General features: G+C 40.1%; 1 pseudogene; it reads left to right on the top strand.

Annotated features, from left to right (window-relative positions):
• The first annotated feature begins 23,378 nt into the window (after nt 1-23,378).
• LOC147452901 (uncharacterized) lies at nt 23,379-35,441 on the top strand (annotated as a pseudogene).
• The last annotated feature ends 36,648 nt before the right edge of the window (nt 35,442-72,089 follow it).

The following is a 72,089-nucleotide window of genomic DNA, read 5'->3' as shown; positions in this document are numbered from 1 at the left end:
TACAAGATGAAGACTTGACTGACATTGGAACCAGTAGCATCTCACAAGACCATAGCCCACACGATTTGGAGTCAAAATCATCAATTGGAGTTGACTCTAAAGACAAAGAATCTGAGTTAAACCTTGGTGCAAATCTGGGAACAAACCATTCAGGGCTCAGTGGTACCCTAGATGACAATCTATCCAAGGGAGCAAAAGACACAAGTAGCGATACATCTAGTGACTCTTCACAAGAGATCGTCTGTAATCAAAAATTAAACAAGAAGAGTAAGAGATATGAGAGGCGATGATATCAAGCAAATGTGCATGTTAGAATAAATGAAAAGAAATCTACCGCAGAATGGCTTAATTATATAGGGGCATGTGATGCTCATCGAAAGTTGGTAGATAACTGGGGTGAATACCTTCAAAGTGTTATGTGGTGTAGTCCCCAGCCCATTGACATCACGCAACTAGAGTCTACAGAGAAGCCAAAGTTGAGCCGTACCGTAAGTAGATGACAAAATTGAGAGTTAGCTAAACAACAAAAGGAAGCGGAAGAGAAATCACAGTCCATAGAACAACAAGACCCCATAGAATTACACCCTACACGTGAACATTTCAAATCCTACACCACAGAGGAACATAAGGTTGTGTATACAAAGTCACAAAGGACACCTATCGATTGAAGTAATGGAGTCAATGATGGTCCAATGATAGTTAAGGAAATAGAGTTAGCAGACCCAGGAGAAGAGTCCAAACCTATTTTCATTGCCCAAGATCTGAGAAAGACTGAGGAGTATGTACTTAAAGGACTTCTCAAGGAATTCAAGGATATATTTACTTGGACATATCATGATATGAAAGGTGTTTTACCTTCCATGGATAGCATGGCTAAACCAGTCCAGCAACGACTCTACACAATGAATCCTAAGTATGCCAAGATTGTTCAAGAAGAGATTGAAAAGCTTGTCAAATGCGGATTCATATACCCTATTGAGCACTCAGAATGGCTGTCTCCAATAGTGATTGTGCCAAAAAATAATGGGAAACTCAGAGTGTGCATGGATCTCAAGAAGGTCAATGCCGCCACTAGGAGGGACCATTACCCCTTGCCATATTCAGAACATGTGCTTGAAAGAGTTGCAGAAAAGGAAGCTTATACCTTTTTAGATGGTTACTCTGGATGCAATCAAATCACAATTGCACTAGAGGACCAAGCTAAAACGGCTTTTATAACCGAATTCGGAGTGTTTTCATTTCGTGTTATGGCTTTTGGCTTAACCAAGCTCCTGCTATCTTCCAAAGATTAATAAACACTTCTTTTAGAGAATATTTGAGGGAGTTTTTTGAAGCTTTCTTAGATGACCTTTGTGTTTATTCCTCTTGGAAAGAACATCTATCATGTTTACAAAAAGTGTTTGAAAAGTGTAGATTGTATCGCATCTCCTTAAACCCTTTCACATGCCAAATTTGGGTTAAACTTAGAGTCATTTTAGGGCATATAGTATCCAAAAATGAAATTTCCAAAGATGAGAGCAATTCTAAAGCCATTGATGATTTGCCACCATCTACAAACTATAAAGGAGTTCAAAGGTTCATGGGCCATGTTGGTTATTACCGCCGGTTTATTTTAAACTTTACCGAGATAGCTAGTCCTTTGTACAAGCTTCTTATTGAGTTCCATTGGACCGAGGAGTGTGACCATGCTTAGGAGTCATTGAAAAAAACCTTGACAACTGCTCCCATTCTACGATTGCTCAATTGGACTGTAATTTTCCATGTGCATATTGATGCATCAAACTTTTCTATTGGGTGTGTTCTAGCTCAACCAGGAGAATATAAATTGGACTACCCCATCAGCTTTATAATTCATCAATTAAATGATGTTGAAAGGAACTACACCAATACAAAGCGAGAAGGTTTAGCTATGATTTATGCAGTGAAGAAATTTCACTATTACTTTCTTGCCAACAAGTTTGCTTTCTATGTTGATCATTAAGCCTTGTTGTATCTAGTAAATAAACCTTGTTCCACGGGAAGAATTACATGTTGGTTGTTAATTCTTCTTCAGTTTGATTTCACCATTGTGGTGAGAACTAGTAAAAGACATGTCATGGTGGATCATTTTTCTGGCATACCCAATGGTGAAGCCACTACTAGAAATGATGATGAATTGCCCGATACTTCCCTATTACTAGTCAAGACCATGCTTGAATAAGTGAGAATATTGTGAGCTTTCTAGTTAATGGTTTTCCACCAAGGAGCTTCGTAAGGATATAGCTCAAAAACCGCTAAAAGAAAGTAAACCTTATTCTCTAATTATAGGAACTTTCTACAAGCTAGGGAAGGATGATATTCTAAGACATTGTGCTCGTGAGGATGAGTATTTATACATACTGCAATAATCCCACATGGGTATATCCGGAGGACATTTCTCAAGGGAACTAACTTCTAGAAAGGTGTTGCAATCAGTCTATTGGTGGCCTACCTTATTCAAGGATGCATCACTTTTTGCCAAAGGGTGTGATAAATGCCAATGTTACAAGATCACACAATGAAAGGATAAGATGCCCTTACATCCTATCAAGGTGACTCAACCATTTGAAAAATGGGGCTTAGACTTTGTAGGTCCAATTAGCCTGGAATTTGGTAACACTCAATCTCGATATATTATCGTTGCCACTAACTATGTGACAAAGTGGACAGAAGCCAGGGTGACATGCAAGGCTGAGCAAGGTTGACTACCAAGTTTATCTTTGAGAACATTATTACAAGATTTGGTTGTCCCTTTGAAATGGTGAGTGACAATGGTACTCATTTCATAAATAGAGTGATAAAAGAACTCACGACAAACTTCATGATAGCCCACCATAAGTCCACGTCTTATTATCCACAAGCAAATGGCCAAGCTGAGAGCACTAACAAGACCTTAATTTCTATCTTGACCAAAACAGTGGAAGCTCATCACACATATTGGGCTTTGAAGCTGACATCAACTCTATGGGCTTACCATACTTCTCACAAAGTTGTTATTAATTGTACACCATTCAAAATGGTATATGGCTAGGACGCACTTATTGTTGGAGCGAGCAGCAGCTATGGGGGGTGGAGCCGAGAGCAGGCCATGAAAACAAAAGGGATGAAGAAGAGGGCGAGCAGAAAGTATACGAGAGAGAGAAGAAAAATAACGCTATTTTTGTTGATTGATTATGCAAGAACATTACAATGTATATAAAGCCATAGAAAGGCCATGCAAACTTAACTCTAACTGAGTCTCTACTGCATGCCTATAAGGGGCTTTTCCCACGAGCTGACCGACAAGGGCTTGGACCCAACAATCCTCCCCTCAAGCCCGAACTGGACAGACCCTCTCATGATACCTCGAGTTTTTAGTGTACTCGTCAACCGTGAGTTTTAGGTTTTCTCACAACCAAGGATTTTTGGTGTATCCATAACCTGGTGCTAGATCAGTAACCCCCCCTTGAAGAGATAGGGTGTAGGTCAAAAAGTTAGCCACCAAAAATGGAGTTTTTGGTTCACTGCCAAACCTTGGGTTTATGGTGTACCCAGTAACCTCATGAGAAGTGGACAAAATGGTACTTGAGAACAACAAACAAAAAAAATGATAAATTGGGAGGTCTTACCACTTATGGGTGGCAGTGTCTATAGCCCGTACAATTTATTTTGACTAAATAACATGAAAAGAGTTGATCTAATAAATTTCCTCATCAACGGAATATATTGGAGATTCAGTGTCTCCCTCAACCACATGAATTTGAGTTTTACCCTTTTGAAAGCACTTATTTGACGGATGATTTGTTTTACCACAGTGAACACAAGGATTCTTCTTGAAGCAGTCTTTCGTCTGATGATTGTTGCGCCCACAAATGGCACAAGTTCTGGTTCCATTGAATGGTCGAGATGAAGCTGCTGTAGCAGCACATTTAGTGACTGCATATGCACTGGAAGTATCAGAAGAACTGGTGGGTGACACGACATTCGAGACTGTGTATGCCGTGGGAATAATAGTAGAATTGGTACTAGGTACCCTGCGTTCTTCTTCCTGCAATGAATTGATGATACCATCCAAGGAGGGCAGCGGATCTTTCTCTTTTAAAACAGTAACAATCTGATGAAATTTGTCAGTCAAACTTTTCAACAAAATGGCTATGAGATCTTCTTCTGGTACTGAAGCTTCGACATAAACAAGTTGAGTTCTAATACTCTTCAGTCTATTGGCTAAAGCTGCAATATTTTCATCTTCACGCATGCGGATGGAATATAATTCCATTTTTAAACTCATTTTTGAATACTTTGCTTTGGCACCAAACAACTTCTCTAACTCTATCCAAGAAGCACTTGAAGAATCGACATCATCCAAATAATGAATAAAATCATCTTCTAAGGAGGTTAGGATAATACCAAAAGCTTGTTCGTCTTTCCTCTGTAGCTCAGCAGATAGTGCCCTTGTAACTGCAGCGGATGTGCCGGATTCGTCGGCTGCAAGAGGCTTGACCACATTCCAAAGATTTTTCCGCATCAGATAACCTTTGACTTTGATCTACCAAGTATGAAAGCCCGATCCATTGAACTTGTCGACTTTTGATGTCATATTTGACAGACAATTGAATTTGATTTGTTATCGAAAATGCCGAAACTGAAATTGGCAGCTATTGAACTATTGCAAAACTGAAATTGACAGCTTTCGAACTTGAAGCCGATCACCAAAGTGTGCACAAAAGACTTGATAATTTGCCAAGGGTGTGAATGCCAACTTGCTTGAAGACCAAAGGTCAAAAAATAGGACTGGCCACTTAAAATAGTATGAAAAGGAAATTAAAAACCTTCCATGATCTCTGCAGACAGCGTGACGAAGATGAACGAGCTCATGGTTTGCTCATAGCCGCTTGCAGAGCGTGATTTGGGCATGAAGACAGCGTCGAAAACTCCTACCCAAGCCAGGGCGACCACGTTGATGGCGGTTCTGAGCAGTTTAACGCAGGTCGAAATTCGCGTTGTCCCTCTTCAAGCGGCAGTTTCCACGCGCTGAGTCAAGGGCCGAGAGCCGAGGCCCGGAAGGGCTCTGATACCAGTTGTTGGAGCGAGCAGCAGCTATGGGGGGTGGAGCCGAGAGCAGGCCATGAAAACAAAAGGGATGAAGAAGAGGGCGAGCAGAGAGTATACGAGAGAGAGAAGAAAAATAACGCTATTTTTGTTGATTGATTATGCAAGAACATTACAATGTATATAAAGCCATAGAAAGGCCATGCAAACTTAACTCTAACTGAGTCTCTATTGCATGCCTATAAGGGGCTTTTCCCACGGGCTGACCGACAAGGGCTTGGACCCAACACTTATGCCATGGGAGTTTGTAATTCCTAGTCTACATGTAGCTTCACAAGAAGGTTGGTATGGTAACCCTTTAGTTGTGTGCTTATATATCCTTGAGAGATTAATTGAAGAAAGACAATCGCCTGTGCAAAATGCACTTGTGGAGAAAGATAGAAGGAAGAAATGGTTTGACCATCATCTATGGCTGTCATCTAAAGAACAAAGATATCAATATTGGTGATAAAGTCCTTATGTATGGAGTGCGTAAAAAAAAGAAAAAGTTGAAATATGCAGGAAAAGGACCATATAGAGTATGTGAAATCACCCCACAAGGTACCATTCCTGTGGAGACTCTTGATGGAGTTGAAACCATTGGATTCCTCAATGGGAGTAAATTTAAAAGATACTATGATCCTTTAAGCCAAGAGAAGCTACGTGCCATCCATAAAAAAAAGGAAGCCAAGGCACAAACAAACTTGAAGAAGATACAAGCTCAAGATGAGGCTAAGGAGCAACAACAATGTATTAAGCACCAAGGAGAGGCCAAACCTTGAAGTTACACGTGCAATCCAAGAGAGGCTAACCTTGGAGTTATGCATGCATTCCACCAGAGGCCAACCTTGGAGTTACACGTGGATTCCATGTTGAAATAGAGGATGATTGGTTAGACTCTAACACCCTCCTCACAAGTGTTTCACATAGTCTTTCCAGTGCTTGCCTGTGAATGGGATTTGGTAGGTGCACTAGCATGTGAGAGGAACTTTGAGGAGTTAGAATGGCTGATACATCTCTTGACCACGACTAATCCATACGTAGTAGAGAGCGTCTATGGTTCCTTGTTAGTTGTTGACCGCCCTTGCAATGGGAGCTAAATGCAATCAGTTATCATATGGAATGTGGTGCTAGTTGGGAAAGCCATCTCTATCTGAGAGTACTATCCAAGTCAAGCGTGTCAACAAGAAAAAAACTGGGGTTCTTGGTATTTGGCATACTTTTGTCAATTATGACAACGGGGTTGTAGCTCAACACTTTTTGGTCATGCCTGCTAGAACTATGGAAAGTAATATAAATCTAGGATGCACGTGAATGATAGTGACTAAATGCACTCTTGGAGAACATGGTGGATCACAATGCAGAAACCAATTCTTAGCCCTGTCACTCAAGCCATAGTCCCTCAAATACTACCTCCTGAGGCAATAAAACCCAAAATAGTGCATGTCTAGGAGGTTGAACCATATGTCTCTATAGCCCAACTCTCTAGAGCTTCAACTTCTGTAGTTGAAACAAAGCTTGAGACACACCAAGCGCATCCTAATATAACAAACAAAAATACAAGTGTGTCCCTACAGCTTCTTTAGCAACCATGGCTGATGCTAAAAAACGGGAGCCTTGAAAGAAACACTCCACTCGCTCTCAGAAATGTAAGAAAACATTGCATTGGATTACTAAATGACTATTGGAAGCCCAAGGCACTATCAAACAAATGATTAAATCTGGATGCCAAAATGTAAATTGTGTTCTTACCTGTCACTTGACCCATGTGAGTTAAATCCTGTACCGATAAAGCCGATTGAAGATCATGGGAAAGGAAAGATCACAGAACACTAAACATCTGATCCGGAGCTAGTTTGGGTACCCAAGCAAGAAAGGCTTGTTTCATTCAGCTCAATCATAGAAAAAAAAATGAAGCTTCTTGCTCTTCATGTAGTTCATATACGGAAATAGAAGCTTTGACACAACCTCCACCTATCATTGTACATATCCATACAAACAAGAAAGAGTTTGCACCTCCCGTTGTAAGTTCACCACCTACAACAACGTTGCAAATAAAATCACGGGATAGTACCTTACCACCCTTGCAATTAGATGAAATGCCTAGGGAGATCAACAACTATTGGTCACTAGAGACTACCCTTTTGACCAAGATGACTATAGACATCTAGTGACCTTCTTAATAAACATTGCTACCTCTAATGATGAAGAAGATTCACACAATTACACGGATGGCACGTATGGTCTCACGGATGATGACTTTGGTTTTCTTGACAATGATGAGGATAGGGGTTTTCCCTTAGGTTTACCTCCCCATCTATATAATATCGTGTTCTCTTGACTCTCTAGGGAGAGTGCAAAAAATTATGTTAGGGTTCCTTATGTTGTTTGATTGTGTTTAATAAAGATTGGTGCCTCTTCCCACTGATGTGCCTCCTAGAGGTATTCTTTGTGTTTTCTAGTGTGTATAGAAACGTGTTATTGTTGTTAGGATTTGGAACTTCATGGAATCTTTCTCTCGTTCACTCTTCAAATCAAGTGCGATCATCAACACAAAGAGGTGTTTCTTGTCCTTAGCATTTCCCCTTATCTTTGTTTTTGCATCCATGTTTGTCTGCTTTAAATGTGATTGGTAGCACAATATTCAACACATTTTAGATTCAACATTAGATCCTATATAATTTTCTATCATAATCCCTTGTCTAGGTTAAAGAATCAAGTAGTCTAACTAAGCTAATTTGACCGAGCTAGGCGTAAGAGCTCTTCTATCAATACCATGGGGAATGCCTTCCTAATAATCAATGGTTACTTTAGGTTCTTAATCCGATTTAGGCAATGTACTAGGGCTTTCTACACTAAGTCCCTATTGACCTTTAGCTTAAGTATGATAAAGGGAGTTTACTATTGTGATGAGCCTGGGGAGGATAACAATGTTATATGACTCCCCAAGAGTTACAAAATTAAAATGTTGAATCAAACAAAAAAAAATTCAAAGTGTCACAATGTTAAATCTTAATTTGGTACTTCACTCACATGTATGTCTATGGTACTAGAACCCTAGAGGTTCCCAGTGTGGGCGCTTTTCCTTGAAAAGCCAAAAACCCAAGGCATACAAAATAAAACACACTTCAAAATTGAATCAATGTGAAAGGACTTTGGAGGGTCAAAGAAAAGGGAATAAGTCGGGCGATGATTTCATGAGCAATTTCTTTTCTCGTAGTTTAACTACAATGTCTTCTAGGTATAGCCTCTAGTCAGCCCTCGGACATGAAATACTTGGCTCTCACGATTAAACAATTTAATTGACTAGAGAAAATTAAGAAGCTTACCCATGGTATTAATAGTTGACATCTAGTGCCTTTCAATCGTTAAATTAGCGAGCCCAGACTGATTTAAATTTTTATAATTGTTTATGTCTTTGATTATATTCAATTTAATGTTTAGTGCTGACAAATTGTATAATATTATGTTACCAATCAATTTGTCTACCTACAACTGCATATGCTTTGTAATTGTATAAGAAAATACAGTTATTGTGCCAATTTTGGGTGATTTTGTAGTGATTGAAGAAGGCTAAGGACGTGCAGGCTTGAATGCTCTTTCACCTCGACAAACGGGCTTCATCTCAATAGCTTCCGAGGACGGAATCTACATCAGGAAAGGGGGAATTAACCGACAGTAGAGACCCTTGTGGTGATGTGATTACAAGTCACACAATGGAGTCAACATTGGGCAAATAGGAGACTTGGTGACTACCCAATGCTCCCCATCGCTTGGTGTTGACCTTGGTGCTAAAGCCATTACAAGCGATAGTAAAGACCTTGGGGCATGTTAACAAACAACAGAGACCCTTGTGGTTATGTGATTACAAGTCAGACAATGGAGTCAACATTGGGCAAATAGGAGGCTTGGTGACTGCTCAACGCTCCCCATCGCTTGGTGTTGACCTTGGCAAATGTAATTCAACTTAGTTAATATCCATTGGTATCACATTATTTTGAGACAATGGCCGGGATTTTTGGTCCAATAAGTGTGTAGGTGATTGCCGATGAGACACGCACAACATATTTCATTTGACACTATTATTACTTTGACCACCCAGTGTGGACACCCATGTGTGAATGGGATAAACTATTATAAAAAGGTCTATTTTGACCTAAAATCCTCATTCTTTGAGGTGTAAGCTAAGAAATGCTCTTGCTCCATCTCTGCCTCCTTCTCTTTCGTGTTCTCATTGCGGTGTGTGTGTGTGTGTGTGTATGCTTGAGAGAGAGAGAGAGAGAGAGAGAGAGAGAGAGAGAGAATGATCGAGCATTGGGGTGTGTGTGTATGCTTGAGAGAGAGAGAGAGAGAGAGAGAGAGAGAGAGAGATAGTGATCGAGCATTGCAGCGGCATTGGTGGCAGCGAGGCGGTTGAGCATGACATCTATGGCGGCTCCTTCTTCTTGCAACACAGGATCCATCCTTCACGATGGAATCATTGAGCGGTGAGTGACACACCCTTGCCCCTTTGAGTTTGCTAGGCCCTTCTAGTTGTGTGTTTGTAGCCTTTCAAGGCTCGCACACAGTGCACAGGCAAGTTTCCAACTTCCACATGTACGACAAAGCGTATACATCCATAGGTGGAATTGTGCATCCTAGCACCAGCTTATCAGCCTCTAGCATGAGCATAACAAAGAACTCCATGTTCATCATATCTACCTGTGTCTCTAGGGAGAAGACCCGCAGTACCTTTGCTTGTAGAGACTCCAATGACACCTACTATGTATCACTAGAGCACTACCACTCTACCTCTGTCTCTATAGAATCTACTTGCACATCCTGCAGAACTAAATGCTCTATCTCATGAGCATGGTGGAGCTCACCCGCAAAGGAAACACGTCTCATCTCTCTCTCAAAGCATGCTAGCAAAAAAATAAAGACTATGTCATCGCGAACCTCAGACACATGCATATGATATACATGTAGGGTATAGCGCTAGGGAGGATGGTAGTGAAGATTGTCCATGGCAAAAGAGATGGTGCACAAAGATGAAGAACGAGAGAGAGAGAGAGAGAGAGAGAGAGAGAGAGAGATAAATTCAACACACCAATAAAGAAAAAGACACGCTTATATTTGCTTGTGTGAATTTATAAAGGAGGCCTTACATATATATAAAGCAATTGGCCATGCAACCTAGAGCTAAATGGATCTGTCTTGCATGCCTCGGGGCATGTTCCCATATGCTTGGCACTATTTTAGGGCTTGAACACCCAACAATCCCCCCTCAAGCCCGAACCACTGACAATGGACTTATAGTACAAACCATGGTAGAGTTCAATCACCTGAAACTATGAGTAGAAGCCCCCCCCCCCCCCCCCTTCTTGACAATAATACAGGTGTGTGTGTGCATTTCCCTCAAACAACTATCAGAGGGAGACAACGAAACTCAAAACCAACAAAGAAGGGAGGTCTTACCACGCTTGTTTGTGGCAGGTGCTTGCAAGGAGGAGGAGGACCTTCACCATCTAGTAGACCACCATGTTTTGAGATGCTATGCATTTTGGGACACACTGATGTGCCTTGTTGAGCCTTAACTCTCTACAAACAGTGTCTCAGAAGCTCTGCATAGAATATCTTGCTTCCCGTGAAAGGTATTGCTGTTGTTGAGAAGCTATATAATAGGTGTTTTGAAAAGCCAACAAAAACAACCTCTATATCTGCGTGCATTTTGAGATGTAGTAGAGCTGCCACCTATTGCTACCGGCAGTGTTTTAAAATGCCCACCCAAATGCCCTATCTATTTAGTGTTTTAGAACACTTTGTCTGCTAGCGCTTGGAGCCCTCACCTGTCCACCTTCTATTGCAACTACACCACCAAGTCGGGCAACGTCTAAGAATGCATGCATCCCCCTGAGCCAACCTTGTCCATTAAGCTCTTGCTACACTCTGTCCGCCATCATTTCAGAATGCTGGTTGTGCTTGGGATCAGTCTATCCAAACATTGTGCCCTTGCTTGCCTAGGCTCACATACCACTTGTAGGGGATGGCGGTAGGGAGGATGGTAGCAAAGCTTCTCCATGGCAAAAGTGATGGCGTGCAAAGATGAAGAACAAAGAGAGAGAGAGAGAGAGAGAGAGAGAGAGAGAGAGAGAGAGAGAGAGAGAGAGAGAGAGAGAGAACACGCTTTTATCTGCTCGTGTGAATTTATAAAAGAGGCCTTACATATATATAAAGCAATTGGCCATGCAAACTGGAGCTAAATGGATCTTTCTTGCATGCCATGGGGCATGTTCCCATAGGCTTGGTAGTAGTTTAGGGCTTGAATACCCAGCAATACCAAGCCACTGGGGGCTCCTCTGGCAATCACTAATGAGCCACAATGCATCTAAAATAACAACTCCTCTAAGTAGTTTATGTAACAAACAATCTGCTAACTATCTCACTAAGATCAAGCTCTGTCTGAGATGAGGAAGATATCGCACATGTTGTAGCGTATATGATGCACCACTAGATGATGACAAGCAAACATCTCCTGCACACAACCAAAGCTCCCACTAAAGAAGGTGCTAAACCGATCACAATATGGTGTGACGTGGAAGACTACATCCTCATCTAGCAATGAACGTGGAGAAGTGTCACCTCTCAAAGACATGTAATAAGGAAGAATGCTAAAGGCAAACATGACATCATCGTCATTGTCATATGAAGCCATCACTCTAGCATGTGCCAAAATCTCATTTGCACCGTGCATAAATCTCCTCTACTATCTCATACGTCTAAAATAGTGGTTCCTAATGTGCCCTATGTGACCACAATGCCAACATCGCATGTATCGGCAACAACAAGACCGTGGTCTCTCACGAGTCATTGTATACTCTAAATCGTCACACATATCTGCAACCATAAGTGACTGCCAAGAAACTATGGTAATAAAACCTGGGAGAAATTTGGCAGAGTCTCCCCTATAAACTGAGCAAAAAATCAAGCACAATCTACCATAAGCCATGACAAACTAGCAACAACAAAGTGGGAGATAACTCGACCACTACACAATCATGGAAACCATGATCAAACGCATCAAAACCGATTCTCACATATGCATAAAATCAACTCCACAATCTATAAACTGCAAGCGTACAATGTGGGACAAACAACTCAACTGAGCATAAAGCGCATAACCATATACGCAAGTAGTGAGAACACTAGCTCAAAACCCATCCCACAAGAGAAATTGGTTGAAAAAATCTGCTAAAAACCTGTGAAACCTGGGACTGTTGATCTACAGCCACACAAGCACAAGTAATCCTCATTCCTACAAGAGTGGATACAAGAACACTAAATTGTGTCAAAACTAACAAAACCTGTCAAAGTGAGAGTGAACACTCAATCACTGTCAAAGTGGGAGTCAAACTCAACCACTAAACCATCAAAGAGAAAACATATAGATATGCATAGAACATGGCAAGAATCTGGGAAAAATCCGTGAAATTTTCCCTTGAAAAGTGAGTGAAAACTCAAAAACTCTCACCAATATTTCATAAAGCATATATAAACAGTGTCTCAGTAAATTGATCCACAAATGGTATACATAGAATGCCAAAATCATGGCAAACAAGATCAGTCCTAAATGAATGGCTCTTTGGACCTGTACCTTTCCAAAAATGATGTAAATTTGTGAAGCTGGTACCTGCGAGCTATACCTAGATCAAGTTGTATCCACAAATTCATACATAGCATAAGACTGCACAAAACCATGCTAGAAAGTGCTCTCTAGAATGCCCCACACAATCATACATAGTTTGCACTACAAGAAATTGGCACACTACCTCATCGGTCGGAAACACGTCGATTAGAAACTAAGCGCAAAGCATGACCAGCAGTGGTTGAAATTGTCATCCAAGAGCTGCGCTTGGAGGAAAAGCTACTTTGGTATGGTCCGTTGGAGCCACTTGTGCTAATGTGTGCCATCAAAGTTGAAAATGGGGGTCGTTGAAGCCGAAATGCCGGGGAGAACCGTCGGAGCAAATCCGCTTTGGAGTGGACATGGGAGGGAAGTCGATGGAAAAGATACACTAGAGGAGAGCCCAATTTATCTATGTCTCTATCAAAATTGAGAAAAGTACCCCCCCTTCCTCCCCAAATTGCCCAAAAAGGATGACAAATGGGCCAATCAGAGGCCAATTTCCAAATTTGAAGGGTCCACCCCTATAAAAGTCATTTTTTAGTCATTTTTAGGGGTTCTTTTTCCTGCAGTTTGCAGGGGAGCCAAGATGTGTGGGTATTTTCCTAAGGGATTTTATGTGCAGAGATGTGTGCCTGCAAAGCCCCAAAGTGTGCTTTTGTTTTTCCTGGCGACAATGTGGATGCACCGTTTGATGTAAAAGAGCTGTGTATGGTGTTTTGAACAGTGGTGAAGCTTCCATGGTATTTTTCTCGTGTCGTTTCCCATGCCCCCCCCTTCTCTACTTCTTCTTCTTGTGTGTGTGGTGCGGGTGCGGATGTGTGTGCCCCCTGGGTCCCTTCTTTGTGTGTGAAATGGAAGTGAGAGCGTGGTTTCTCATGTCCGACAGCAGTGTGTGTCTCGTAATGAGCAGTGAAATGTGTGGCTAGCTGAGTGTGTGCGCATTTATGCGTAAGTGTGTGTGTGGGTGGTGGATTGCTAGCGTGTGTTAAGAGTTTTGAAGGTGAACTAGTGGATTGGGGTGTTGTGTATGCCGTCTGCTATAGAGAGGTAGTCTTTTTGTGTGCCGGGTATGTTCCCCCATTCCCCCTCTCCAACATCAAGAAGGATTGTTGGTCCAAGAAGAAGGAGTCAGAGTCTCAAGAAAATAATCCAATATCGGAGGCCAATGTGGCAGATGAATTAGAGCAAGATGCTCTACTTCTTTCACTAGACAATGTACCTAATTTGCGGTGGTGGTGGATAGTAGACTTTGGGGCTTCATTCCATGTGGCACCACACAAGCAACATTTCCAAAATTATAGCAAAGATAATTTTTGGTATGTATACTTGGGAGATGATAAAGCTTATGGAATTGTCTGCAAAGGTACAATTCGTGTCAAAATTACAAATGGAAATGAATGGAAGCTAAAAAATGTTAGGCATGTTTTCTCTTTTTGCAAAAACTTGATCTCTATAGGTCAATTGGACATAAGCGTGCAATCCTCAATTTGTGCAATAGCTACAGAAGTTGACAGTATGGTGTGGCACTATTGACTTAAGCATATGATTTCCAAAGGAATGCAAATCCTTTAGTCAAAAAGGCTTCTACTAGGTTTGAAAGAAGTGGACCTAGAATTTTATGAAGATTGTGTTTACGGTATACAAATTCCTTATACTAGGGAATGAAAGGAAAAAAAAATCTTGAATTGGTTCATTTTTATGTATGGGGTCCTGTGAGTACACCATCTCTTGGTGGCTCATTGTACTATGTAACATTTGTAGATGATGCAACTAGGAAAACATGGGTTTATGCAATGAGGAATAAATCCAATGTGTTGGAAGACCTTTGTGGAAAATGAAGCAAATAGCAAGCTTAAATGCCTCGGATATGACAACGGAGGTGAATATTGCAACCAAGATTTTGAAAGCTTTTGTGCTAGCAATGACTTTTGAGGGCAAAGGACAACCCCAAGGACATCTCAACAGAACAGAGTTTTGGAAAGGATGAGCAGGAAAATCATGGAGAAAGCACAAAGGATGCAGCTACATGTGGGCCTACCACTTGACCTTTGGGTGGAAGTAGTGAGTACTTGATCAACCGGTCACCCTCAACATCCCTAGATGGAGGAGTTCTAGAAGAGACATGGACAACTCTGAATCCCGCGTTTTCCCATGTGTCTGGGTCATTTTTGTCAAGATTTTCACCAACACTCCATTGAACCTCTCATTGAGACCATTGCATTGTGGATAATAAAGAGAACTATATCGGTGGTGTATATTGAGCTTTTTGCATAGGAAATCAAATAGCTCTGTTGAAAGGGTAATAGAATTGTCAAAATAGTTCTCAATTGTGGATTATGTCATGCTAGTCAAGATTAGCTTCAGTCGGAATATTGTTAGGTTGGATTTTGCAAAATCCGATATGTATGCCAAGAACATTCAGTTAGACAGTTGTAACTCTCTTTTATAGTGAAAGTCGTGGGTAACAAAGACACAACACACAATATGTATTCAAGCTTTGATCAATGGAGTTTCTTGCTGTGTCTGATCTTCTTCTCTTGGATCTGACTGGCTCAGTCTGAAGTTGTTTAACTATGTTTTCTGATGAGTCTAATTATGGAGTGAGGTTTTATTCTCTGTTTGAGAGTATGTTTGTTGAGAGAGATTCTTGTGTTGATGAACCCCAACACATTTGGCGATCCCGCTAGGCCATGGAAGGTTTTGCCAACACATTTGGTGAACCTACTGCAATTGTTAGTGTGTTGTGTCTGACATTCTTGTCTTGTTGATTACCTTTATAATGGTATGTCTGTTGGGTCTGCTTACCTACTGTGTTAACAGTCGAGGTCGGTGTTTGTGTTTCACAAGAGTGATGATGCTATTGAAGAACCTATCCTGAAGGAGAAATTGTTAGACCAAGGAGCAAAAATTCAAGAGCAGCAGAGATGATGGATTTCAACCATCATGTTTGATTAGAAGCATATCTATAGATTCAAAATTTAGATTTTGTTGCTATAAGTGTTGAAAATTCACGTTGCACAAATTCAACAAGGTGCTACAGATTTAGGTTGCACAGATTCAGCAAGGTGATGCAGATTCAAGCTGTGCAAAATAGTCGAAATTTGGATGATTTTGCAGAGACAAAAGAACAATTTCTTGAAATCAAACAGAGAAATATGATGTTGATAATCAGATCTATCAAAGCAAACAAACTCAAGAATGGCATCTTTTACTGGATTTTTCCAAACATACAGATACATCACTAAACTAAAATATCCCAATCAATTAAAGCAACATATTCATTAGACTATGCGGATCTTGGTACAACATTCGTGGCTCTTCGTTTAGAGAATTTAATGGGTCTCGGATTTGTGTGGTGCACCGATCTTGAGGGCTAAACATGATTGTTGTATTTTAATGAAGTGAATGTTATGGGGGGTAAAAGAAAGAAAGAGAAATGTGAGGATGGAGGTATTTGTTAGGTTGGATTTTGTTGAATCAGACATGTATGCCAAGAACATTCAGTTAGATAGTTGTAACTCTCTTTTATAGTGAAAATCATGGGTAAAAAAGTCGTGGGTAACAAAGAGACAACACACGAGATGTATTCAAGCTTTGATCAATGGAGTTTCTTGCTGTGTCTGATCTTCTTCTCTTGCATCTGACTTTGCTCAGTCTAAAGTTGTTTAACTATGTTTTTTGATGAGTTTGATTATGGAGTGAAGTTTGATTCTCTGTTTGAGAGTATGCTGGTTGAGAGAGATTCTTTTGTTGATGAACCCCAACAAGCTCTCCTCCAAAGCCTGGTCCGCTATCAGAAAGTAGTTCTAGTGGTACACCAAATTTGCAACATATATGTTCATACAGAAACTTCCCCATCTTCTTACTGGTAATTTTTTTGACAGCTTTACCTTCTTCCCAACGTGACAAATAATCCACTACTGTCAAGATGTAAGCATTCCTTTTACTAGTCATGGGTAAGGGTCCAATAGCATCAAGACCCCATTTTTCAAACACATCAAAAGCTAGAATTGTCTTTCGTAATTCAGGCTTCAAAATTATCTTCTCCATTTTTTGGAAAGACAAACAAGACTTGCATCAATGGTTAACATCTTGCTGAATACTTGGCCATACATAGCCTTCTTGCAAAATCTTATGCAGCATGATTTTCATGGTAGAATCGCCTCTACAAGATCCCTCATGGTTTTCTTCCAAAATCTTGTATATTTTCTCTTTCCAGGACACACAACACAATACTAAATCACTTCCTTTCATGTAAAGCACATCATCAAGCATTTTGTACTTCCTAGATTTTCTTATAAAAGCATGCTTTTTGGATGATGGTAGACCCTCACGTAAAACACATGTTAATAGAAAATCCACCTCCTTTGATAACACTTCCCTTCCATGATAAGGGGCATTAGCCCTCAACACAAACACACAAGTGATCATTTCTTGGGCAACGTCATGAGCTTCCTCATTTTGAGACCTTTCGATATATTGCAAACTCCATGCTTCAAACTTTTTGAGTAATGATTTCACCTTGAAGCATAATTTTTTTAATTTAGGATTCTTATTCTTCCATACTCCCAATACTTTCTTCACAACCAATAAGGCATCTCCTTTGATTTGTAAGTGTCTAATCTCCAACTGTAAACAGATGTGCAAGCCACCTTCAAGATGCATGTACTCTGCTTCATTGCTACTTTTTGCATCAAGTTTCAGCCATTGTTTCTTACAAGTTTTGCTTGTGCATCATAAATGACAATGCCTCCCAAAGCAGCATCATGACTTCTTCGATAAGAGCCATCAAATATAGCAGTGAAGCATTAGATATGGCAAGAGTCTCGACTTTCTCCCTTCACACCACCTCTTCCTTAACCAAAACAGGAGTTCCTTTATAAGTGAGTAAATCTGCTAGGGTAGCTCGAGTACTTTCTTCTACCAAAAATGTGAACTGAAACTCTTGAAGTTCAGTAACCCATTTCATCTTACTATTCAAAAAATCCATTTCATCACTGTTTTTTATATATTCAAATTATTAAACAGCTGAGGAAGCAATGAATAACTAGTGAGAAAAGTGAACGACTTTTGCAACAAGTGATGTTCGAATTGTCTGCAAGCATAAACCATACTGGTCATCACCAATTCAATTTCTGAGTAATCTCTTTCATGAGGAGTCTTCACTCTCCTAGCATAATGAACAGGCTTCATATACTGAGACTCCTTCCCCCTTTACAACAACATAGCCTCAATGGAATTATCTCCCCACAATGGGTTAACGTAAAACTCATTTCCTAGTCAAGAGCTTGCATATTGGGTAGTGTTCTCAAAACTTCTTTGACTCTGTCAAAAACATCTTCACAATCACGTGTCCACTCCAATGGATCATTCTTAACCGCTTGTTGAATAGATACAATAACTATGATGCCAAATATATGAATCAAGACATATATTTAACCTTCTGTATAAAAGTGGCCAATTCTCTTGTATCCTTTGTAGACATCAGCAATAATAGGACTTTTACTTTCTCTAGATCTACTTCAATCCCATTTTCTAAAATCACATGTCCAAGAAGCTTCACTCTTGGCTGTGCCAAATGACACTTCTTAGGGTTCAATTGACCCCCACATTCATCATACCTTGCAAAAGTAATTTCAAGATTTTGAATGTGCTCTTTCCTTGAACTGTATACAAAGAAATCATCTATGACTCCTTTTACAAACTTCCCAATAAACAGGGTATGGACCCAATCCACTTCTCTTTCAAAAGCTCCAGCCCCATTTGTTAACCCAAAAGGAAGGCAGAAAAAGAAGAAACAACCCCATGCAGTGATAAAAGTAGTATTTTTCTGATCTTCAGGAGCAAGGATAAGCTGAAAGTATCCTGAATAGCCATCACATACACTGTATCTTTCAAACCCAGCCACTGCATCTAAAAGTTTATCAATGAAAGGTAAGGGATAAGGATCTTTCTTGGTCACTGCATTTAATGGATTATAATCAACACAAACTCTACAACGCCCATCTTTCTTTGGAGTGACCACTACAAGGCTCACCCATTCAGCATTATCAACTGACACAATGAACCCTGCATCCAAAAGTTTATCCACTTCTTCCTTTAAAGTGGTCATTTGCTCCTTACCCATCCTTCTTAATTTTTGTCTTATTGGCTTTGCCCCTTCAACTAATTCAATCTTCATAGGATCTCCAACAAAACCCCTTATTTCTTGATGTGAAGTGATAGAAAGATTTGGAAACCTGTCCAACATTGTTAACACTAGGTATGTAACCAAACAGGACATAAAAGTGTCCTTTCACGGTTTTGAAAAAAACCTCCAAAACCATAGTAGATCCACTCATTTTGTAAAATCCTTTCATGAGGTTATAATTCAAGGCCTACTACACATGGAAAAAATAAGAAACTTGTAAAATTTCTCATCTTTTGGTCACACCAAGCCTCCAAAGTTGATGGACCAGTGCATTTTCATCAAAACAGTAATTTCTTACGTTTTGTTGCATAAAAATAAGATTAGGGATTTTTGTAGGACTTGAGATAAATTCCCTAGTTAACTTCAATGGGTTGGTGATCAGAACATATGATTGCTTCTCACTCACTATTTTTTGTTTTGCCAAAATAAATAGGTACAAAAAAGTTAAATTTTTACCATTCTGCAAACCTATCATCAAAGTTTCTATAGCCACACTCAATACAAATAATACATGCATGTTTTCTTAGTTCCCTATTGTTCTTTATGTTCATAAGGAGCCATGGAGCACGTCAAAAGAATAATACATCTCTTACCAAGGGGAATCTTGGGGACAAAGATGAAGTGCTAAATATAGCAAACATGAAAAACCTGGGTTCAACACTATGAGTTGTAGAATCCCATAGAAACTATTCAATATCTAACCAATTTGATCCTTATGACTAGATATGGTTACTACCTACAAAATGCATGTAGTTGTCACAAGAAACTAACAATATTAAAAAAGCTATACTTGATATACTAGAATGTTTCGTTTTCTTCTATAATTGAAAAAATCAACCATCGTTGTATACTATGCAAAATAGGGTATTAGGTGCCCCAAAACTCAAGGAATATTAGCTTTATGTTACAATATGCGACATAGAAAATCAAAAATGCATTTGGACATCATGAAATCCACCAAAAAAATCATGGAAGGGCTAAAATTGGCTAAAAAACAAGATTTGACAATTTTTGTAATTTGGTCATAACTTACAACTTTAATATTATTTCTCCCTAGAAGCATCAGGACATGTTGAGCCTACTAAAGATAGTTCTCTAGCATTATAGACCTCACGAAAATGAATTCTAGAGTGGTATAGTTGCAAAAAGTTGAAAAAAGCCAAAAACAGGACCCGTTTTTTTACACAGTTTAGATTGTGAAATGTTGTGCAAGGACAAGGTTAAAGATGGAATTGATATTCCAAAAAAATGTCGAGTTTTTTTCAGCTCATGAGACAACTTTCTAGATAGGTAGCACCTCAAAATCCATTTTGAAACTCTTGACATAATTCAAGGAAAATGGTCACTTAACAGGACATAAAAGTGTCCCATTGCCAACCCAGTGTTAAGTACTCCCTTCTTTCTCCTTGTGTCAAATCAGTAAAACATTTTTTGGATGAACTCCTTCTTCACTGGCAATTCTTGTTTAGGCTGCATCAATTCCTCAAGTTTTTCTAAAGCATTTATATGCCTTGACACTTGCAATACTTCACCAATTTCTCTCTTCTCCTCATCCAACAACAAGAATGACACTTCACCCTCATCACAGAAACTGGAAGCAGTGCTACTTTCTGAATCTTCAAAACTGTCTTCACTGGTAACTTTGGATTCCTCATTTTCACTCACACTTTTTAGTAACAAAGGTTGCTTGTTGGTAGTCATATTGTTGCATTTTTCTTTGAGAGCGAGTGCTATGTTTATATCCCCGCATCATTGCACCACGGCATGCATGTGCATTTTTGTCACCGCCACTGTGTTGCATTTGTTTGCATCAACATTATCACTGTCAATATTGTGATTGTTTGAGATTCCGTGCTTAAGCCTCGTTGAGGAAGGTTGGTTGTTTTTGCAGTGCTCGAGAAACTCAAAGTTTACACTAGGACCACAAATGATCGTCGCGACAAGGATCACCCAGAAATACCAAAATGATGCTTGTAGTGTACATTTTAATTTCAAGTGCTCATTCCATTTACAAAGTTATATGGTTGTAGTTTTTAGAGCAGTCATAATAACAAAATAAAGTAAAATGAAGGGATGCCTTTGAGAGGCTCGTGTCTGCTTGTGAGAGAGAAGAGGGAGATGGGGTTCCATTTGTGCGGGCCGACTGCTGCTGGGGAAGCAAGCTGTGAGCATTTGTGATAATTTTCTTGAGAGCATACATTGTGTACTGTGTGTGTGTATTTTCCTGTTGCAAACCAAGCCAAAGGGGGAGTCGAGGGCTCGGCCCTGTTGAAATCGAAGAAAGAGAAAGAGAGGGAACCTCTCTGAGTGATTTGAAGAGAGGGGGAGTTTTTCTGAGTAATTTAAGAGAGACAAGGAGTTTCTCTAAGTGAAATCAAAGAGAGAGAGAGAGAGAGGGGGAGTTTCTCCCTGTGAAATTGCTACCGAGAGTAAGGAGAAAGAGAACTAGAGAGTTTGCCTCTCTGCAGTAATTTGAAGAGGGAGAGAGAGTGCCTGAGAGGGCCTGGCTAAGGATTCGACAAAGAGACCCTCGCTCTATGTGCTGTCGAGAACCAGAGAGAGAGAGAGAGGGTTCGGCCCTGCTAAAAACGAGAAAGGGGGCTCCTCTGTGTGCTGTCGAGAGCTAGAGAGAGAGAAGGAGCAAGCCCTTACCCCTGCTGTGTGTGAGAAAGTCAAAGAGAGAGAGAGGCTTTCCCCTTGTTGCACGTCGGCAGAGCTAGGGAGAGAGGGTTTGAAAAGAAAAGAAGAGCTTTGAATTAACTAAAATATACAAGGGGAGTTCCCCCACAGGAAAGAGGGAGAGTCAGAGAGAGAATCTCTTCGTGCGGGCTAGAAAGAGACAAAAGGAGTTATTGGAAGAGAGAGAGAGAGAGGGTTTTGCATTGAGCACAAACGAACTTAGGTCTGAGAGGAAGAGAGAGAAGTTGAGAGAGAGCATGAAAGCGCCAAAAGCGTGAGTGAGAGAGGGCGAAGTTGCATCTAAATTAAAGGGGAGAGAGTGGCTCACCATCAAACGGTTAGAGGTGCTCTCCCACTATTTTTTATTTCACTCGCAGATTTCAAGCATTATTACAAAGGCGGCCATTGAAGCTTCGACTACCGTCAAACTGCACAAGCGACGGCGCAACGATCGCCATTAAAGTGAAGACTTCTTGCTTAGCTATTTGCACACTTCACGCACTGTCATTTTCATATACCCACTCGTAGCAAACCTTCGTGAAAAGTTGTAATTTAACAAAAATAGTGATTCTTTGTAAAATTTAATCCTCGAGGGTCGTAAGAATCACTCTGAATCTCGGCACGGAGTTTCGACTTTCGACGCAATGATTTCAAAGATAAGTTTCCTCTCCTTCGCTCCATTTTGGTATAAAAATAAAGCAAATACTTGTAAAAGCGATTTACGTTCAGACATCATAATATAGACACAATTTGTGTATATTCCCATTGTGTCAATTCACAAGCATTCACTATAACATTTTGTTACAAATCTTCACCATCTTTGTATCTCTATCGTGTTTGTTATTTGCAAGTGTTTCTATATTCTATCCACTCCAGCACTCCTTGGTAGCAGTCATTGAGCACATTATTTTATCTTTAAGTTCCCTCGATCTTTCTCATTGGGTTTTGGGGGGGCTCATATTGCACTTATGCTATATCTTTGTTGGGTATCTGGGGAGTGTTTCTTGGGTCTTTGTCCTCTTCGCCTTCTCCATCCAGATATTTAGCAGACAGTGGCACGCCCGGTGGGACCTTGACTTAGTCGAGGTTTCGCGACACGAACCTACTTGGAAGAGGATGTATGCACAGTGATAAAGAGTGGCGAGAACATCTTAGGGACAGTGAGCGAGCTAAGAGATATCATAGGAGGGAAAAGGAAAAAGCATTACAAGGGCATTCTAGCCCCGCAACTCCTTCACAACAACAAATTCCAAAAGTATCAACTCCACCAGGGAAAGGTCCGTCGGGTACCTCATTTTCTGTCTATATTCCCATCACAACCCAACCCTTTGCAATCCAGTCACCCCTAGTGTTACCAACTAATCTCGCTCGCCCTGATGCACCACTCATCCCACTCCCGACATTTCATGGGTCGCCCTTGGAAGATCCTGCTGCCCATGTAAACAATTTTAAAATTGCTTGTTTGACATCACATATTGTCGAGGAGGGACATGTAATGACTTATTTTAGCACCAGACTAAAAGGAGAAGCTTCGAATTGGTTTTCCAAGCAGCAAGCAAATTCTATTCCTAGTTTTGCCGATTTTGAGCAAAAATTCGTGGCCGCTTTCCGCAAACCTCCAAAAAATTTTCATTTTTTGACCAGTTACGCTCCTTTAAGAAAAATTATCCACATGAAAGCATCGAGAAAGCCGCCACCAGGTTCAATAATTTTCTTGACCATTATACTCCCACTTTTAACATCGATCCGCTTACCATCATGGAATCATTTCTTAGAGGGTTGCATCCTAGTATTCAAATTTTAGTGAGAGCTCAGGCTCCACAAGATTTAAATACTTCTATTGAAGCGGTCCGGGGCGGGCAACAAGAAGAGCAACCTCTAGACACCCTTCAAGGCTCCCGTGCTGCTCAATGGGGCTGGGGCACAACACAACACAAACCAAAACAACAAACCCCCAGCCAAATCCCAACTACACAAGGGGCACCACCTAGTTTAAGAGCGAACTAGGACGCAAACTTAGGAGAATCGTTAGAGCAACCCACAAACAAGCAAGGAATTTACACTAACCCTAACACCAATGGAACACTCTCACACACTAAAACATGAGAGAGAGAGAGAGAGAGAGAGAGAGAGAGAGAGAGAGAGAGAGAGAGAGAGAGAGAGATGGTGCTCGGGCTGCTTTGAAGTGTATCGTTAATGATCAAGCAAACATAAATATATATATGTAAGAAAGAGAGAGAAGGGGGAAGGGGGTGCTTGTTGCACTAATGCCTTCTTACAAATCTGTCATGACCAATCAAAGTGAGATTAGTATTTGTTCAACATAGCCTGAGTAAATTACACCACAACACATCACAAGAAAAAAGCCACCCCAATCACTGTCTTAAGGCCAGGGGAGTCCTCTCCACCCTGCCGCCCTCTTACAGCATGTGGGATTTATGGCTAAATTGATAACAATACCCGGAGACAAGCTATCAAGAACTTAAATAAAACACCAAGACACTTACACATCATTATTGTCCATGACTTCACGTTGGAAGGGAGACAAGGTATCCATGCTTAGTCCAAATTCACCCTCCTTGATTCAGCAAATGTTGGGCTTACTCTAGTAGGAGAAATGATAGATTTCCTACTCTCAATTTAATGATCACTCTCTCTTACAATGGCATAGAGTTCCCTTGCTAATCACCCCTAATACAACACATACATATGCTTAATGCCAATGAGATTCCACTCAAGAGCTCCTTCTCAAGAGGTTGAGCTTGGCTTCTCAAGCTATAGCATAGTGCTCTTTCTTCTCCCCCTTGTTTGTGCTAGCTACACCCTCTTTTTATAGCAATTTTGAAGGCTAGGGTTACTCCTCTAACCATGGTTGGGTTAGATTTTCAGCAATTTATCTAATTTCTTTTGCTTGGAATTATCAAGAAGTTGGTGGGGAAAGAGAGAGGAGAGAAATGGAGGTGATAGGACTTTTCATAGTGGGTTAGTGTTAGTAGAGTTAGTATTAATTTACAAATGGAATTGGATATTTACAATGGGAGTATCCATGTAGGATACAAATAAGGGAGAAAAACTCTTAAGAGGTAAGAAAAGGTGGATTTCTTACAAGGTTGATGCTCCAAGTGTCTTGAGTAGGACCAATTTTGACGCTTGTTGACGGTCCACTAGCTTTGACGGTACATTTTTTCTCCACTCTTGACCTTCCTTGAGAGACAAAGTAATTGAAGCTGAGTAATCAACCACCATGATGCTGTCTTTCAAGAGAAGAGGCTGAATTTTGTGGTTTTTTTTATAGATATGGGTAATTTGGAGGAGGAAAAATGAGACTAGGTGGTCAATTTTGGAATGGAATTGTGTGTGGGAGGTATGAGTTCACCATGGTTTCTCTTATTCTTCAAGGTTGAGGAGAAGGTGAGTAGGGTGCAGAGAGGAGTGGTGAGAGAGGTGGGGATGATGAGTGGAGAAGTGTGTGTGAAAGAGGAAAATGATAAAGTAGAAGAGAGAGTGTGGCTGCATAGCATGGGAAAACTGGGGTCCACTAATAAAATCATAGCTCACAGCTCATAGCTCAAAAAAATATGAAAAAATTTGAGGCAAAAGTTCAGCGCACGAGCTACAACTTTTGTTTGTATCACCTTTTCAAATTCGGAGAGCAAGTGAACTTTAAAAATTCAACAAAACCGACCGTTTTTTTCCACTGCACAAGGTCCTTGTGGGATCCTTCTTTGGATGATTCTTTTGAATACCTCCAAGAGTGAGCCCTCCATAGTGCATGTATGCATGCCACCTACCCTTGACCTTATTTGGTAGGTCTATAATTGAAGATATTGTTGAGATCATGATATAAGTGAATAGTACAACTAAGAAAATCAAATATTGAGGGGTCTAAAAAATATGTACATGTCAAATATAAATAATATAAGTGGAAAAAATATAAAGGGGTCAAAAGAAATATCTCTCATTATGAGGCTACCATAAAAAGATAAATATTTTTGGTGTTCTAATTTTTTAGAAAAAAAACAAAATAGATGTAGGAAGGGAAAAATCACAATAGTGAAAAAATATATAAATAAAACTAGTTTTTTTGGATTTTTGTTGGGGTGGAGTTACACCAAATATAAGAGAAGCTTACATGAAAATATTTCTATATGGAATAAAGAGTATGAAAAATGGTAAGAAAAATTGTGGTAATGGTGAGGCAATGTACAGAGCATAAATAACACACACTTAGGTAGAAATATTTAAATAAATACCAAAATAATTATGAAAAAATCTTTTATTTAGGCCCTATATACAAAGAAATATTTACATACGCATGGGCCATAATATACTTATATTTTTTATATTTTATATTTTTTTGGCTCAACTAGCCCAATGACTAGCTAATTGAGGGTTTTTTATTTCAGTAAGGAGATATGGGAAAAGTCCCCTAACTTACACGCACCTATATACAGTGAAAGGGTGAGGGTAACCACAGTGTTTGAGTGATTTGATAGGGTGAGATAACTCACTATGGCAATTACAGAGAGCCGAAAAACGGCTATCATTAGCCCTCCCCCAGGATGATGGTATATTCATGTACCATCATAAAGAATCTTTTCCAAAGAGAGTGCTTCAGATTCCTTGACAAGATCTTCATTGTTTGGCCCCTTGGAATTTTGGTTTGTATTACACTCATGCTTCATGGAACAATTCTTACATGGGATAGTTGCCTTTTGCTCTGGTAGATCCTTTGGTAGAAGGCGACTCAAGTAAGGCTTCAAGCGATAGCCGTTTACCTTCCTGGAGTGCTCTTTCCCATTCAAGTCCATAAGTTGATAGTAACTTGAATTGAAAGCCTTCTTGACTATGTATGGCCCCTGCCATCTTGTTTCAAATTTGGCATCAAAACGATTATCGAGTCGATTGTCATACCTTAGCACAAGATCTCCTTCATTGATGCCTTTGTCCTTCAGTTTCTTGTCAAGCTTCTCCTTTGTCTGTGTGGCTTTCCTCTTATAGCACTCGTATGCTGCTTCTCTTTTCCACTCAAGCTCAGCTAAGGTAAGAAGTCGATCCATCCATGCTTCTTGATCATCTTGTGCTGATTTGCCATGAAGTCGCATTGTTGGAATGTTTAGTTCAATTGGCTGTAAAGCCTCTTGACCATAGACCAAGTGAGATGGTGTGAACTCCGTGGCTTCCCTATATGTGGTTCGATACGTCCACAAGGCACCATCCAAGAAGTCATCCCACAACTTTGTCTTGTTTTTCACCATCTTTCTAATGATGCGTGCAATGACACCATTAGCTTTTTCCACCAAACCATTTGATTGGGGATAGTAGGGTGTACTGTGACGATGTAGAATGCGAAGTTCTTCACAGACTTTTGTGAGCAATCCCTTTCTAAACCCTGGACCATTATCAGAAACAATCTCCAAAGGTGTGCCAAATCTACAAAAAATGTGAGTGTAGACGAATTTGCTCATTGTCCTCTCATTTACCTTTGCCACACTTTGTGCTTCCACCCACCTAGTCATATAGTCTACAGTCACTAGAATGTAGAGTTTACCATTTTTTGTCCTAGGCAGAGGACCCATAGCATCAATGCCCCACTTTTCAAAGGGTCCATTTGCAAGCACAATTTTCCTTGGACCATAAATCAATCTTCTATTCCCATTTACCTGACAATTGTGACAACTTTTACACCAATGTTGGACATCCACATGCAAACTTGGCCAAACATACCCCACAAGCAAAATCTTCTTCACAGTTAATTCTTGGGAAAAATGACCACCACATGCCTCTTCATGCAAACCTTTTAGAATGGCTGGAATTTCCGCGATAGTTGGTACTCTTCTGCACACTTTATCCTTCCCTCTTTGATAGAGGGAGCCTTCTAGGAAGAGATACATGTTTGCCTTCTTCATGAGTCTCCTCTTCTAAGCTTTTGTGAAGTCTGGTGGAAACTCACCCTCCAAAATGTAGCCAATGATGGGAGCCAATGACTCCAATCCTTGGTATCTCGGTTGCTTGACAGCTGCTGCCACCATGATGACCTGCACTTCTCTCTCAACACATGTAACTGCTTGTTGTGCAAGTAAATCGGCATCTTCATTTTGTTTTCTCGGAATATGATATAGTTGCACTTCTTCAAACTGATCAAATAGCCTACGGATGGTATGAACTTTGGCCCTTAGTCTTTCATTTCTGCATGCCCAAATGCCTAAAATCTGCTTCACAATGAGAAGTGCATCCCCTTTTACCATGAGACGTTATATGCCATGGCCAATGCATATTTTTAAACCATGAAGTAGTGTGTCATATTCTGCTTCGTTGTTGCTAGCTGAACTTGGTAGATTGAACTTCTCTTTCATGACCACCTCTCCACTTGGGTTGAGCAACACTAGCCCTCCCCCTACTTTCCCTGTGGCTCGTCGAAAAGCTCCATCAAAGAACAAGGTAAAAGCATTGGGAATACTTTTTGGTGGTGGCAATGGTAGGGTCTTTACTTGAGGCACCTTAATTTCCTTCTCATGTACCCTATAAGTGAGAATCCCTGCCAATTGTGCACGCACACTATCTTCTACCTTGAAAGAGTATTGGAACTCTTGCAACTCCATAATCCACTTTGAGATCCTAGTACTAAGATTCATTTGAGATGACACCTAAGGGAACAAATTTTCTGCAGTGAGAATTACAAAAGGTTTTGGTAGCAAGTAGGATCTAAACTTCCTTATCGCAAACATGAGAGAAAGCATCATGAGTTCTGCCTCCGTGTAGCCTCTCGCCAAAGCATTCATGACCCTACTAGCAAAGTAGATGGGCCGCATCCTGGTACTATAGGGATCTTGTTGTAACAAAACTGCACCAATTGTTTCTTTCCCAGCACTAGAGCTAACAAAGAATGTGTACTCCCAACAAGGAGGCATGAGTGTTGGTAGCTCTGACAAAGTGGCTTTAATGTTACAAAAGTACTCTTCAAGCTCATCAGACCATGCAAATTCTACTTGTTGTGTCAACTTTTGCAAAGGGTGAAGTAACTCCGAGGCTAAGTGAATGAAGCGTGACATATACTTCACCTTTTGAATGAATGAGATGACCTCCTTAAGACTCTTGGGTGATGGTAGCTCAATAAGAGCCTTTGCCTTTGAAGGATCCACTTCAATGCCTTTGTAAGAAACTTTATGACCAAGCAAGATTACTTCATCCTCACCTATATGGCACTTGTTGGGGTTGAGTTGACCTCCCATGTCGTAGAGCTTCTTTAAACCTTCTTCTACCCTTTGTAGATGCAATGATTTTGAGCTATAAATACAGAAATCATCAATGAACACCCTAATTGACTTTCCAAAGAATGCTTGAAACACCATATTCATGAAACGTTGGAATGTTGCAGGAGCATTTGTCAGACCAAATGGCATGACTCTAAAAGCATAACAACCCCAAGGAGTGATAAAGGTTGTTTTCAATTGATCCTCCAATGCAATCCCTATTTGAAAGTAACCTGAGTAACCATCGCACACAGTGTACTTCTCATGACCAGCTACCTCATTTAGTATCTCATCCTGGAATGGGAGGGGAAAGTGATCTCTTTTTGTTGCCTTATTGAGGGGACGGTAATCCACACACACCCTCCACTTGCCATTTTTCTTAGGAGTGACAACAACAGGAGAGACCCACTCTGAATTCTCCACTGGATAAATGAAACCTGCTGCTAGAAGCTTTCTTACCTCCTTGAGTAGAGCCTGTTCCTTTATAACTCCTAGCCTTTGTAGCTTCTGAGCTTTAGGTGTGGCCTCAGGCTTTAACTCAATCTTGTGTTGAACAACATCTACCCCACGCACGTCGGTGTAGTCTTTAGCAAAAATCCTAGGAAACTTCCTTAGCACACATTTGAACTCCTCTCTTTCATCCTTTGTAAGTGTTGTTGATAGCATACCTTCCAGCATCCCTTCATCTTGAACACCTTCGTTCTCTTGAGGACCTACCTCCTCCAAGCCTTGACAAGAGGTCTCTTGGTTGCTTGGCTTAAACCTTACCCCCATGACTTCGATGGAAGACTCCTCTTCAGTAATGCTGCCGCTACTTTCTTCTTCTGAAGTGCTATCGGTCCAACCTTCTTCCGTCTCACTTTGAGATGATTCTTCATGGAGCTCCTCTTGGCGTTGCTCCTTCATGTCAAAGACAACCTTCTTATGATTGTCATTCCTGCAAATTAATTTCCCACTCTCCCAATCCTACAAAGTTCGCATTTTCATTAGCCATGGTCTTCCTACGATAAATGGATAACCACTTCCCTTGGTCGACATAACATAAAAATCCACTGCTTTCTTAATGCCAAAGGCCTCTACAAAGACATTTTTACAAATGCCTACACACCTAGCCTTGCTATTGTTTGCCATCTTGACTTTGATTTCAGGTGTCTCATGGATGTGCATGCCTAGTTTTTGCATGAGTCCCTCTGTCATGATGCAAATTTGTGCACCCCCATCCACTAGACCTTTCCTAACCAATCTCCCTTTTATGTAACAATCTAGCACAGGTGTAATGTCCTCATTCATTTCAGCTTGTGCAATTTTTACAACAGGCACACTCTCTTTTACCTTTCTCCTAGTGCTAATTGCCCTTGTTAAATCCCTCCTAACTTGTGGACATAATGCAAGAAATTGAGGCCATGAGATATCAGGACCCTTACCTCTCATGTCTTCCAACAGGTTGTATGGAGCCATTCCATGTCCAAGAGGGAAGTCTTGGAGGTTGATACGACGTCGAGTCCTCTTAGCCTCCTTGGTCTCCTTTGCCTTCTTTTCTTGTCCATGGTCACTTTGTGATGTAACTCCTTCTTTCTCCTTAATTTTCCCTCGGCCACGCTTAATGCCATTTGCTTCCATGTCAACCTCTCTTGAATTTGTCACCTCTACCACATGCACGTTTGGGTCTGGCAAAGCTGGAACTCCTTCCACTCCTTGTGGAGGTGGTCTTGCTCCATTTGTCCTTTGTATAAGCCGTGGTTGCTGACTAGTTCCTTCACCTGCATTCATCACTGGGTAATTCAAGTTAGGTCTCCCTGGCTCCCCACGGGGCCAAGGACAATTATACATCCCATTTCTAGACTCACCGCAATTCCAACATTGCAAGACTCTCCTAGGTCATGGGTCTCGCTCTTCAGACTTCTTTGCTTGTCCCTTTGGACCTACGGCTTGTGCAAGGTGAATTGACAGGCTGCTTAAAGATTCATTTAACTTCTCAATCACTTCAACCGTTACCTCAGGAAGCTCCCTAGATGTTGATGCTTGTGACTTACCTTTGGGTCTAAAACCTTCTATTGGAACCTCTCCCCTTAAGCACTTGAGTTTCCTATACTTCTCAGCAGCCCTAGTTTTCGCTACATCAGAAGTAGCAGGTGCACCCGTCTCAACTTTTACCTTAAGGTCAGGAAAGAGTCCGGCTATGAACCTCTCCTTCTTTAAAAATTCTGCACCATCACCAGGGTTAGCAACATTTCGTATCCATAGAGCCCAAAGACGAAGAAACTCTTGCTTGTACAAGTAGTAGTCATCTAAGTCTTTTTGCTTATGAGAAACAAGGTCTTGCCATAGTTTTTGAGTGTTTTGGGGATCAAAGAAGTATCTCTTAAAACGATTCAAAACTTCTGTGTAATTCCCCTTAACTTCCTCAGGCAAAGAGTCAAACCAAGTACTAGCATCTTTCCTAAGGACCACCTCAAACATTTCTACACGTTCTTGATCGGTTACTATCCTCTTGATACGGCAAGACATCTTGAAATTTGCTAGAAATAATTCTACATCCTCTCCAGGCTCTCCAAAGAAAAGAGGCTATCCAGACATTTGGCGTTGGCTCTCCATTGAATTGATTTCAAAGTGACGCGTTTTTGTTTTTTCTTTCTTTAAAAGATTTACACAATAATATTTTCTAAATTGCAATCTATTCTACAACAAAATAAAAATATTCACATCAAATGACGTATGATAATCAATAAGAGGTAGAATGACAGGGTTTGGTGACGCGAGAATTTCTCCTACTCTTTGGGCACCAAACATGAATACCATACGTTGTTGAAAATGGATTTTCCTACTAATTGCAATGTTTACTCTAATGTGTGGAGTGAAATGAAAGGGAAAAACATGTATTCCTGCGCCATTATCCATGGTCTATGCATGACCTAATTCTTCAAACAAAACAAAAATATAGACGTCCAAACTAAGGTCGTACCTAATGAAAGGCAAAATAAAAGGATTTACTGATGTGTTTATCTCTACCAACCTAAGAGGACCTAAAATTCTACGAATTACTCGCTGAAATTGCAACTTAGTACTAACAATTATGTGTACCTTTTGCCTTGCAATGGGAATGAAGGGATCATACAAATTCTCGTGATTCATGCAAGCTACTTGATTATGCTAAAGGTTGAGCCTTCACAAAACATACACAAGCCTGTCCTCAGTGGGGGCACCAATTTGAAGCGGTCCGGGGCGGGCAACAAGAAAAGAAACCTCTAGACACCCTTCAAGGCTCCCGTGCTACTCAATGGGGCTGGGGCACAACACAACACAAACCAAAACAACAAACCCCCAGCAAAATCCCAACTACACAAGGGGCACCACCTAGTTTAAGAGCGAACTAGGACGCAAAAGAGGAGAATCGTTAGAGCAACCCACAAACAAGCAAGGAATTTACACTAACCCTAACACCAATGGAACACTCTCACACACTAAAACACGAGAGAGAGAGAGAGAGAGAGAGAGAGAGAGAGAGAGAGATGGTGCTCGGGCTGCTTTGAAGTGTATCGTTAATGATCAAGCAAACATAAATATATATATGTAAGAAAGAGAGAGAAGGGGGAAGGGGGTGCTTGTTGCACTAATGCCTTCTTACAAATCTGTCATGACCAATCAAAGTGAGATTAGTATTTGTTCAACATAGCCTGAGTAAATTACACCACAACACATCACAAGAAAAAAGCCACCCCAATCACTGTCTTAAGGCCAGGGCAGTCCTCTCCACCCTGCCGCCCTCTTACAGCATATGGGATTTATGGCTAAATTGATAACAATACCCGGAGACAAGCTATCATGAACTTAAATAAAACACCAAGACACTTACACATCATTATGTCCATGACTTCACGTTGGAAGGGAGACAAGGTATCCATGCTTAGTCCAAATTCACCCTCCTTGATTCACCAAATGTTGGGCTTACTCTAGTAGGAGAAATGATAGATTTCCTACTCTCAATTTAATGATCACTCTCTCTTACAATGGCATAGAGTTCCCTTGCTAATCACCCCTAATACAACACATACATATGCTTAATGCCAATGAGATTCCACTCAAGAGCTCCTTCTCAAGAGGTTGAGCTTGGCTTCTCAAGCTATAGCATAGTGCTCTTTCTTCTCCCCCCTGTTTGTGCTAGCTACACCCTCTTTTTATAGCAATTTTGAAGGCTAGGATTACTCCTCTAACCATGGTTGGGTTAGATTTTCAGCAATTTATCTAATTTCTTTTGCTTGGAATTATCAAGAAGTTGGTGGGGAAAGAGAGAGGAGAGAAATGGAGGTGATAGGACTTTTCATAATGGGTTAGTGTTAGTAGAGTTAGTATTAATTTACAAATGGAATTGGATATTTACAATGGGAGTATCCATGTAGGATACAAATAAGGGAGAAAAACTCTTAAGAGGTAAGAAAAGGTGGATTTCTTACAAGGTTGATGCTCCAAGTGTCTTGAGTAGGGCCAATTTTGACGCTTGTTGACGGTCCACTAGCTTTGACGGTACATTTTTTCTCCACTCTTGACCTTTCTTGAGAGACAAAGTAATTGAAGCTGAGTAATCAACCACCATGATGCTGTCTTTCAAGAGAAGAGGCTGAATTTTGTGGTTTTTTTTATAGATATGGGTAATTTGGAGGAGGAAAAATGAGACTAGGTGGTCAATTTTGGAATGGAATTGTGTGTGGGAGGTATGAGTTCACCATGGTTTCTCTTATTCTTCAAGGTTGAGGAGAAGGTGAGTAGGGTGCAGAGAGGAGTGGTGAGAGAGGTGGGGATGATGAGTGGAGAAGTGTGTGTGAAAGAGGAAAATGATAAAGTAGAAGAGAGAGTGTGGCTGCATAGCATGGGAAAACTGGGGTCCACTAATAAAATCATAGCTCACAGCTCATAGCTCAAAAAAATATGAAAAAATTTGAGGCAAAAGTTCAGCGCACGAGCTACAACTTTTGTTTGTATCACCTTTTCAAATTCGGAGAGCAAGTGAACTTTAAAAATTCAACAAAACCGACCGTTTTTTTCCACTGCACAAGGTCCTTGTGGGGTCCTTCTTTGGATGATTCTTTTGAATACCTCCAAGAGTGAGCCCTCCATAGTGCATGTATGCATGCCACCTACCCTTGACCTTATTTGGTAGGTCTATAATTGAAGATATTGTTGAGATCATGATATAAGCGAATAGTACAACTAAGAAAATCAAATATTGAGGGGTCTAAAAAATATGTACATGTCAAATATAAATAATATAAGTGGAAAAAATATAAAGGGGTCAAAAGAAATCTCTCTCATTATGAGGCTACCATAAAAAGATAAATATTTTTGCTGTTCTAATTTTTTAGAAAAAACAAATAGATGTAGGAAGGGAAAAATCACAATAGTGAAAAAATATATAAATAAAACTAGTTTTTTTGGATTTTTGTTGGGGTGGAGTTACACCAAATATAAGAGAAGCTTACATGAAAATATTTCTATATGGAATAAAGAGTATGAAAAATGGTAAGAAAAATTGTGGTAATGGTGAGGCAATGTACAGAGCATAAATAACACACACCTAGGTAGAAATATTTAAATAAATACCAAAATAATTATGAAAAAATCTTTTATTTAGGCCCTATATACAAAGAAATATTTACATACGCATGGGCCATAATATACTTATATTTTTTATTTTTTTTTATTTTTTGGCTCAACTAGCCCAATGACTAGCTAATGGAGGGTTTTTTATTTCAGTAAGGAGATATGGGAAAAGTCTCCTAACTCACACGCACCTATATACAGTGAAAGGGTGAGGGTAACCACAGTGTTTGAGTGATTTGATAGGGTGAGATAACTCAATATGGCAATTACAGAGAGCCGAAAAACGGCTATTACTATCACGTCTGCTGTTAATGTGGAGAGTTCCTACAGGTGCGCTTATGAACCACAACTAGTTGCGACACCATCTCCATCGTATTACCCATGGCTAGCACCACACTTTTTACCCATGTCCACTCCGAGTTTATCTTTACCAACCCATCTTATGTACCCCAATTACAATCGACACCACCTCTGCAATTACCACCTGTTACCCCACTCCAACTTCAAGCTACACCATCGCCTCTTTCACTCCCAGCACCCACACCTGTTATAGACACTTCCTCTTCATCCACCTCTCCACATCTCCCAGCACCAATTTCGCACGCTCCTCAACCTTTTGTGACTCATCCTCAATCTACTTCTACCACTGCACCTTCCATGCATCACAAGGGTGGGGATGGTTATGAGAGCACTGCATCTAGTATTGGGGACTTGAAAGACATGATGACTAATTACATGAACTAGTTAAATGAAAACATGAAAGCTGTGACTCTAGATGTGAACTTTTTGAATCGCCAACAAAATTTGTTGTCCGCTCGTCGCCCTGAGCCTAATGCCACTAAGATTGTGTGTCGTGCTTGTGGCGTACCCGGCCATCTTTCCAAAGGCTATCCCACGGTAATCTGCACTTATGAGAGATGTTTGGGAAAGGGGCATACTGAAGAAAATTGCTATATTAAGATGCGCCACATGATGAATAACAATTCTACAATACCACCGCCAGGCCCCATGAACCATCGTAGCGGAAATGAGAGACCCCCAGGCCCTAGCTGGACACTTTTACAAAGAGGGTCTCCTAGTTCTCCAACCATGGCTTCTTCTAGTTTGGCACCCACAACAACCAATAATCCATCAGTTAATATGATTGATTTTGTTGCATTGTCTTTGATTTTGTAGCATTGTCTGTGCATGCCATTACACGAAAGGGATTAGAGGGTTTAACTAGTCATTTTAGGAGTTTGCAAACCACCCACCCTACCACATTTGATTCCCTCATCTTATCCATGACTCGTAGACTTATACACCTTTCTGATATCACTTTTCTCACTATTGACCCGTGCCATTTGCTTATGATTTTGTAGCCCAATGGATAAGACACCAGTCTAACCGAAAATTCTAGATTCACACTAGCAAGCTAGTTTTCCCCGCACGACCCCACTGTTGCATTTTTTTCCAAGAGCGAGTGCTATGTTTATATCCCCGCATCATTGCACCACGGCATGCATGTGCATTTTTGTCACCGTCACTGTGTTGCATTTGTTTGCATCAACAATATCACTGTCAATATTGTGATTGTTTGAAATGCCGTGCTTAAGCCTCATCGAGGAAGGTTGGTCGTTTTTACAGTGCTCGAGAAACTCAAAGTTTACACTAAGACCGCAAATGATCGTCGCGACAAAGATCACCCAGAAATACCAAAATGATGCTTGTAGTGTACATTTTAATTTCAAGTGCTCATTCCATTTACAAAGTTATATCGTTGGAGTTTTTAGAGCAGGCATAATAACAAAATAAAGTAAAATGAAGGGTTGGAGTTTTTAGAGCAGGCATAATAACAAAATAAAGTAAAATGAAGGGATGCCTTTGAGAGGCTCGTGTCTGCTCATGCGAGAGAGAAGAGGGAGATGGGGTTCCATTTGTGCGGGCCGACTGCTGCTGGGGAAGCAAGCTGTGAGCATTTGTGAGAATTTTCTTGAGAGCATACATTGTGTATTGTGTGTGTGTATTTTCCTGTTGCAAACCAAAAAGGGGAGTCGAGGGCTCGGCCCTGTTGAAATCGAAGAAAGAGAAAGAGAGGGAACCTCTCTGAGTGATTTGAAGAGAGGGGGAGTTTCTCTGAGTAATTTAAGAGAGAGAAGAAGTTTCTCTGAGTGAAATCAAAGAGAGAGAGAGGGAGTTTCTCCCTGTGAAATTGCTACCGAGAGTAAGGAGAAAGAGAACTAGAGAGTTTGCCTCTCTGCAGTAATTTGAAGAGGGAGAGAGAGTGCCTGAGAGGGTCTGGCTGAGGATTCGACGAAGAGACCCTCGTTCTGTGTGCTGCCGAGAACCAAAGAGAGAGAGGGTTCGGACCTGCTGTAAACGAGAAAGGGGGCTCCTCTGTGTGCTGCCGAGAACCACAGAGAGAGAAGGAGCGAGCCCTTACCCCTGCTGTGTGTGAGAAAGTCGAAGAGAGAGAGAGGGTTTCCCCTTGCTGCACGTCGACAGAGCTAGGGAGAGAGGGTTTTTTAAAAAAAGAAGAGCTTTGAATTAACTAAAATATACAAGGGGAGTTCCCCCACACGAAAGAGGGAGAGTCAGAGAGAGAATCTCTCCGTGCAGGCTAGAAAGATAAAAAAGGAGTTATTGGAAGAGAGAAAGGGATTTGCATTGAGCACAAACAAACTTGGGTCCGAGAGGAAGAGAGAGAAGTTGAGAGAGAGCATGAAAGCGCCAAAATCGTGAGTGAGAGAGAGCGAAGTTGCATCTAAATTAAAGGGGAGAGAGTGGCTCACCGTCAACCAGTGAGAGGTGCTCTCCCACTATTTTTTAGTTCACTCGCAGATTTCAAGCATTATTGCAAAGACGGCCATTGAAGCTTTGACTACCGTGCACAAGCGACGGCACAACCATCACCATTAAAGTGAAGACTTCTTGCTTAGCTATTTGCACACTTCACGCACTGTCATTTTCATATAGCCACTCGTAGCAAACCTCCGTGAAAAGTTGTAATTTAACAAAAATAGTGAGTCTTTGTAAAATTAAATCCTCGAGGGTCGTAAGAATCACTCTGAATTTCGGCACCGAGTTTCGACTTTCGACGCAACAATTTCAAACATAATTTTTCTCTCCTTCGCTCCATTTTGGTATAAAAACAAAGCAAATATTTGTAAAAGCGATTTACGTTCAGACATCATAATATAGACACAATTTGTGTATATTCCCATTGTGTCAGTTCGCAAGCATTCACTATAACATTTTGTTACAAATCTTCACCATCTTTGTATCTCTGTCGTGTTTGTTATTTGCAAGTGTTTCTATATTCCAACCACTCAAGCGCTCCTTGGCAGTGGTCATTGAGCACATTATTTTATCTTAAAGTTCCCTCCATTTTTCTCATTGGGTTTTGGGGGGGCTCATATTGCACTTATCCTATATCTTTGTTGGGTATCTGGGGGGGTTTTCTTGGGTCTTTGTCCTCTTCGCCTCCTCCATTCAGATGTTTACCAGACACATATCAAACACCTTCTTTTCACCCTTCTTGGCATGCACACAGATTGTGCCTTGTCCTACACATGATGCTTCTGGTCCTAACTCCTACGTTGACTCCTCTCTAGACACTCTATAGACTTGCTCTCTGTACCCCTTAGATGGCACTCTCCCTTTTTTCTCTGCAATTGGTGTCCCCCTTTGTGCATGCAACCCCCTCCACACATTGCCTTCAACTCATGCAGTCTATAGTCCCGTTCCTTGATCCCAGTTCCACTTTTCTTGTATTAGCTTTATGCTAATTCTGGATTCTCTTAAAAAAATGCTAGCTTGGCCTCATTTCCCACGTTCACCATCACCCCCAATTTCTGGCACTAAGCTTAGCTCCTCATCACCTTCGCTTCTAGCTTTGCCCTGCAAGAAGCTTTATAATAATAATCAATTTTGCAACCGACCACAACTGATCATAATCCACTTTAAGAAAACGCTCCTCAAGATCTTCACTACCAAGAATAGCACAATCCTCTCGACTGCCAACAAACTTCAACTTTCATGGCTTCCAATTGAAAAATTGCTAAATCTTAGCATTGAAGCACGCAAAAAACCTTTAGCACTTATTAGCTTTCCCTATTAGCAAAGCTTGAAGACCTTGATAGACCTGTCGAATTCCTCCTTTGACATACATTCCTCGGTTAGGTCTACTATATCCTGCATCAAGCAACAATCCAAGTACTATACCACCCATCTACTTTCTCACATGTACCTGCTTCTCACTTGTCCATGAACCGACCAAATTTGGTCGCAACAACGTAAGCCTCAAAAGGCCTTTATCAAGCACGCTCAAAATCACTTATTGTGAAGAGGGGCTTCATCGCTGCTGAAGAGGAGAATCACATAAAGAAAAATCTCTCTCTCTCTCTCTCTCTCTCTCTCTCTCTCTCTCTCTCTCTCACACACACACACACACACACACACTCACTAAACTCCAAATTTTATCAACCAAGCACAATACTCGCAATGAATATTATGATATTTGCTTATGGTGATGATTTCATAATTGTGCTTGTGTAAAGAGGCAGACACTGATGTTGGAGAGTCTCAAAGCATTAAGACCCCTCTTTTGGCACAATAAGTGAGAAGGGTGTAGAGAAATTTAATGGGGAAGTATTCCACACATGGTAAATGATACTTGATGAAGAAGACATTATAGAGAGCGGTCAAAGTGTAACTAGATGATCAAGAGGGAGTGCATACTAGGACATTTAGTGGACAAGCTATAGAAAAGGATGAACAAGCACTTGGGATCATTATCACCACACTTCACGACAACTATGTCCACTTCATTGATGCATGTACAAGTTCACATAAAGCATGGGTTGTTCTTGAAGAAAACTTTGGAGCTAGAGCAAAAAGAAGTAAAGTGGTCCTTAAAAGAAAAATTTACAAAACTACAATGTATGAAGGAGAGGATATAACTAGCTTGGTCAATAGACTTAAAAACATCATAACCCAAATTACTTACATCAAGTATGATGTACTAGAAGATGACAAAGTGATCGTGCTTTTGAGTGCACTTCCACCATCTTATGACCACTTAGTCACCATCCTTGAAGAGAAAGAACCAGGTCCAGCATTACAAGATGCCATTAATTCACTTCAAGTAGAAGAGAAGAAGAAAAAGGGCTCATCAACATCATTAGGAGGAGATTTTGTCACATCATCATCATCAAATGTAAAGAAGTGTTATGATTGTGGAAGTATGGACATGTAGCAAATGATTGCTACACCGACAAATCTTGCAACAAATGTGGTAGGACAGGGGATCCTCCTTCTCGATGCTACTCAAGTGGAGGCAACAAAAATGGAGTAAGTAGCAGTGGTAGCAGCAACATAAGCTACAAAGGAAAGAAACCTGTAAGAGGATCAAATCATGTGGTGAAGGACAAAGAAGAATACAAATACAAAGGCAAGAACAACCTTGTCTACTATGAGGACATACTCTAGCATCTCTACTTCAAGGGGAGGACTTCTTTTGTCATCCTTTGTGGATACGTGTTGACATCCTAGGTGGATACCATGTGTCAACCTTATTGGATATAGAATCTTCAGTGTATTATCCTAGTTCAAACCCCAAGGGGAGGATTGTAAGATATGGGCTTTGTACTAGAGTCACTAGAGTGTGAGTGAATGAGAGACGAGGATGAATTATCCCACATGTAAAGGTGTGAGGCTCTAGAGCTATCTGAATCTCCTTTCATGAATAAACAATCATTCCAAGTTTGCGTTACATGTCTTTTTCCTTGATGAGATTTTGATGGGCTAACCAACTACTCAAGATCATGTTTATGAGTCCAAGCTAATTTATATTGGAGCCTAATAATTTGCTTGAGTCCAAGATCATGTTTATGAGTCCAAGCTAATTTATATTGGAGCCTAATAATTTGCTTGAGTAACAATCTAGCCTACACACTCTCACACATGTGCACAATGTTTGTCTATCACCCACCTTAGCTATCACGATCCCATTCCAATAAAAAATGGGGATAGTAGTCGAGGATAGGTAGGATAAGAGGACATGGGGATCTAAGGATTTCTCCTAGCATTTCTGCTCCAAACAGGAAAACAATGTTCTGTTGGTAAAATATTTCCCTATTAGTGTACATGCATATGTTTTAAGAAATGGAAAGGAAATACTTCAAGCCCATTGTATCATCCATACTAGGTATAGAAGAGTAGGGACTCAACTACTATACTTGCATAGCTTAGGTGTTGACAGGGCAACACTTCCATCATAGGCCTCAACCACTTAATGAAGTTCACATTATCCTACATAGTAGGGTCAAAACAGACTAGGTGGGAAGAGTGTACCTCAATCGGCTTCTCATTTGGCATGCTTCCGATTTTGCATGCAACGACAACGCTTGGGTGGTCAGAATTCACTTGAACTCTCCAGGCCTAGAGAGAGTGTAGGTCCGCTTTCTTCCACCAGATGATTTATTTTTTGTGGCTTGGACTTTGCAATTGATCTAGTTGATGGCCCTTCTTTGATTTTTGGAGAGAAAACCCTTGGTGATACATAAAATCTGATTGATGTGAGAGTGTTGATGCGGTTCTCAAAAGAAAAACTCACCGTCCTTTCTTCACCTCCTCTGTTGGCACTCATTGACTGGCTAACAGTGAGAGGTATAAGTGCAAAACAGAGCTAGTGGTCTCTACACCAAGAGTATGCACAATAGCCCCATCCCAATAGATACATAGTAGGGGCACCACCTAGCTTTGGACATGGCTAGGATGCAGGTACGGATGGCCAAGATTATAGAAATGACACACCTTCTAGCTAAGCCAATGCGAAAACACTTATGATACATGGAGTACGAGAAGCACACTCAGCACAGTGATATGTGTGCACATGCAAATGGTCTATGTCACTTGAAACTAGGGATTTTAATTTCTTGTAAATTTACATTTTCATGGGTACAAGAGGGGTATAAGGGGTAATTAAGATCCATTTTCGTGAAACCATGTGATATAAGAAAATTTTACTTAGTAGACACCCAAGCCTAGAGTGCTCATGGTGCCTTCAAGCACTTGCCTACTACCTTAGTGCATGATTTTTTTGTGGGAGTGCATGTGGTGTGTGTGGTCATGCATCCCACTATGTTTCCATGCTTCCTCTCTTGTGTCTCATGTCATAGATCATGTCATTGCAGTGTTGTGTTCTTTGGTGATTTATCTCACTAAAAGTGGTACTGTGATGATGATGGTGTGTACTTGATGATCTCGTGTTGGTAACCATGTCCCTGAGAGTGACCTCCAACCCTCCTTATATAGGTGGAGAGGTCGAATCTTCCACAATTTTTATAGCCAAACAAAGAGGGCCATGGCACATGGCCCAACCCCACTAGGAAGACCATTTTCCTAGTGTTATTTAGGGATGATGATGTAGGCTCGATGCTCTTTGCTTGGTGGGTGGACATCGCTAGAGAAAGAAGCAAATATATAATGAATTTTGGGTTTTGAAATTACAGGAGAAGAGGTAAGGGTGATGATAGGTAGAGTAAAAATAAGAAGAGGTAAGGGTGATGATAGGTAGAGTATAAATAAGCAATTTTTAAGTGATGAGACGACACCAAATTCTTGTGCAAGCGGGTTGTGGTATGTTTGTTGACGCTTGATTTGGTGATGCAACGCTTGTCCAAGTACGCCTTTAGCTTTGTCGCATTGTCTACAGTCATAGTCGTGCGCTTTAGTTGTTGTCATCATGGTCCTTGGGGGGTGCACTATGTGATCATATTAATGTACCACGTGAGTCCAACAGGTGGGGTTTTAAAATGCAAAAAAATAAGGCAATTTAACAGAGTTACATTAGAAAAATGGGTTTTTATATTCAATTTTGGAAACTTTTCCTGAAATAAGGGGTCATTTTATTCATTCAAACATGTTAAAAAATGGGTTTTTTAATTACCCAACGAACACACGTTATATGGGGGGTTACTGAATAGTGCACCCCCCAAGTCATGGTCGTCGTCATTCTTGTCGAGATCTTCATCGAGGAGTGATGATGCCAATTCTTGACATGATTATTCAATGAAAGATGTGCATGTGTGAGTGCATGCAGTGTGTGAGCATGTTCATGCAAGCGTGTGTGGCTGAAAATCAGCTTATTCTCACCTTCTCTCTTATCCAAGATGGAGGGAAAAATGGAGGAGAGGGAGATGTTGGGGATAAGGTTAGGGTGGATGCGTGTTAGTAGCATTCATGATAATTAACACGATGTTATTAATCACAATATGAATTTAAGGTAGACTCAATATAAATGCTAAAGTAACATGACAATGCATCAGCTTATAATGTTCAATATACATGATGCTTTTATAGCCAAAAGCTAGGCTGCTAAATGATAGAGATCATATACCACTAAATGGGTCTGGTGAGCTGCTTTCATCGGCGATCCCCAGCCTTTTACTATAAACCTCTTGGATCGACAAGCCTGGCCCATGACTAAACATATGCACTAAATAATAATGGTAGGCATCATGGATTAACATGCCCCCCTTCCTGATGTAGATTCTGTCCTCATAAGCTAGTGAGGTGAGGCGCATTTGTCAAGGTGGTAGAGCATATAGGATAGATTGTCTGCACAAAAAATTCACTATGAGAGTATGCAAGCGGAACTTTTTGGCAATAAAGCATGAGGGACATATAAATTACATGAAGACATGAGTAATTTTCAGGAATTATGAAATGCTACACTGCCATTAAGGACGAATAAATTGTACTTTGATGAAATTAATCAAGAAAGAGTTTTGGGCTTATGGATGAATCTATCAATTAGGTAAGTATGGCTAAGGTTAAAACAACTACTCTAGTAGTAGCAAAGTTTAAAAGATTATCTAAATGCAAGATTTCCCAATTGTTTTTTTTCAACTTTGATTAGCCAACTAACTCTCACAACTCCAGACAAGAGCTTGAATTTTTCATTTTAAGCTTAATGGAAGTCTTTTTCATGTCATTTGTTTCTCTTTTATTTGCCGTGTGTACTTATTTTGTATGTCCGGGTCTTTTAGCTCCCACACTAGGAACCTCGAGGGCTCTAGTACCATAGACAATACATGTGCGTTACCAAATCAAGCCGGGATTTCTCTTCTAGCTTAATATTTGACCTTTGTGGTACTTTTTCTTTTTGCTTCCATGTCCTTTGTATTCTCACTAGTTTATTTTGTTGTTGAAGTGAGCAAGCTTCTCTATGCCTAAAATAATCTTAAGGTCTCAAACACCCAAATAATTTTACTAACTAGGACTAGTGGTCAAGTAAATGAGTTAAGCGAAAGTCACGTCTACCTAACCTCAAGGCTCATCCATAAGACTAAACTCCAGTCCATCAACCTAAGGAAAGACAAATTTATATAGCTATAATGGCAGATAACAAAACATAACTAAATGCACTTAATCAAGTCATTAAACCACAATCAGTAATTATAAATATCCACCAACATGAATCATGGAAAGTAGTACACCTAGAGGTATGGAGTTGTTCGTTTCATCGAAGCAAATATTCTCAACCATGTCGACGGAGATCCATACAATTCTACACAACAATATTAACAAACAAGGCACTATACCTCTAGGAGGCATGTCAGTGTGAAAAGACCAAAACTCTTGGAAAACAAGTGGAAACAAAATCTAGACCCCTAACCGACCTATTTGTCATCACTTATGGAATCAAGGGAAAAAGATAATATAGGGACAGGGTGGCATCCCTAAGGCTAGGCCTCTATCCTCATCATCTAGATAAACAAAATCATTGTCAATTAGGCTATAGTCTTCCTCAGATTCTTCATCATCTTTGTGTGCACATATGTTAATCAATAACTTTGATATGCGTGCATACTCATCTTGTGCAAAATAATAGGCATGTGCCACAGGATAAACATTCATTACTGGGTACGGGTCACTAGTAGTCCATAGACGTATTAGCCATTCTAACTACTAAAATTTCCTCTCACATGCGAGTCTCTTTACCAATCCCATTCACCAGAAAGTATAGGGTAGCATATGTGAAACACTTGAGAAAAAGAAAAAGGGTACCTTTCATAAAAAATAGAAGCACATGCCTCTGGTCAACTAGCCATCTCTGGAAACACGGATAGATTTTTCTAGGTCTTTAAAACATGCTTTCTTGTGCTGCTTGATGTGACATGGTGCATTTGGAATATGTGTTGGGTTCTATAGGGTGCATTCTCGTTGTTAGTCGCTCTTGCTCATTTACTGTTTTCATCCTCTCCTTTTTTTTTTTTTGGTTGCTATAGTATAGGACTATATATATACATTCCCTAATATTTTGAAGTTAAGGGTCTGGGAGGGAGTTTAAGAGGGAAGCAATTGAATAATGATTGTTAGTAAGTACTCCCCCCTTCCTTAGGTAGATCATACCTTTTGGAAAGTTGTCGTCACATTTTGAAACCAATTGTTCCAAGTTGTAATGGTGGGAAAAGATTTTAACCAATGGGATTTTGCCACCTTATGTGATTCATCAAGTTGTAAGGGTGGTAAGGTACTCTACCATTATCTTACTTGAGAAGTTGCTTCAGGTGATGAACTCATAATTGGAGGTACGGAATCTTTTTTGTTTGTGTGGATTTGTACAATGGCAGGTGGAGGTTGTGTCGAACGTTGTATTTCCGTAGATGAACTACGTGAAGAGCTGGAAGCTTCATTCGACTTTCCTATTCCTGAGCTAGGTGGAACAAATCGTTCTTTATTTGGTACCCAAACTAGCTCTAGAATGGGTGTGTAGCATTCCGTGGTCTTCAAATCGTTTTGGAGTTACAGGATTTGGCCTACATGGATCTTTATTAGGTGACATGGGAGAACACAAGGTACGTTAAGGTACCCAGATTTGATCTTTTCCATCATAGTAGCCTTGGGCTTCCAATAGTCATTTAGGAATCCATCGTAACATATTCTTGCATTTCTTGGTGCGAGTGGGGCATCTCTTACGAGGCTTTTATTTTGAACCAGATTAAGCATCAAAAGTGGTTGTTAACGAAGCTTTAGCGAACCATTTGTATGTTGCCCTTGACAAATCATGTTGAGTCTTGGATGCCTCATTCTTTATTTCAACCACGGAAGTTGAAGCTCCAAAGGGTTGTGCCATAGGGATAGATATTTCAACCTCTTGAATATGCAATGTTCCATTCTGTGTTCCCTCGGGCGTTAATAACTCATGGACTGTTGCTTGAGTGGCAGGACTGAGAGTTTTTTCATGTGTCGTGATACTCCACGTTCCCCAATGTATAGTACACTTGGTTGCAAACCTCCACTTACGTCCCAGGTTTATGTTGCCCTCCATAGCACCCACAGGCATGACCAAAAAGCTTTGAGCCACTGTCGCGTTGTCATAAGTAGTAGGAGTGTGCAAGATTCCAAAAACCTTAGTTTTCTTCTTGTTAATACCCTTGATTTGGATGGTACTTTTGGATAAAGATGACTTTCCTAACTGATGCTACACTCCATAGGATAAAAGATTATGTTTAGCACCTGTGTCCAATAAAGATTTTTATAGCATTTTCCCATAGGTGCTATTTAGCTTGATGGGGTATCGTAGAGGTGGGTCAAAATCTTTCAAATCATTCTCTAATTCAACTTGAAATGCATGTGTAACTCCCAATTTGGTGCCTAACACGTTGTTGTCGCTCTTGAACCTCGGCTTGCGCTTGTATCCTTTTTGTTTATGCTTGTGCCTTGGCTGCCTGTTTTTTATAAATGGCATGTAGTCCTCTTGGCCTAAAGGATCATAGTATCTTCTAAATTTACTCTCATTGAGGAATCCAATGGTTTCCACTCCATCAAGAGTTTCCACACAAATGGTTCCTTGTGGGGTGATTTTGCATACTCTATATGGTCATGTTCCCGCATATTTCAGTATTTTCTTCTCATTACACACTCCATACATAATAACTTTGTCCCCAACCTTGATATCATTGTTCTTTAAATGAGGATCAAACCATTTCTTTTGCCTATCCTTCTCCACAAGTGCATTTTGCACAGCCAATTGCCTCTCTTCATCTAACCACTCAAGGATATATAAATGCTCAACTAAAGGGTTACCATCCCAACCTTTTTCTGAAGCTACTCAAAGACTAGGAATGACAAACTCCCATGGCATAACAACTTCTTGGCCATATACCATCTTGAATGGTGTACAATTAACAGACACTTTGTACGCAGTACAACAAGACCATAGAGCTGATGTTAATTTCAAATCCCAATCTGTGCGATGAGCCTCTACCGTCTTGGTCAAGATAGAAATTAAATTCTTGTAAGTACTCTTAGCTTAGCCATTTGCTTGTAGATAATAAGGTGTCAACTTTAGTGGGATATCATGAAGCTTGTTGTGAGTTCCTTTATCACTTTATTTATAAAATGAGTGCCATTATCACTCACAATTTCAAAGGGACAACCAAATCACGTAATATTGTTTTCAAAGAGAAACTTAGCGGTTGACCTTGCATCAGCCTTGCGTGTCGCCTTATCTTTTGTCCAATTTGTCACATGGTTAGTCGCAACAATAATATATCAGGATTGGGTGTTACAGGCCGCCGGTCTAATTGGGCCTACAAAGTCTAAAACCCATTTTTCAAATGATTGGGTCACTTTAATAGGATGTAAGGGCATCCGTTCCTTCTATTGTGTGGTCTTATAACATTCGCATTCATCGCATCCCCTTGCAAAAAGTGATGCATCCTTGAATAAGGGTTGGCCACCAACAACCTGATTGCAACACCTTCCTAGCAGTTAGTTCTCCTAAAAAATGTCCTTCGGCTATGCCTACATGTGCTTCTTGTAGTATGTACAAATACTCATCCTCACGAGCACATCGTCTAAGAATATCTTCCTACCCTAGCTTGTAGAGAGTACTTGCAATGAGAGAATAAGGTTCGCATTCCTTTAGTAGCTTTCAAGCTATATCCTTAGGAAGATCCTTGGATGGAAAGCCATTAACTAAAAAGTTTACAATCTTCTCGCTCCATTCATGCATAGTTTAAATCAAGAATAGGGAAGTATCGAGCAATTCATCTTCGATTTCAGTAGGGGCTTCACCATTGGATATGCGAGACAAATGATCAGCCGTGACATGTCTTTTCTCGGTCTCACCACGACGATAAAATCAAACTCAAGAAGAATTAATAACCATCGTGTAATTCTTCCTGTGAAACATGAATTGTTTACTAGATACAACAACGGATCAATCTTTTTTAAAAAAACTCGTTGGCAAGAAGGTAATAGCAAAATTTCTTTACCGCATAAATCATAGCTAAACCTTCCCGCTATGTAGTGGTGTAGTTCCTCTCATCATCATTCAGTTGGTAACTTGCAAAGCTACTGGCGTAGTCCAATTTATGTTCTCTTGGCTGAGCTAAAACACACCCAATAGCAAAGTTTGATGTGTCAATATGCACATGGAAAATTACGTTCCAATCGGAGACTCGTAGGATTGGAGCACTTGTCAGGGCCCTTTTTAATAATTCATACGCATGGTCACACTCCTTGGTCTAGTGAAACTTGATAAGAAGCTTGTACAACGGACGAGCTATCTCAGCAAAGTTTAAAATAAACTGTCGATAATAACCAACATGCCTCATGAAGCTTTAAACTCCCTTATAGTTTGTAGGTGGTGGTAAATTATCAACGGCTTTAATTTTGGTTTCATATATGGAAATCCCATTATTGGACACAATATGCCCTAAAATGACTCCATGCTTAACCCAAAATTGGCATTTGAAAGGGTTCAATGAGATGCGATACAATCTACACCTTTCAAACCTTTTCGTAAACATGATAGATGTTCTTTCCACGAAGAATAAACACAAAGGTCATCTAAAAAGGCTTTGCAAAACTCCTTTAAATATTCCCTAAAAGATAACATTGGAAGGGGAGACTTCTTGGTTTCATGAACCATAGAGTCAATCGAACAGTGGCCATTGTTCAACACGTGTACTCTTGGCGTTCCATGCGCTTGATGAATGGAAGCTCAAGATATTTCCCAATAAATTATAAGTCGTAAAACATTGTTGGTTGCAGATTCTAAACGCTTGTTATTTGTTTATGACTTGATATTTTTGGGTGATGCTCATGTGTGGTACTTCGATAGTGGTGCTACAAAGCACATTACCTCTCTTTGTGACTTGTTTACCTCTCTCGAGGATGTCCCTCATGGGAATACAATCACTTATGCTAGCAATGTCTCTTATCCAGTCAAGGGAGTTGAAAAGATTGTGCTAACTATTACCAATGGTGCTTCTTTCACACTTGTTGATTCACTTTATGTACATGGGATCAAGAAGAATTTTTTGTCTGTATTTGTAGTTGCTAGACTTGGTCTTGTTGTCAAATTTATGGATAACAGATGTACAATTCATGATCTTTGTTTTGGTGATGAAATTGTTGCATCTGGCATTTTATGTCGTGGGTTGTATAAGCTCACTTTGTATGACAAGTGTGGGTAGAATTTTGCAAATGCAGTTGTAGATTCAAAGGTTGTTTCAGATGCAAAATTTTGGCATGCACGTTTTGAGCATCTGAATTTTGCCATCTTGCTGCATTGGTAGAAATCTAATATGGTTCCTTCTTTGTCACCTCTTACAGCACCTGTGAAGCATGTTTGTGAAGGCTTTATTTTGGGTAAGATGTAGCGTTCAAAGTTTCCAAAGGATGGTTCAACTAGGACTACATGAAGGTTGCAGCTTGTGCATAGTGATTTTTTAGGGCCCATGCAAATTCCGTCCTTGGGCAATTACCTTTACTTCGTGAATTTCATTGATGATTACTCCATGCATACATGGGTGTATCCGCTTAAGGCAAATTCCAAAGTGTTTATGTGGTTGAAGCAATTTTTGGATATGGCTGAAAATGTCTCTAAATGTATCATGAACATCCTCCCTTCAGATTGAGGGGGGGGGAGTATATGTCTCATGATTTTAATGTGTTTCTTGTTAGTCACGGGATAAAACACCAATGTATAGTTTCGTACACACCTCAACAAAATGGTGTTGCTCAAAGAAAAAATAGATCGCTTACAGATATGGCACGATGTATAGTCACGATTTAAGATTTGCCACATTCAATTTGGCTTCATGCCATCATGTGTGTTACTTATGGACTTAACAGATGTCCTATGAAAGCTTTGTAGTTTATGACTCCTTATGAAGCATGGCATGATAGAAATCCATCTATTGATCATATGCACGTTTTTGGTTGTTTGGCTTATTCTTTGGTGCCACAAATGTAGCGTAGAAAATTGGATGATAAGGCTACCATATAATTTTTGCTTGCTATAATACTAAAAGCAAAGGTTATAGGTTGTACCATCCACAAACAAAGTGTATCTTGGTTTCACGGGATATTGTGTTTGTGGAGGATTCTATACAACCCTTGTTGCCATGTACTAGAGATAGTAACATAAGCTCACAAGACATTTATGACATTTTGTTGCGGTGAAAATTTGAATGTAAATTCCAATGAGGCAAATGTATAGCCTATGGGGGTTTCTGAAAATGTTACAGATCAGACTATTATTGATGCAGATGTACATTATATACTTGATGTGGAAAGGGATGAGAATAAGCAGGCTAGAGGTATGCCAAAATGGTTGGTGCATACTTTGCGTGACAGTAAATTGGATGCACCTTTGTCTAGTCATACTCATTCAGGTTCTTGCCATGCATCTTATGCATCAGGTTGTTATCCTTTGGTTTTTTCCAGCTTATGTGATGTTGAGGAACCTATGCCTTTTGATGAAGCACAAAATTCAAAAAGTTGGATGACTACCATGCAATCAGAATATGATGCACCCTTATAGAAAATGACACATGGACTTTATGTGATTTTCCTCCTCGCAAAAAGGCCATTGGTACAAAGTGGGCCTACAAGTTGAAATGCAAGCCGGATGGTGACATTAATTGCTATAAGTTTTGACTTGTTGCAAAGGGTTATGCACAACAAAAGGCATAAATTATGAAGATACTTTTTCTCCCACTTATCATATGACTACTGTGGGTTAACTATATGCATTGGTAGCTCATTTTGGATAGGATGTACAGTAGTCAGATATTGTTACTACTTTCTTGAATGTGACATATTTGAGGAAGTTTATGTAGCATAGCCTCACAATTTTTCATTAAAGGGCAAGAAGATAAAGTGTGCAAATGTAAAAAAGCTTTTTATGGGTTGAAGCAATCTCCTCGTGCTTGGTATGAGAAACCTGACACTTATTTGGTTAAGCGAGGCTTTTGTCACAGTCCAGCAGAAAGCACTTTGTATGCATAATGTAAGGGCGATGTACTTCTCATCATTGTTCTATATGTGGATTATTTTTTTATCACTGGTTCGAATGAGGCACATATTGCTGAATTTAAGGCTGATTTGAATGTTACTTTCAACATGAAATATTTGGGACTATTGCACCATTACCTAGGCATGTAGTATAAGCAGTGTGATGGTGGTATTGCCTTGTGTCAAACAAGTTACATAAAGACATTGCTATGTAAGTTTGGACTTGAGGATTGCAAACCTATTACCACTCCCATGGAAAAAGGTTTGAAAATGACCCTTCATGATGTTGGTGATCATGTCAATGTCACTTTACCAAATTGTTGTTGATGCCTTATTTATGTATGTAACACAAGGTCAGATATTCAGTTTGCAGTCTCATAGGTCAGCAAATTTAAGCATAGCCCAAGGTCTAAGCAATGATAGATTGTCAAGAGGATCTTTTGCTACTTGAGTGGCACTTTACATCTGGGGTTGTTTTACCCCAAGAGGGAGATCATTGATACTAGATTTACATGCTTTTTCAAACTCAGATTGGGCTCGTTATTATGAAATGCGAGTGTCCACGAGTGGTTTTTCTTTCACGCTCGGTAGTTTGTGTTATCATGGTTGAGCAAGAAGAAACCTTTTATGTCCACTTTTAGTTGTGAGGATGAGTAAAGGGCACTCTTCACAGCTATGGTTGATTGTGTATGGCTCAGACGCGTTATGGCTGATTTGGGTTTTGGACAGCACACTGCCAACATCATCTACAATGACAGTCAAAGCGCATTGGCAGTTGCAAGGAACCCAGTTTTCCATGCTCGCACAAGCACATTGAGGTGCATTACCACTATGTCAAAGAGAGACTCTCAGCAAGAGAGATCAGCTTGTCTTATTGTTGAAGTTTGTAGTGAGTTTGGTAGAGAGTGAAGGAGAGAGAGGTGCAACTACCCCACATGCAATGTAAGGGTGTATGGCCAAGTATAAACAGGGCCTTCTAGTTCAATGCAAAATCGTCCAAGTTTGTGTTCATTGAGTGCAATGCTCTAATTATGAACTTGTGATCACCTTGTCTTTACTCAAGATCAGGTTTATGAGCCCAAGCTTCCATCTTGGCACCTAATTTTCTTGAGTAACATTATTTGTCCGTAGGAACACACACACACATGTATCATGCAAGCACTAGATTGCACCCACCCTAGCTTAGATTGATCCTTGTCTTAACATGGTATCGGAGCCATGGCATGTTAGCTAGAATTGATATTGGTGTTCATTAGATTGAGAATAGGGTTTGTTAATCAAGTTCTTGATTACTCTAGGGATAGTTATGTTAATTATGAGCCTATTGTTTACATAGCCTTCCTACCCTAACACTACTTGTAGCCCTTGCAACACCTTCATTTCCTTGCCATTTTCTCTACGGATTTTGTGTATGTACAAGCATTTATCTTGCTTCTTGTCGAGCAACTTTCTTGGAGACAACTTATGGTCTTTCTTTCCTAAAGCTGTGTGTGTTCATTCTCATTTGAAGCCATATATGTGTGAGAAAGAGAGAGAAAAAGAGAGTGGAAGTGGTCGATTTAGCTTCATTTGAACTTTGCACAGCATGAAGACAATAGGTGTGTGTGTGTGTGTGTGTGTGTGTGTGTGTGTGTGTGTGTGTGTGTGTGTGTGTGTGTGTGTGTGTGTGTGTGTGTGTGTGTGTGTGTGTGTGTGTGTGTGTGAGAGAGAGAGAGAGAGAGGTGAACAACCTCAGCAAGCGAGGAAAACGAGTAAATTTTTTCCTCTGTGAACAACCCCAGAATCGCGTAAAGCTTCACCAAATATCTCACGCACTCTGCAGCTCATCAACGTTACATGGAGCTGCACCAAAGCCCCAGCTGCAACCTAATTGATGTGTGTGGGCCCATAACACACAGCTCAGATCGTTGCACAGAGAAAAACGGAGAGAAAAAGGAGCCCTGGGTTCTGTGCGTTCCACTAGAATGAGGGCAGCTCTACTTGAAAAAGAAAGCTCAAGCTAAGCAAGCAAGGCTTGCTGCATCCATGCTGGCTTCGAGCAGGGATCTGCTCGCCTCAGAAGGATCACTTGGCTCAGCACTAGGAATTTTTGAAATCCAAGGAGCGTCAAGGTAAGATGACGCAGGGCCGAGGCTGCCGGCAAGAGCAAGGATTATTTGACACCCCGGCGACGGGACCGGTTTTGCACCATCCGATGGCGGATTAATCCCCAAGTGATCACTATGTGATCACAATTAAAGTGAACGCCACGTAAACTTCATGTAATCTTGATGTGAACATCAAGTGACTGCCAAGTGATCCCCGTGTGAATCACAATCAAGATGCGATCACCTTGTGAACCTACCTATTTCAAAGTGATCATGGTGTGACCTCGAGCATCCCAAAGAGACCACCTAGTGAGCACCATGTGATCCACACCCCGTCATTTTTAGTAACATGCGATAGCTTAATGGAAGAGCCTTGGTTTCCAGTGTGGTAGGTGGTGGGTTCAAGTTGCGGATGCTCAACCAATCGGAATCTTTTTATTCCTAATAATAAACGGACAGTCAAGATCGTTCGAAGATCGTGGACCGTTGATCCGACCTGACAAGGGGGGGTGTCAAATAGTCTCGAGGCTAGGCTGGCTTGCTTTGCAGACATAGAGATATTACCAAGTAGCGTAGGGCTCGTATCGACATTGTGTATGTAGCACAGACAGACATCGAGCATGCAACATTTTTTATTTTTTTTAAGGGTCCCTTATTTGCCTCTCAGCATCAAGCACACATAGCCACACACTTTTTAAAAATTCATTAGCCAACTCTCAGCATCACACTTTGCACACATTAACATAATCACACCTTTGTAAAGGGGCTCTTGAGTTTTAATGAAAGGTATTGTTTACCTCAGTAGTTTAAAGTGGATCTTTTGTCCTTGTTGGTGGCTCCTCCTCCTCACACATAGCCACACACTTTTTAAAAATTCATTAGCCAACTCTCAGCATCACACTTTACACACATTAACATAATCACACCTTTGTAAAGGGCCTCTTGAGTTTTAATGAAAGGTATTGTTTACCTCAGTAGTTTAAAGTGGATCTTTTGTCCTTGTTGGTGGCTGCTCCTCCTCCTCCTCCTCTTCTTCCTCTTCTTCTCTTCCAATGAAATTTGCCTCATATTGAGGGTAATCCCAAGAAAAATGTCGTGGTTGTCTACATCCGTGGTAGGTGAAGTGTCCTATGTCTCCACCTCGGCCCCTGCCTATTCCTCTTGTCATCCTTCTGGGCTTTGACTCCTCCTTAGTCAAAAAATACTTGATCCCTTTTTGTTGGAGCCACACCTTCTACTGAATTTGTATTTCCTGGCTCGAGTGCTTGCATCAAATTCCATGAGTGCTACAATTTTTTCACTAAGCTTCTTTTCCACGATCAACACAAATGTCTTACCGCTTGTGCACAAGAGCGGAATCTATGTGCACATATGAGATACTTGTGAAGCTAGATTTGGCATACAAAAATAATGGGTGTTCTTACCAAGCGCGCAATTGCACTGGCAATGTCTAAACCCCCTTATGGCTCGCACATGCTCATGATTGCAAGGATACAAGGGTGATGTGTGTTTCAAAATTAATAGCTTTACTTTAGCCTCATTATAATTTCATTGCTTAGTGATATAACTGTACCCTCTTAGGCCTTTAACCGGCTCTGAGTGAGACAGTCCCTTGCCAATATAAAAGATTAAATCCTCCCCCCTCGTTTTGAGTCGTCACTCGGTTGTGTATGGGAACCGACTTGAAATCTAATTTAGCATGTAAAACCCCATGAATGTATGCACGTGTCAAGATTTGGGCTAGCCGTTGTTGGGTTAAAGGAATCTGGGGCACCATGTGCGGGCTATGCTACTAGGAAAGTAGGCATACAGGACATGGAAGTGCAAAGATTGTATCTTGAGGGGGGGTGCTGAAGACTGTAGTGTGTTTGGTAGAGAGTGAAGGAGAGAGTGGGGAAACTATCCCAGATGCAATGTAATGGTGTATGACCAAGTATAAAAAGGGCCTTCTAGTTCAATGGAAATCATCGAAGTATGTGTTCCTTGAGTGCAATGCTCTAAATATGAACTTGAGATCACCTTGTCTATACTCAAGATCATGTTTATGGGCCCAATATTCCATCTTGGGACCTAATTTTCTTAACATTGTTTGTCTATAGGCACGCACACACACACACGCATGCATCATGCCAAGTACTAGATTGAACCCACCCTAGCTTAGATTGATCCTTTTTTTTAACACTTATGTGCTAACACGGGACATCCTTGCAGATCTTTTCGCAAAAGCACTGTCTCGTGAGAACTGAGAAGCTTTTCACAAAGCTTTGGGATTACTCCCCTTTGTGGACTGATCATTTCCTTAGGGCATGGCATTTCCCTATACTCTATGTTTCATTTGCATCACTCCCAGGAGAATTTTTTACCATACATATGTGATAGCGATGTGTATAAACACACTTAGGACCGTCGGGGTATTTTTTCCCTCACTAGGTGGTTTTTTCTCCCATGCATTGCATATACGCCCATCACTCTAGGGCTATCTTATCATTCATTGCACACTAAGTAATACTACTCTGTGTTGTGTGCCATGAGCTTCTTTGTCTTCACCAAGTTGTGTGTGTTTCCTTGCAACCCTATTTCCAACAATATCATGACACTGATTGAAGGGGCTCAAACATATTCTCTTCTCTCTACACCTCTCAAAGACCATCTCCAAAAATAGCAAATACATTTCTTTTATGGAGAAAATGGTGAAATCATCTACAAATATGGCCAAAAATTTGTGTAGAAACTCAATGAATATTTCCATCATGCATCTCTAAAAAGTTGTTGGAGCATTATAAAGTCCAAATGGCATGACTATGTACATAAATTCTTTGACTGATTATAGCCACTGTATCCATCCATAAAGTTGTACATTTTGTGGCTTGCAATCTCATCGAGTAATATAGGGTTGTGGAAAAGTGTCTTTCAAATGGTCTAAGAATTCAGCCTCATGTAGTCTACACATATCCTTAGCTTTCCATTCTTCTTCGGAACTACTACTATTGGAAATAGCCAGCCACTGCTTGCAGCTTATGTTATGAACCTTGCCTTCAGAAGATTTTCATCTCCTTCTCAACTTTCTTGGCATAATTTGGGTTTATCTTGTATCTCTATGTCTCGGTGGTCTGCCATCTGGTTCTAATGGTATTTGATGCTAGCACACTTGTGGATCTACTCCTTTCAGATCAGTATGTTCTGAGGAAAATACATCCTTTTATTTTTGGAACAGTGCCTTTTCTTTTCTCAAGCTTTAGATGCTTATTGATTTTGATAATTCAAGGGTTCTCCTCTAAGCTGAGATTCCATTCTTTAACTTCCTAATCATAGGAAAGCAACCAGTTTGGGCCTCCTCCCTTCCGTTTATCCAATGACTCGGCTTCCTTTTCAGTCTGAATACTAGCAACATAGTCATTGAAGGGATTGCTTAACTCCAATATTTTATTTTGTGTTTCCATTTGATCAATTGATGGGTTCCTTTGATCTGAGTTCGGCTGACTGGTTTCTTTGGTTGGTTTGAAGTCAAATTTGTATGTTGCTCCAATGGCCGACCATCTAGATGGACTAATCTTTCCCCAGGGTTCAGCTCAGTGAATTGATATGGGTACTATCTGTTTTTTATTTGAACCTGCTCCTTGTCCATCATATATATCTTTGTTAGTGGAAGAATATCCATAGAGGCTAGTATTTTCTCAATCTTCTTCGTGATGTACTTCTTACATAGTTTCTCTGGACTGAGAGCTTTCTTTTGGATTTTGATATTATTATTCTTTACTTGTTCTTGCCTATTGGATCCTTGAATTGTCAACGTCTGGTTAGTGTAGTCGTGAATTACTTCAGTTGTCCTTAGCCACAGTCTATTCAAAAGCATCACATAGGCTCCCTATATGTCTAAGACTAGGAATCTGGTCTTGAACTTCTCTTTGCCAACTATGCTCTATATGTTTTTAATAAATTCAATAGCTTGAACCACCCTATGGTCAGCCACTCTGACTCTGAATGGTGCTGGTTTCAAATTAGTAATCCCCTGTTTCTGTCTCAAATGCTTCCCGAGGATGTTGACTCGAGCTTCCCATCCAGTATCACTCTTGATAATGGTTCCCACTCCTTTCTCGGCTTATAGTCAGCCTAAATGAGTTGAACCTCATCATCTTTGATGGATGCTAGGTCTATTGCTCTTGATTCAGCTTCAGCTTTCTTCTTTTATCTGATAAACTTTGCAGCCTCTAGTAGGGTCCATCTGATAACATCAAGTTCTATTGTTAATTATTAAATCCTTTCATAGACCTTTACATATATTTTGTATTTTTTATTAGTAGAGATCTCAACTAGAAGTCTTCTCCTCTTGGCTGTCTTCACAACTCCACTCAGTTGAATTTCCTTGTCTGGTTGCTAGCTCACCTTGTGATGGACACTCTAACTAGTCCTTCATCAGTTCAGTGGCTCCATCTTTGGTCAAGTATAATCTTACTCATCGTACCTCTATGACCAGACTGTGAAATGCAGTTATCATGGATTTATTTAATCTAGATATTGCCTTCTTTGTTGTTTGCTTGAGTGCTCCTCCTGATGCCTTGAAGACTGAGGTTGTAGGTTCTAATTTTTCTTGGCATTTGAAGACTCTAATTGTTTTGGCATCTTCTTTCAATAACAAGTAGGCTCACTATAATTGCAAATGGAAACAACAACTTCATTAGGTTAGAATGTTCAAGATACATAATGATTTCTAGATTGTTTGTAATCTTAGTTGTCAGCTCTCGCTTTTCTTGCCATTTATCAACTAACTTATCCTTGACTTTTGCCTTACATACAACTCTCTGTTGTTCCCACTTCTTCATCTCAACAGTTTGTTTCTTCTCAGGTTCATCTTGAATTTTTTCAATTATTTACTTCTGGTCACAACTCTAACTTGTAGTGGTTCTACTGCCTCTGTTCAATTTCCTCTGGTTTGGCAGCATCAGCAATTGATCGTACTTTCCACATGTGTAGCAATTTAAGCTTCTTTTCTAGAAGTCACCTATGCCTTTGCCTCAGTAAGAAACCCCCTTGGTATCTACCTCAGCACTGCCAGTACCTATGCTAGTTTCATTATCTTTGGAACCACTGGCTCTATCTGCTTTAACTGCCTCAAGATTTGTCAATGTGATCATTGAGAGGTGTTTTCCCTTTTTAATATGATGAATTCGTATACCACAGTCATTCTAGACATTCCATAGGCCTTGCAATATGTGCATTGTGATCATTCATCACATCTGTGATCTCTAGATCTTGCATTTTTAGAACACCAAATATCCATCTTCTTCCTTGAAGGTCTTGTTTTGGCTATTTTAGCTATTTTCTTTGACATTTCTTCTAGCTTCTTGGTCCATGATCCCTTTTTCTTTCCCTTTCCTTTTTCATTTAACTCGCTCCTAGATAAACTAGAGCTAGTGTTGGATTCTGACTCTTCAATGGACGATTCACTCTCACTGGACTGTCTCTTTTTATGGCCTTTCTCTTTCTTGCCTTGTTGCTCCAATTTCAGCACCCTGTAAAACATATCATTAAACTTCTTTGTAGGTGTTGGTACTTCATGTTCCCTTAACTTTCTTCTTCTGAAAGCATTCAAGAACCAGGATCGCGTTTGTTTTTCCTGATGGAGGGTCTTACAGTTGTCTGGTCAGTTCCTTAATCTTTTCCATGTAGCTCCTAACTGAAAACTTGCATTGTTTAATCTTATCCAGTTTACATAATATGTCATCATCCCCCCTATTGTTTGAATATTCTAAGCAAAAATTCTTAATGAGCTTATTATAGGACCTGAGTTGGCTAGCTAGATAATGGTAGTACAATTTTATAGCTGCCTCTTTGAGTGTCTGGGGGGAGTATTCCCCCCATTCATCGCCTCCTTTGAATAATAGAAATAAAATTTTCAAATTAGTGGAATGCTCATGACTACTAGCTCTAGTTGTGTGCGTTGATGATTTCTTGTCTTTGGATTTCTTTTTGTTGTAATGGTCTGTATCATCTTTCCAATCATTGTCGATTTCAGTTTTAGTAAATGTGTCTTCAATCATCTTTCTCACTGTTTTGTGTCTTGTTGACCAATGGCTCCACTTGCTACCCTCACTTGCTTCAGTATGTTTCTTGCTATGCCGAGATTTATGGGATGAGGTCCGTCATTCCTATCTCTCTGCCTATCTTCGCCTAGAATGGGTTGTGGTGAGAATCCCTTGATTTGTTAGTTATTCCTAGTCTTGGAAGAATGTTCCCAGGTTCTCTCTCAATGTCAGAGCCTTGCTCTGACTCTTCATGAATTGGGTTGACACAGTCCGCATCATCCATGAAGTTGATAGCTAAACTCCTTCCATGTGCTACTCTTCTGGGCAGCATGACTAATGTCTGATAGCTCTAACACCAATTGAGAGATACTTTGTTTGTCAAGAGCAACTTAGCTCAAGCACCCATGATCGCCAAAATGGAATAAGCTAATACCTTATGACAGCTATTCCAGGTTGGTCAGTTAGAGTTAGTTCATACTTAGTCAAAACTTCAAATCAAACAAGACTAGATTGGAAAGCAAGACTAGAACTTACACAAATTGAACTGGAAATAAACGTGAACATTGCAATTGGAGACTGGAACTAGAATGTATGCAAATCAGTAGAGACAAGTACAACAATGAGAGCCAAGTCTACTCTAGGCTTGATTAGAGTTACAAGAGCATGGAGAGCTCTGAGCAAGTTTGTATCACTATTCATAAAGTGTTGTCCATCCTAGAGACCCTCCCCCTCTCCCCTCCCAAAATAAAATCAATAAAAGTGCACTTAAGAAAAGGATTCTCTACCTTTCACACCCTCTCCAAACTAATTACATTATGCATGTATGCATAAGTATTTAAGAAACCTCGACACGAGATAATGGTTAGTGAATCAGTTTTGTATACAAAGAGCATAAGACTAGTAAATATATGCTAAGACTAGCAAGTAGATGCTATGCATTCTAGCCTTGAGCACAAGGTTTGAACAAAAGATAGCCTTGGAATTGTTACCAGTTTGAACCCAAAAATACAATCATGTAACCATTCCTAGGCACTTACATAGAAAACAACTGCATTACCAAAGCTATAGTTTCATAAAGTTATAGTAGTCTATGATTGGCTATTTGAAACTTTGTAGGTTGTGGGAATACTTTGTGGTGCTCTCGTCCCTCTACAAAAAAAGCAAGTATTTCCATGGAGGTGATGGAGGATGAAGAGCCCTTCACTACAAGGATACCTCAACGGTGCTAGTAGAGAAAATATTTTCATAAGAAATAGCTACCTACTTATCAGTCATACTCACCTAAGCACATTTTAAACCTTAGAAAACATGAGCCTAGTTAAACATAAACAAGCATTCTTCCAATCAAACTCACATGTCATACTTTATCAAAACCTTATTGTGGGTAGGATTTCAAAATACCCTCTTATCATAACCTTGCCAAAGTAGACAACTAATGCCTCCATGCACAACATAAAAGGCTTAGCAAGGGTGTCCCTTCCCCCTACCTGAGGGACCCTTTGTGGACCCTTGTATATTTTTTACTTGCATCTTTTAATATATTTACTACTCTTCTAAAAAAAAAACAAAAAGCTTTTAGCATCATACTTATATCATCTTAGATATAAACATCAAAGTCGCATATGCATCTAATACTAGAACATAGTATCATGCTCATATTTACACCTTTGTAACAGTCACATACAAAAAATTTGTAGGGGCTCATAACAAAAATGGAGTTACTATGGTGAAAGCAACATTATTATTTCATGCAACTTGTCAGGAAGATTTGATATGAGAAAAATACTTGCAAAAAATAGCAGATCAAGCATAAATGTGACACACATAGCAAGCATAGATCTAACAAGGTTTTCCAATTGTTTGGTAGACCCATGGAAGTTTGACTAATCTTGTCCCTTATTTATGTGTCAATATAGACATGAATCTAATCCTAACCATTGGCTTGCATCTGAAAAGTAAATCTTGTGAACTTGATAGAATTTAGCTAAAAGCAAGTGACAACACCTTCTATGTGTGGCAATCTATCATTTATCTCTAATATGTGGAGCAAAGATGAATTCAATGACAAATATGTGCCAAGGCATGAATCTCATCAAGGGCCATGGCCATCACAAATAAAGTATGTCCTCTAATATAAATCTTGTTGGCAGAGAAACAATTTGTGAAAATTTATATGAGACATAAAAGGTTGTCCATACATACTCAAAAATATATTGACAGAATGATACATTGCATGTTGTGATCTGGAAAAATATCGATTGATGTTTATGGCATTGTAACCACGGTACAAGATTCTTCCGGATGGGACCATGCCAAATAAATTTGACTGAATTTATAGCAATTAGATGGTAGAAACTAGAATCAAGAGCGCATTCCTCTCAAGAGAACAAGAAATGAAGTTATCGTTTGACTCTTGCATGCCTTGCACACAATGTTATCAACATAGTAGCAAAACATCATAATGAAACTTGTCATATACAATTTGCAACGTTGATATTGCCTGCATACAATAAAAGGAAAAATTTGATCACATCTATTTTGTATGCGAGGAATTTATAGGCATATCATGCACGCATTCAGAGAAACATCTTTCAAGAAAAAAGAGTTACTACCGGTGTAAATTCGTAGGCACACAAAGATGTGGGAGATGTCTTTCTTGCCATAACTAAGTCAAAATTCATTAAAATCACAAGAGTGCCATGTGAGCATGTTGAAAATTGAATTGTCTACTCAATATGAGATGACAAAACCATTTCAAGGGCTTTGAAGCAGGAAATATAGAGGAGAGAATGAGCAACTACAATGCCGCTTTGCACAGCTAGCTCTTCCACTTTCGTGTGAAGGCCATTATTAAAGCGCAACACATCCTCTTCCCACACCTCACCATGACCCACAATTACCAATTGATGTCACACTTCCTCCTCCTTAAGAAAATTTTCTGATGCTCGTGACATAATTGGAAAGCTAACTATCAAAAATAGAAGTTCTTTCACTTTCATATTGAATTGTTTTGGAGAATTCTTCCATCCTACCAAAGACTTTCTACAAATAGCGTTACACATTCTTGTCTAGTTAATGTCTAGTATTCTTTCATCTTCATGTGGAAATGACTATCCAAGAGTTCTACTTTTTTACAATTTAGAAAAATCTATTAGCGTGATCCATTATCATATGCTAATCTACTCGTTTTTGTCAACAGGTTCTTACAAACCATGTTTAGTAATGTCTTGAGAATAGAAAAATATTTCATCGTGATACCCTGGTGTGAAATCGTATACTTAACCTTAACGAATCATCTATACTATACATAACTATACTATCTATAAAGGGGGAGGGAATTCCGGCTCCCCCCCTGCCACATGGCGACTCCTGCTTCAACCGGCGAGTGTGTCCTAGCGCTCGGCAGCGGACAATGCTTCGAGAGAGAGTAGCCGGCAGCTTGGAGGGTAGCAGCGCATGCGTAATTAAGGAGCAAGGCGTACGTGTCTGCCATCCAGCTTTTATATCAACAGTGCGCGCGTGCGAAGAGAGAGCTCAAACTCTCAAAGAAGCGCGCGACACAGAGAGAGAGGTCTGACGGCGCTGCCCATGCAGTTTGTGGAAATTTCCAAAATGCCCCGGTTGTGAGATTGAGTACGTCCAAAAATATTAAAAATTTTGTAGCTTTCTGATTGTTTAAACTAAACTTTGAGTTGGTTATGTAGGCTTTGGAGATGAATTACTTCATTGTCTTTAGACACAATTGTCCTTTTTTTTTTTAGAGTTAATTTGTGACAAATTGCATGCTAAGCACTCAAAAACGGATCTCGATTGTCAAAACGGAAAAAAGATTAGGAAAGAGCAGTCACAATGCGCATGCGTGACATTGAGGCGGTCCGGGGCGGGCAACAAGAAGAGCAACCTCTATACACCCTTCAAGGCTCCCGTGCTGCTCAATGGGGCAGGGGCACAACACAACACAAACCAAAACAACAAACCCACAGCCAAATCCCAACTACACAAGGTGCACCACCTAGTTTAAGAGCGAACTAGGACGCAAAAGAGGAGAATCGTTAGGGCAACCCACAAACAAGCAAGGGATTTACACTAACCCTAACACCAATGGAACACTCTCACACACTAAAACACGAGAGAGAGAGAGAGAGAGAGAGAGAGAGAGAGAGAGAGAGATGGTGTACAACTTAGCTTCAACTTTATATTTTGCACAAAAAGGAACTTAGAGCTTGCGGAATCAAGTGACAAGATTTGGTTATAGCATCACCAGCACATTGTCTTAGGGTTATGGGAGCCCTCTCACCATCCACCCTCTTACAATGGTAGCCAAACAATAGCCAATGAATCACAAGCAACAAAACAACAACCTTCATGAAACAAGTCACCTTATGAAGCTGAATGAGTTTGCCAAGCCAAATTGGAAGAGAAGCATGAGCCTTTGGACATGAATTGCACCCAAAACTACCAATTCATTGATGTTGGGGTAGATACAACAATGGTAGGAAGAATATCTTCTACTCGCACTCACTCAAACTAGCTCAAGCTTTTCTATGCACCAAAGTGATGGTGTATAGAAAGCTTGCTCTCTCTTTACAACCAAGATAGAACTGGCGTGTGCTACGCTCAATCTAGTGTGCAATGGTATAGTGATGTCTTTTACAAGGAGGAATGGGTTCTATTTATAGGTTTTAGAAGCCCTGATTAGGATTAAACCTAATCAATTTTATTAGGAAAGATCAAGGATTATGAATTTTTATGAATTTCAAATGAGAATGGGGTCTCTCTTTTCTCTTGAGTCACATGGATGTGGGCTCAAGTACGAGAATTATTGATGTGGTGAAAGGAGAGAAACTTCCATGGGAGTGAGTGAATTTGGTTTACTTGTGCGGTTGCCTACTCCATATGTTGATAGTGTGGGTGCATTTTTACAAGAGAAGTTAGTTGTTAGTGGTAATAATCACTAGAATTGTTAGTGATACATTTACAATGGGTAGGATGAGTTGATTTGATGAAGGAAGAGGGGTGAATTAAAAGAGAATCATCGAGATGGTGAAGCTTTGAAGAAGCTTGAACTCACCCTTGTGTAGATTGTGGAAAAAATGACCGCTGGTCTTCTTCTTCTTCTTCGCTTCTTTACGCCGCCGCCACGGTTGACCACCACGTTGAAAAGAGGATTTGTTGATGAAAAATCCTCAATTTGTAGAAGTTATCATGGTAAGATGCTGAATTTTAGACATTTTTAGGAGAGGTAAATGAAATTGTAACATAGAAGCAATAGAGAGAGACATGGAGAGGGTGTATGTATGTAGAGGTTCATAAAAGAACTATAGGGATGAGAGAGAAGGGTAATGGTGAAGAGGGTGGGAGAAGCCATGGAAATTGCAGGTTTGAGTGAGGGAAGGAGAGGGAGGGATGTGTAAGAGTGAGTAGGTGTGTGGAAGGGTGAGAGAAGACTAAGGGCTACTTGTGAGAAAAGTGGGCAGACTGGGGTCCACTCAAAAAATCATAGCTCACTGCTGGTAGCTCCAAAAATCATGAAAAACTTTGAGGTGATTATTCAGAGCGTGGGCTACATTTTCTCTTTTGACCACCGCTCCAAAGTCAGAGTGGAGATAAGTGCCAAAATTCTCACCAAAAAGCCTATTTTTATTCCTGCAAAAGTCTTTTAGTGGACCCCTCCTTTGTTGAATTTGTACAATGCATCCAAGAGTGAGCCCCTCCTTTGTCATATTATAATACAAAGCATCCAAGTTGCCCTTGACCCATGCATGGAGGAGGATTATTGGTGAATAAAGAAATATATACATGGTGGGACTAGTGTATGGACTATTCATGGACTTTAGCTCAATGAGCACATGGTGTTAGAATGGAAAGATATTGGAATCATATGATATGGTCCCTCCTTGAATTATTTTGGGTGAAAGAGGAAAAGGTATGCAAGTAAATAATATAATAAACGTAACCAATGAGTAGAAATCAATTTTTTGTTTTCACGAGGGTGAGGGTGAAAATGTGAGAGTGATTTGTATAAAGGAAAAATATGAGGTTAGAGTATGTACATATTGGCAAAAAATATAATTATGGTGCAAGAGGATGAAAGAAGGTGTACATAGGTTTAATAAAACACACACCTAAGTAGAAATATTTAAATAAAATATCAAAATAATAATAAAAAATCCCTATATTTAGGCCATATATACAATGAAATATTTACACACAAAGAGGCCATAATATACCTTTTTTTTTTTGGCTCAACTAGCCCAATGATTAGCTAGCTGAGGGTTTTTAAGAAGATATGGGAAAAGCCCCCTAACTCACACACGTCTATATACAGTGAAATGGTAGGGATAGCCATAGCGTTTGGGTGAATTTGGCAGGGTGGAGTAACTTACTATGGCAATTATGGAGAGCCGAAAAACGGCTATCATTAGCCCCCCCCTTAGATAATGGTACATTCATGTACCATTTATCCGATCATACAATATGTATATTATGTAACGTTTGTCTTTGTCTGCTCTTATCTTTGAAGAACCTTTGTTGTATGATTAAAAAACCTTGTGTGATATGGAAGGTTCTCCGAGCCAATAGCAAGATGAAATGAAGTGACGGAGTAAACCTCCTCCATTGAGGAAGTTTCCATAAGCACCCCCCAGGATCAAAGATTTTGAAATATCTTTCCCAAAGCGAGATGTATGGTATGGAATCACTTACTGATTTCGGTTGAAGAAACTTATAGATTTTACTGTTGTCCATCATTGCATCTATCACTATGAATGTGATATAAAAGATTGGTTGCTCTTCCTCCTGTGCAAAGTTGATGTATCTGCTACGATCTTCAAGAGCTTGTATGAGAAAATTCTTGAACTGTAGCTCATAAAATTCATTCAACCTGGGTAGGCTCATCAACAAGTAAAAAATTCTATGACCTTCATGATTTAGGAAAGCTTGATCCATGCTTCGAGCTGCTATTGGAAGATATTGCAAATAGTTTACCACATAAGTAGATAATATACAAAGGTTTCTATTGCTTCCAATACATTGGAAGAGAATAGATTTCGGTACTGATTGATGAAATATCCACATGTAGCAATCAACAAGTTTTTCATCTATGATGAAGACCAGAAGCATCACAATGTGCGACCTCCATACACCAAAGAACCAAATGAAGAAGATTTAGAAACATCCGTTTATCACCAAGTATTCATGTCCTCTTCCGCTTAAGAAGGTATGGTATCCCCGATGAAAGGTATATGTGAAGAGAGGAGAAGTTGACTTTGAAGAGGTGAAACCCAATATGAAGATGATTGAGGCTTCAAAAGCTTGGATTTCCTCGCTAAGAGATTGTCCCATGAATGAAGATCCACCCACTAAAACACCATTGGAGAGAATGATACCCTTCTGATAATTTCCTTTTATGATTTTATCTTTTACTACTCTCCCATGTTCTTCATCCCCTTCTAAGCCCCCCCTTTGGCAAGGTTGTAACTCCTCACATCGTACCACTTCAAAGGTTGATGGATTACTGTTTGATTTTGTGAAACATTTGGCTTCTTGCATGATAGGTTCCTCCATGCTTAACATACATGGGTCATACCAATGCTTTTCAACATCCTCAAACACTTCTTCAAGATTATCCTCACGTGGATTCAACTCACACTCTTCTACTTTGTTTTGGAGTTGGCATTCCATGTACACAATCATCTCTTTATGATCAATGTGGTCTATGATCTCTCCACCTATGATTTCATCTTCTTCTTCACTCTCTTCTTTTAGACAAGATACACTCTCAGAACATTCCATAAAATCAAGGTTACCTTCAAGGTCTTCATTCTCCATAGAGTCATGTTGCACAAAAGCTTCGTCTGCTCGGACTAGAAATTGATCCTCCGCCAAAAGGTTGGATGTATCCATTATTGAAACATCAATGCCATTTGAGATATCTTGTGTCGATTTTTGCATGCTTGTGATAAAGGTAGAAGAAAGAGATTCCACATTTGAATCTTGGCCACAAACTTTAGCACTTGAATAATCAGTTGGCATGTAAGTAACTTCTTCAACATTTGTCGGAGTAGAAGGAGACAAATATGGCAAAGGAGATGACTCCTTGATAGAAACACTTTCATGATGGTTGGTTCTTCTAGCATGATGGAAACCATTTTTGATGTAGAAGTACTTGTGAAACTTCCTTCGGGCAATAGTGACCGCTTCTTCAAAGGTAGAGGGTCCACTACAAGTAACCTTAGTCTTTAGGAAAGGAGACAAACCCGAAATAAATTGATCCATTTTTACATAATCTGGAAATGTAGAACTAAATCCACATCCTTTCCATTGACGAGAAAAAATATCCTCATAAGCATAGTAGTCTTCACCATGTTGTTGAAGTCTCCGTAGTGAAGCCCATGCTTTCTCCGTTGTTGGAACTTTAGAGAATCTGGCCTCCAAAGCTTTGGAAATTTGGGTATATCCATCTTCAATCTGAGAAGACATACTCCAAAACCATTGCTCAGTGTTGCCTCTAAGGCATAGCAATAGAAAATCCCATTTTTCAATGTCATCCCTTTTACCAAGGATATGACAAACCATTCTAAAATCAGCAAGAAAATCATCAACATCTTTGTCTGGATTTCCGAAGAAGATTGGGATATCATCAAAGGTATAGCGTGTCATAGTCTCTCAATGCTAGAACAACACAAATATTAGTTCCAAACAATCATCAACTAACTACACAAAGTTTTGAAAGGTCTTTCAGCATGAATTCTAGATTCTTATGTGAAAATGTTTTTTTCCTTTCTTATGTTATGTATAATCCGAACCATATTCTAGATCAACTTTTGTTTCCTTGAAATTAAACTCGGTCATACATGTTTTCATGATTCATATAATCTACTTGATTATGCTGAAATTCAAGCATTCATGCAATACAACAACAATAAGCACACAATCGTTCCTCAGTGGGGGCACCAAAATTGAGGCGGTCCGGGGCGGGCAACAAGAAGAGCAACCTCTAGACACCCTTCAAGGCTCCTGTGCTCTTCAATGGGGCTGGGGCACAACACAACACAAACCAAAACAACAAACCCACAACCAAATCCCAACTACACAAGGGGCACCACCTAGTTTAAGAGCGAACTAGGACGCAAAAGAGGAGAATCGTTAGGGCAACCCACAAACAAGCAAGGGATTTACACTAACCCTAACACCAATGGAACACTCTCACACACTAAAACACGAGAGATAGAGAGAGAGAGAGAGAGAGAGAGAGAGAGAGAGAGAGAGAGAGAGAGATGGTGTACAACTTAGCTTCAACTTTATATTTTGCACAAAAAGGAACTTAGAGCTTGCGGAATCAAGTGACAAGATTTGGTTATAGCATCACTAGCACATTGTCTTAGGGTTATGGGAGCCCTCTCACCATCCACCCTCTTACAATGGTAGCCAAACAATAGCCAATGAATCACAAGCAACAAAACAACAACCTTCAATGAAACAACTCACCTTATGAAGCTGAATGAGTTTGCCAAGACAAATTGGAGGAGAAGCATGAGCCTTTGGACATGAATTGCACCCAAAACTACCAATTCATTGATGTTGGGGTAGATACAACAATGGTAGGAAGAATATCTTCTACTCACACTCACTCAAACTAGCTCAAGCTTTTCTATGCACCAAAGTGATGGTGTATAGAAAGCTTGCTCTCTCTTTACAACCAAGATAGAATTGGCGTGTGCTACGCTCAATCTAGTGTGCAATGGTATAGTTATGTCTTTTACAAGGAGGAATGGGTTCTATTTATAGGTTTTAGAAGCCTTGATTAGGATTAAACCTAATCAATTTTATTAGGGAAGATCAAGGATTATGAATTTTTATGAATTTCAAATGAGAATGGGGTCTCTCTTTTCTCTTGAGTCACATGGATGTGGGCTCAAGTAAGAGAATTATTGATGTGGTGAAAGGAGAGAAACTTCCATGGGAGTGAGTGAATTTGGTTTACTTGTGCAGTTGCCTACTCCATATGTTGATAGTGTGGGTGCATTTTTACAAGAGAAGTTAGTTGTTAGTGGTAATAATCACTAGAATTGTTAGTGATACATTTACAATGGGTAGGATGAGTTGATTTGATGAAGGAAGAGGGGTGAATTAAAAGAGAATCATCGAGATGGTGAAGCTTTGAAGAAGCTTGAACTCACCCTTGTGTAGATTGTGGAAAAAATGACCGCTGGTCTTCTTCTTCTTCTTCGCTTCTTTACGCCGCCGCCACGGTTGACCACCACGTTGAAAAGAGGATTTGTTGATGAAAAATCCTCAATTTGTAGAAGTTATCATGGTTAAGATGCTGAATTTTAGATATTTTTAGGAGAGGTAAATGAAATTGTAACATAGAAGCAATAGAGAGAGACATGGAGAGGGTGTATGTATGTAGAGGTTCATAAAAGAACTATAGGGATGAGAGAGAAGGGTAATGGTGAAGAGGGTGGGAGAAGCCATGGAAATTGCAGGTTTGAGTGAGGGAAGGAGAGGGAGGGATGTGTAAGAGTGAGTAGGTGTGTGGAAGGGTGAGAGAAGACTAAGGGCTACTTGTGAGAAAAGTGGGCAGACTGGGGTCCACTCAAAAAATCATAGCTCACTGCTGGTAGCTCCAAAAATCATGAAAAACTTTGAGGTGATTATTCAGAGCGTGGGCTACATTTTCTCTTTTGACCACCGCTCCAAAGTCGGAGTGGAGATAGGTGCCAAAATTCTCACCAAAAAGCCTGTTTTTATGCCTGCAAAAGTCTTTTAGTGGACCCCTCTTTTGTTGAATTTGTACAATGCATCCAAGAGTGAGCCCCTCCTTTGTGATATTATAATACAAAGCATCCAAGTTGCCCTTGATCCATGCATGGAGGAGGATTATTGGTGAATAAAGAAATATATACATGGTGGGACTAGTGTATGGACTATTCATGGACTTTAGCTCAATGAGCACATGGTGTTAGAATAATGAGTAAAAATAATAATAAAAATATGGAGGAGTTATGGATATAGAAAGATATTGGAATCATATGATATGGTCCCTCCTTGAATTATTTTGGGTGAAAGAGGAAAAGGTATGCAAGTAAATAATATAATAAACGTAACCAATGAGTAGAAATCAATTTTTTGTTTTCACGAGGGTGAGGGTGAAAATGTGGGAGTGATTTGTATAAAGGAAAAATATGAGGTTAGAGTATGTACATATTGGAAAAAAATATAATTATGGTGTAAGAGGATGAAAGAAGGTGTACATAGGTTTAATAAAACACACACCTAAGTAGAAATATTTAAATAAAATACCAAAATAATAATAAAAAATCCCTATATTTAGGCCATATATACAATGAAATATTTACACACAAAGAGGCCATAATATACTTCTTTTTTTTTTTTTTTGGGCTCAACTAGCCCAGTGATTAGCTAGCTGAGGGTTTTTAAGAAGATATGGGAAAAGCCCCCTAACTCACACACGCCTATGTACAGTGAAATGGTAGGGATAGCCATAGCGTTTGGGTGAATTTGGTAGGGTGGAGTAACTTACTATGGCAATTATGGAGAGCCGAAAAACGGCTATCAACATAAAGAGAGAGAGAGAGAGAGAGAGAGAGAGAGAAAATGAATGTCGAAGCCACTTATGACAGTGCTGCATAAAGTCGGAACAAGCGAAAATTAATGTGGAAGGGAGAAAGGGAGAGAGACTGCTGCGTGATGAGCCCCTCCCCCCCCCTGCCACGCGTCCCCACACGTACCTTCTGCAGCCCCGCGCCAATGTGCAGCCCTCAATGCCGCCCGACAATTGAAACAGAGAGAGAGAGAGAGAGAGAGAGAGAGAGAGAGAGAGAGAGAGAGAGAGAGAGAGAGAGAGAGAAAGAGAGAGAGCAGAGGGGGGGCCTTTTTCAGCGCTGGACGGAGGGCTGACACAGAGAGAGAGAGAGAGAGAGAGAGAGAGAGAGAGAGAGAGAGAGAGCTCATTGCCAAGAGGAAATTTTAGAAAATTCGATTACGTTTTTAGGTTTTTACACTATTTTTCTCTATTGTGAGGCGGAATTTCTCCTTTTCTCCTTGCCGTGAACCCGCATTTTGGAAATTGAAAACGGCACGATATTAAGCTGAGACACATTTTTTTCGAACACTGGAGCTTACGCTTAATAGGGAGACAGGTAGAGAGAGAGAGAGAGAGAGAGAGAGAGAGAGAGAGAGAGAGAGAGAGAGAGAGAGAGAGAGAGAGAGAGAGAGAGCCCTTTTTCAGCGCCGGACAGAGGGCTGGCAAAGAGAGAGAGAGAGAGAGAGAGAGAGAGAGAGAGAGAGAGAGAGCTCATTGCCAAGAGGAAATTTTAGAAAATTAGGCTATGTTTTTAGGTTTTTACACTATTTTTCTCTATTATGGGGCGGAATTTCTCCTTTTCCCCTTGCCGTGAACCCGCATTTTGGAAATTGAAAACGACACGATATTAAGCTGAGACACATTTTTCTCGAACATTGGTGCTTACGCTCAATAGGGAGACAGGTAGAGAGAGAGAGAGAGAGAGAGAGAGAGAGAGTCCGGGAAAAATCATTTTTCCAAACATACAAAATTCCTTTCCTTGAATTTGCACTAAGAGGAAATTTTGGAAAATTAAGCTACTCTTTCAGGTTTTTACACTATTTTTCTCTATTATGGGGCGGAATTTCTCCTTTTCCCCTTGCCATGAACTGGCATTTTGGAAATTGAAAACAGCACGATATTAAGCTGAGACACATTTTTCGCGAACACTGGTGCTTATGCTCAATAGGGAGATAGAGAGAGAGAGAGAGAGAGAGAGAGAGAGAGAGAGAGAGAGAGAGAGAGAGAGAGAGAGAGAGAGAGAGAGAGTTCGGGAAACATTATTTTTCCAAACATACAAAATTCCTTTCCTTGAATTTGCATTAAGAGGAAATTTGAGAAAATTAGGCTACTTTTTCAGGTTTTTACACTATTTTTCTCTATTATGGGGCGGAATTTCTCCTTTTCCCCTTGCCCTGAACTGGCATTTTGGAAATTGAAAACGGCACGATATTAAGCTGAGACACATTTTTCCCGAACACTGAGAGAGAGAGAGAGAGAGAGAGAGAGAGAGAGAGAGAGAGAGAGAGAGAGAGAGAGAGCTTGCTTAGTGCTTACGCTCAATAGGGAGACAGGTAGAGAGAGAGAGAGAGAGAGAGAGAGAGAGCTTGCTTAGTGCTTAC

The sequence above is a fragment of the Adiantum capillus-veneris genome, chromosome 8 (genome assembly GCF_014529385.1).
Source record: "Adiantum capillus-veneris isolate H3 chromosome 8, ASM1452938v2, whole genome shotgun sequence".
Taxonomy (NCBI): Eukaryota; Viridiplantae; Streptophyta; class Polypodiopsida; order Polypodiales; family Pteridaceae; genus Adiantum; species Adiantum capillus-veneris.
This window is presented reverse-complemented; position numbering and strand designations above follow the sequence as displayed.